This window comes from Schistocerca piceifrons, chromosome 7, assembly GCF_021461385.2.
Source record: "Schistocerca piceifrons isolate TAMUIC-IGC-003096 chromosome 7, iqSchPice1.1, whole genome shotgun sequence".
Taxonomy (NCBI): domain Eukaryota; kingdom Metazoa; phylum Arthropoda; class Insecta; order Orthoptera; family Acrididae; genus Schistocerca; species Schistocerca piceifrons.
The window spans coordinates 163,326,424-163,398,512 of NC_060144.1; positions in this window are offsets into that span (position 1 = coordinate 163,326,424).

Here is a 72,089-nt window from a genome sequence, read left to right on the forward strand (position 1 = left end):
TGGCTCTTCTGCCAACACATCATTAGTGTTCCTGGTTTCGTACAAACATTATCGTCATTTACGCTCAAGTTGAGAACTGATAACTGATACTGGTGCAAACGTTAATATTTTAAGTCTCTTTCTGCCTAGTGATCGAGTCTCGATAAGGCACAATGCTTTACTTGGCTAACAATGGTTTTACGTTCTGGGTTTGCATCCGGATCCACAACAAAGACGTTGGTCATGTCATTCAAAGTACAGCTTTGTGTACAAGTAACTGGTGATGAGAAATGTGAACAACGATATTACTTTTGATTCGCTGTTAATGTTGGGAATTCCGTAGAGTGCTGTCCGCCGTTAATCACGTTTTCTTTTAACTGCTTAGTATTACATAAAGTTGATGCGAAATCACTCCCCATTGATCGTTGAACGACGTTCAGCATGTGTTCGGTAAACCTTTTAGACAGTAAAGAACTTGTTTCCAGTTGCCATACAACTTTATAAATCCATATACTGTCTCAAATATTTAATTGTGCCTAAGGATTATTGAACGATTTATGTGTCCCACAACGTTTGAAATGTCACATATTGTAATTAAGTTTAGTTTACAAACGTTAAGGACTGCCTGATCTCTTCTGTACTACCGTGGTGTTACTTTACATCCGGACGGACTGTCATAAAGACCGGTGTTCTCTAGTAGTCTCTAGCGGTACCCATTGTGTATCTAACAACGACTGTGGAACCATGCTGTGTAGCGCCCGAAAACCTCAAACCACACACACAAACTGTACTGTGGAGGTTTGCGACGATGTGCAACACAAATATGCTATTTTGGTTGCATACATTCAGGTGCAGCCTACACGTTGGAATTCAGGTGCGACCCACTTTTTTTGCTGTCGAGTGTACATCTTATATACCGATTTCCGTCCCATTCGGATAACTCATTCGTGGTGTGTAGCCTTATTATATTTGACTTTATATGTCAAAATCCTGCTGCGAGATATGTCATTGATACGGGTCTATAGTTCCACTTAGTACTTCTTTTTACTTTGATTTGAGCTGATGTGACTTCTACATCTACATTTATACTCCGCAAGCCACCCAACGGTGTCTGGCGGAGGGTACTTTACGTGCCACTGTCATTAACTCCCTTTCCTGTTCCAGTCGTGTATGGTTCGTGGGAAGAACGACTGTCTGAAAGCCTCCGTGCGCGCTCTAATCTCTCTAATTTTACATTCGTCATCTCCTCAGGAGGTATAACTAGGGGGAAGCTATATATTCGATATCTCATCCAGAAACGCACCCTCTCGAAAACTGGCGAGCAAGCTACACCGTGATGCAGAGCGTCTCTCTTGAGAGTCTGCTACTTCAGTTTGTTAAACATCTCCGTAACGCTGTCACGGTTACCTAATAACCCTGTGACGAAACGCGCCGCTTTTCTTTGGATCTTCTCTATTTCCTCCGTCAACCCGATCTGGTACGGATCCCACACTGATGAGCAATACTCAAGTATAGGTCGAACGAGTGTTTTGTAAGTCACCTCCTTTGTTGATGGACTACATTTCCTAAGGACTCTCCCAATGAATCTCAACCTGGTACCTGCCTTACCAACAATTAATTTTATATTATCATTCCACTTCAAATCGTTCTGCACGCATACTCCCAGATATTTTACAGAAGTAACTGCTACCAGTGTTTGTTCCGCTAGCATATAATCACACAATAAAAGATCCTTCTTTCTATGTATTCGCAATACATTCCTTTTGTCTACGTTAAGGGTCAGTTGCCACTCCCTGCACCAAGTGCCTATCCGCTGCAGATCTTCCTGAACCTCCCTACAAGTTTCTAATGCCGCAACTTCTCTGTATACTACAGCATCCTCCGCGAAAAGCCGCATGGAACTTCCGACACTATCTACTAGGTCATTTATTAATATTGTGAAAAGCAATGGTCCCATAACACTCCGCTGTGGCACGCCAGAGGCTACTTTAACGTCTGTAGATGTCTCTCCATTGATAACAACATGCTGTGTTCTGTTTGCTAAAAACTCTTCAATCCAGCCACACAGCTGGTCTGATATTCCGTAGGCTCTTACTTTGTTTATCAGGCGACAGTGCGGAACTGTATCGAATGCCTTTCGGAAGTCAAGAAAAATAGCATCTACCTGGGAGCCTGTATCTAATATTTTCTGGGTCTCATGAACAAATAAAGCGAGTTGGGTCTCACACGATCCCTGTTTCCGGAATCCATGTTGATTCCTACATAGTAGATTCAGGGTTTCCAAAAACGACATGATACTCGAGCAAAATACATGTTCTAAAATTCTACAACAGATCGACGTCAGAGATATAGGTATATAGTTTTGCGCATCTGCTCGACGACCCTTCTTGAAGACTGGGACTACCTGTGCTCTTTTCCAATCATTTGGAACCTTCCGTTCCTGTAGAGACTTGCAGTACACAACTGTTAGAAGGGGGGCAAGTCCTTTCGCGCACTCTGTGTAGAATCGAATTGGTAGCCCGTCAGGTCCAGTGGACTTTCCTCTGTTGAGTGATTCCAGTTGCTTTTCTATTCCTTGGACACTTATTTCGATGTCAGCCATTTTTTCGTTTGTGCGAGGATTTAGAGAAGGAACTGCAGTGCGGTCTTCCTCTGTGAAACAGCTTTGGAAAAAGGTGTTTAGTATTTCAGCTTTACGCGTGTCATCCTCTGTTTCAATGCCATCATCATCCCGGAGTGTCTGGATATGCTGTTTCGAGCCACTTACTGATTTAACATAAGACCAGAACTTCCTAGGATATTCTGTCAAGTCGGTACATAGAATTTTACTTTCGAATTCACTGAACGCTTCACGCATAGCCCTTCTTACGCTAACTTTGACATCGTTTAGCTTCTGTTTGTCTGAGAGGTTTTGGCTGCGTTTAAACTTGGAGTGATGCTCTCTTTGCTCTCGCAGTAGTTTCCTAACTTTGTTGTTGTACCACGGTGGGTTTTTCCCGTCCATCACAGTTTTACTCGGCACGTACCTGTCTTAAACGCATGTTACGATTGCCTTGAACTTTTTCCATAAACGCTCAACATTGTCAGTGTCGGAACAGAAATTTTCGTTTTGATCTGTTTGGTAGTCTGAAATCTGCCTTCTATTACTCATGCTAAACAGATAAACCTTCCTCCCTTGTTTTATATTCCTATTAACTTCCATATTCAGGGATGCTGCAACGGCCTTATGATCACTGATTCCCTGTTCTGCACATACAGAGTCGAAATGTTCGCGTCTGTTTGTTATCAGTAGGTCCAAGATGTTATCTCCACGAGTCGGTTCACTGTTTAATTCCTCGAGGTAATTTTCGGATAGTGCACTCAGTATAATGTCACTCGATGCTCTGTCCCTACCACCCGTCCTAAACATCTGAGTGTCCCAGTCTATATCTGGTAAATTGAAATCTCCACCTAAGACTATAACATGCTGAGAAAATTTATGTGAAATGTATTCCAAATTTTCTCTCAGTTGTTCTGCCACTAATGCTGCTGAGTCGGGAGGTCGGTAAAAGGAGCCAATTATTAACCTAGCTCGGTTGTTGAGTGTAACCTCCACCCATAATAATTCACAGGAACTATCCACTTCTACTTCACTACAGGATAAACTACTACTAACAGCGACGAACAGTCCACCACCGATTGCATGCAATCTATCCTTTCTAAACACCGTCTGTACCTTTGTGAAAATTTCGGCAGAACTTATCTCTGGCTTCAGTCAACTTTCTGTACCTATAACGATTTCAGCTTCGGTGCCTTCTATCAGCGCTTGAAGTTCCGGTACTTTACCAACGCAGCTTAGACAGTTTACAATTACAATACCGATTGCTTCTTGGTCCCCGCATGCTCTGACTTTGCCCCGCACCCGTTGAGGCTGTTGCCCTTTCTGTACTTTCCCAAGGCCATCTAACCTAAAAAACCACCCAGCCCACGCCACATAACCCCAGCTACCCGTGTAGACGCTTGTTGCGTGTAGTGGACTCCTGACCTATCCAGCGGAACCCGAAACCCCACCACCCTATGGCGCAAGGAGAGGAATCTGCAGCCCACACGGTCGCAGAACCGTCTCAGCCTCTGATTCAGACCCTCCACTCGACTCTGTACCAAAGGTCCACAGTCAGTCCTGTCGACGATGCTGCAGATGGTGAGGTCTGCTTTCATCCCGCTACCGAGACAGGATTAATGAATCGACTTTGGGTTGTAAGAGGTGCTGACGATTAAAAGTTGCAGCTTTAGGTTCGATGCCCGACAAGGATAAATGCTTCCTAATCTAAACCCATCCACCAGAGTTGGTGCCAGAGTGCAGCATGCCAGCTGGTCCATTCCAGCAGCAGTCAGACGCCTGTCAGGAGGCAGCAGGTCACACCCCCTTCACAGCTGCTGTCTTCTGATACCGCATTAGGTGCGCCTCGTGCTTCTCGTCTTTGCTATTTGCATTCATTCATCAAACAGTGACTACAAGATTCCAGTACACACCGCTGACGTCAATGGTGAGGCTCACGCAGCATTGCTGCAGTCCCAGAGGAGAGGGTAGACGTCCAAAAAGCAGGATGCTAGCATGTGGTGCAGGCAGCTGGAAGGATGCTAGCTGTCAGCTGACTGACTACTGGCCTACTCCTGTGGGCTGGAACATGACTACCTTCCCATTATACTGCAGAACCAGTGTATAACTTGGAAATAAAGTTTCATTTTGACTCCCACTTACTCCTGTGCCATTATACTGCCTCACCCTTTGGCCACCTGCCCTCCTGACGATGTTTCCGCCTCACGCTACCCTTGGGGTTCGCTATTGCGCTATTGCATAGAGATTTTAAACGCAGTCGTTAAAATGAAGAATGTTCCAAATGACGCACACCTTTAATCATTTCCTTACCACTGTCTCTGTATCTATTACACAACGACTATAGCTTTTAAACCGCCAGTGACGTTGTAACGTGACTGCTAAATAAAAGAGTGTTTCAGTTATGGTGAAGATCTTTTAAAAGGGACAATTATACTGTTCCAAAAACCACACATTATTTTAACTGAATGGTACAAGATTAGCACGAAGTATGGACGTGAAACGTAACAGATGAGTACCCAGATGACAGGGAGCAAAAGCAGTTCACCTAAAGCAAAATAACAATATGTTATGCAGATATGCGCAGAGAGATCCTAAGTTGTAACACGTTACTGGACATTCAAGGCTAAGGTAATTGTCACCCTGGTGTGGTTATTTTGGTACATGTAACGCAATAACGGTATTCAAGTGTCGACTGATTGATTAGTTTAGTTCTACGTTTTGTCTGGCTTTCATCCAGACGAGAAGCTTATAAATTTGCCATAAAAGATTAATTTTTTAACGGGAATCGTCAATGAATTTACAAGAACTCCTCCCCTTAATCTTGAACATTTATAAGAATATAGTTCGCTGAGTTCAGTGTGACGCTAATTTGTTCGCTGAGTTCAGTGTGACGCGAATTTGCATCACTTCAGAAAAGACTCCGCAGAGTCACTTAGTAAACAGAATCCTTGCCTGTGGAATATCCAAAAGGAAATGCGATTATATTCAAGGCTTCGTAGCAAGTAAGTCGCAGTGTGTCGTTTCTGTAGAGGAAACATGACCCGAAGCTCTCTCTGTGTCCGAGGTGACTCAAGCTAATGCGGTATAGCCGCAGCTTTTCACGGCACACGATAACGACGAGGCGAATATTGCCTGCTGATGCACAACGTTCTTCCGGATCGTCGCATTTGTGTATACGCAGGTAACATTGCTATAAGGTGTTAAAAAATCTAGGGTGAGAAGCAGGCAAACAGTGCATGATGCAAAATGTTACCAGCAGACTAAACATAAACAAATGTAGCGAAAAGCCCAAAAGACACTACGGAGATTGACAAAGAGATTGGTACTCAGTCAGTGGAATCAACAGAAGCCTTCACTAACTACCTTGAGGTACGAAACGCACGTTCTATCCTTGTGTTTTAAATTTGACTATGATGCAGCAATTATTTTATAAATCTGAATGATGTCACGGCATCTCAATTGGCATAGCGATTCATCTATTCGTGTAACACTTACTGGCCAGCTGAGAATTCGGCGATATACTTCGAATGTGTATAAAGTACTTCTGGATTCTGATAAATTTATGTAATGTGATTTTTACACTTCACGGAGACAATGTCACTACCGGTATTGCTTATATCATCAGAACGCTAGTAAGAGTTCGGTACTTGCATCTCATCCACATAAGAAGTGTGATATATGAAAACATTAGAAATTCATCACATATCATAATAGAAAATTGTAGTGAATAATATAATGTATACAACTGAAAATTATTTTAGGAACTGATACCCCGAAATCTAGCTACATAACTGTAGTCATAACAGCATGTGTGACATGTGGATGCGAGATGGATATCCCTAGCACTTAGAGTTCTCTACTTAATGATGGCTATAATGCAAGAAATTAATGTTACAAACGTAATAGCTGAAAAACTCTGCGTTGCCCAGGTATTTGTTTATAACCCACACCATGTAGCGTCTGGCTTTATTAAGTCATTTCTTCTCATTTGTTTATCGTACAGTAATATAACTTTCTAGGTAGGACATATGTTGATAGTGACTGCAAAATGTGTTGCGAATGGAGTTCATAAACCGGAAGTAAAAATTTTAAAGATCATGCTTGTGCCACAGTTTTCCACGTTGCTCATTCTTTACGACGACATATCTCCTGAACTATGTGTCGCATAATGATATCATTTTGCACTTACATTCACTGGTAGGCCTATATGTGTACACCGTACCTAAAATGCGTCGTGAATACAGTCAGTAGTAAAGAACAAATAATTTGTAACGTCATGCGTCATGCTGTACTTACACTGTATGAACAAAGGAAAAGTAAGAAGCGACTGTCATTTGTTCTTTCATCATTTTATAGGAACTGTTATCGAGAAAAGAATTCTGATACTAAAATCCTTTGATAGTGGAAAACAATAAATCGCTCTGAAGCTAATTTCATAAATAATGACACAATATACTGTAATTTAGCTTACAACGAACAGTTAACCTCAGATAAACTTGCACCTAAATGGAAATAGAAATATGATTTTAAGTGGCATGTATACAAAGACCGCGAAATTTAACAGCTGTCAGATTCAAAGTTTCCTCTAATACGCTAATTGGAAGCAATGGCGAATAAACTACTTCTTAGCAATGGTCAGTGTAAATAACTTCAATGGCGAATGCCTCAGCTTACATGTCTGGGCACGTTTTACTATACAACACACAAATTCTCCTGTCTAAATTATTGTATATACACATCGAGGCACACCTTTCCAAAATAAATGATGTCAATAACTCCTGTTAGCGGGGGGGGGGGGCAACCATCACTGAAGGTGAACTGTCTTTGCAATACATTACTATTATTTACACAGAGAAACATTAAGAGACAGTCTGTTGCAAAGCAGAAAGAAATTAAATTTGTTACAATTGTGGGTTTCTGGAAAAGAGGAACGGTTTTGAGCCTTGTCTGTTCTGAGTTGGCATGATGTAACGATGGTGGTAGAAGCAGATTGAAGTAGCTGACATGAATCTTGTACGTTCATTTAGTCGTGTCTCTGGCATTACTATATCCTCCTTTGATTAGATGCTGTTTCGGTTGGCGGTGGTAACAAGTTGCGTAGCATCCGTTTGTCGTAGGCTGGAACCAAGTCATTGTTTATGCAGGACCCGAAGCTCGTATCAGTAAACTAAATTTTCACACACGATAGTTTGGCACAGACCACATGAAGTGCTTAAATTAACATTTCATGTGCTATAATTTGCTAATTCCGAGGTTAGACAGTCCATCTACTGCTGACATTCATGGTTCACGATACACTGTTTCCGCAAAAACAGACACTTGCGTAGCAACGCAGTTTTCACATTGGCTGTCAGTGTTTTAGCATACGTCATACATCGTAGTCAGGAAAATAAGCAATATTAAATTCACAGTTTATGTAATACAGCTCAATTCTAAACTGCGACTACACTGTCTGTTTACGAGTGCATTGTCACTGTCAACAGGGATCTTTCTCCAAAAACCAACAGCGCTCGCATAATACAACGTCCGTTTAGAATGTCCATCATAAAGACAAATTTCAAATCGTGTCTGACACAGAAAAGTCGGGTATCAATATCACGTTAAACGCACATCATTACTACACACAATACTTCCTTTCGTACCGCCACGCTCACTCGCCATCCGCGATTGTCAGCCACATTGTTCGACCTGACGACTATCGATACCTCTCTCGCCCTACAGTCCTTACAACACTTCTGCCTATTGCATTCCATTTCACATAATACATTTAATAAAACTATTTGAGAGATGTTGTTGTTGTGGTCTTCAGTCCAGAGACTGGTTTTATGCAGCTCTCCATTCTACTCTATCCTCTGCGAGGTTCTTCATCTCCCAGTGCCTACGTTTCACTTCTATACATGGCTAACTCCATAGAAATACTTTTAGAAAACACTTCCTGCCACTTAAATATATACTCGATGATAACAAATTTCTCTTCTACAGAAACGCTTTCGATGTCATTGCTACTCTCCATTTTGTATCCTCTCTACTTCGACCATCATTAGTTAGTTAGCTCCCCAAATAGCAAAACTCATGTTTTTCCTACTTTAAGCGTCTCATTTCCTAATCTAATTCCGTCAGCATCACCCGATTTAATTGGACTACATTCCATTATTCTCGTTTTGCTTTTGTTGATGTTCATTTTATATCCTGCTTTTAAGACGCGGTGCATTTCGTTCTGCTGCTCTTCCAGGTCTTTTGCCGTCTCTGAGAGAATTACAATGCCGTCGGCGATCCTCAAAGTTTTTATTTCTTCTCCATGAATTTTAATTCCAACTCCGAATTTTTCTTCTGTTTCCTTTACTGCTTGCTCAATATACAGATAGAAAAACATCGGGGATAGGCTACAACCCAGTCTTCCTCCCTTCCAAACCACTGCTTCTCTTTCGTGCCTCTCGACTCTGATAACTGCCACCTGGTTTCTGCACAAACTGTAAATAGCCTTTCTCTCACTGTTTTTTACCACTGCCACCTTCAGAATTTGAAAGATAACCAGAAAAAGTCCACACATAAGTAATTCCTATAGAAAATAGCAAAGTAAACATAGTCAGAGTTCATGTTCTACACCATAAAAATGAAGAATATTCTACGACATCAGAAATACATCTATGAAGTCCAAGGTAGTAAAAGAAAGGAAAATAAGTTATATCTCTTTATTAGTCATGGCATCACAATAGACAGGTCTGTTAACTACAAATTCAAGCACTTCATAACGTTTACATATTTACAGTTTTTATAATAATATGGTTATAATCCAAAGCTACTGAAAGCGGTGATTTAACCAGTAGATGATTTTACATCATATGATATGAAAGTATGCTAGTTATTTAAATACCACATGATATGTGATGTATGGCAATATACGTTTTACAGTTTCATTAGTTCCTTCTCTCAATAATTTTCAATTTTACAATATCTAAATCTTCCATCACTGGCAATCACTTATTAACCTTTGAGTCAAATTTTAAACTTACTTGTCGCAATGGGAGAAAATTATGGGGTTTGGAAAAAAGTGGCACGACAGCTGTTTTCCGCAGTGGACTTCTGAATAATATGTGGCGTACTGATATCTGTCCGCCGTAAACACGACACATTTGAGGGATTTTCCTCTGAATCCACCGTCACTGAAAATCAGCTTATAGTAATTTCTTTTTATTCTGGCCGAGTTTGTGGCAACGTTGGTCCGTTATTGTGAAATTTCTTTATTTCTCTATCCCAGTAACAATCGTGTTAGCTGGTTCCTCACAATCAGTCATTTGTGACGGTAGTATAAGTGGCTATTCGTTGAGAAAGTTTCACGTCGTGTACACAACTACGAAAAGCACCTAGGAAACATTGACCCATTCAACGCACGTGCGACCTTCACGAATGTGTGCCGCACATGTCGTCTGACACATTTCCCGCCGTTATAAAATGAAATGAACATGCAGACTCGCGCACGTGGGGACCGCTCCTATTCAGTTAAAATTCGTAAATGTTCTCACCTCAATACAGCTTTTAACTAAATGAGAGCTGCCGAAATACCACGCCACAATACTAGATTTTCTCACGGTGTAAAGTATAACAGCAGCTGCATACGAGGTGCCACCGTCATGAACCAATGAGAGTTAATTTGTTGATGAGCCAACATGGAAGTGGTTTCTTTTTTCATTTTTACTCATCAGTCTTCTTACTCGTTTGATGGAATTCCTCTCCTGTGCTAATCTCTTCATCTCAGAGTAGCACTGGAAACCTATATCATCAATGATTCCCTGGATGTATTTCAGTCTCTTTCTTCCTCCACAGTTTATGCCCTTTACAGATTCCTCTAATACAATTGAAGTCATTCCCTCATGTCTTAACAGATGTCCTATCATCCTGTCCCTTCTCTTTATCAGTGTTTTCCACATATTCCTTCCCTCTCCGACTCTGCGCAGAACCTCCTCATTCCTTATCTTATCATTCCACCTAATTTTCGACATTCGTCTGTAGCACCACATTTCAAATTCTTCGATTCTCCTCTGTTCCGATTTTCCCACAGTCCAAGTTTCACTAAAATACAACGCTGTACTCCAGACGTAAATTCTCAGAAATTTACTCCTCAAATTAATGCCGGTATTTGATATTAGTAGACACTCTTGGCCAGGAATGCCTTTTTGCCTTTCCTAGTCTGCTTTTGATGTCCTCCCTGCTCCATGCGTCATTGGTTACTTTACTGCCGACGTTGCAGAATTCCTTAACTTCATCTACTTCGTGACCATCATCCCTGATGTTAAGTTTCTCGCTGTTTTCATTTCTACTACTTCTTATTACCTTCGTCTTTCGTCGATTTACTCTCAATCCATAGTCGGTACTCATTAGACTGTTCATTCCGTACAGAACATCATGAAATTCTTCTTCACTTTCACTCAAGACACCAATGTCATCAGCGAATCGCATCACTGACTTCAATTCATCTTGAATTTTAATTCCGCTCCTGACCTTTTCTTTTATTTCCATCAGTGCTTCTTCGATGTACAGATTCAACAGTAGAGGGCGAAAGGCTACGTCCTTGTGTTACACCCTTTTTTATATGAGCAGTTCGTTCTTGGCCGTCCACTCTTATTATTCCCTTTTGGCTGTTGTGCATACTGTATATGACCCGTCTCTCTCTACAGCTTACCCCTACTTTTCTCAGAATTTCGCACATCTTGCGCCATTTCACATTGTCGAACGCTTCTTGCATGTCGACAAATCCTATGAACGTGTCTCGATTTTTCTTTAGTCTAGTTTCCATTATTAACCGCAACGTCAGAACTGCCTCCCTCGTGCCTTTATTTTTTCTAAAGCCCAACCGATCGTCTTCTAGCGCTTCCCAAAATTTCTTTTCCATTCATCTGTATATTATTCTTGTAAGCAACTTGGACACATCAGCTGTTAAGCTGATTGTGTGGTAACTCTCGCACTTGTCAGGTCTTGTGTGAATGATGCTTTTCCGAAAGTCAGATGATATGTCGCCAGACTCATAAATTCTACACACCGACGACAATAGTCGTTTTGTTGCCACTTCCCCCAGTGATTTTATAAATTCTGATGGAATGTTATCCACCCCTTCTGCCTTATCTGACCTTAAGTCTTCGAAAGCTATTTTACATTTTCACTCTAATACTGGATCCCTTATCTCTTCTAAATCGACTCTTATTTCTTCTTCCGTCACATCGGACAAATCTTTCCCTCGTAGAGGCTTTCAGTGTATTCTTTCCACCTATCCGCTCTCTCTTCTGCATTTAACAGTGAAATTCGCCTTGCACTCTTAATGTTATTACCCTTGCTATAATTTCACCGAAGGCTGTTTTGATTTTCCTGTTTGCATGGTCTTTCCTTCGACAATCATTTCTTTCTCTATGTCTTCACATTTTTCTGTAGCTTCCCTGCACTTACTATTTATCTCATTCCTCAGTGACTTGTATTTCTCTGTTCATGAGTTTCTCCGAACATTTTGTACTTTCTCCTTTCATCGATCAATTGAAGTGTTTCTTCTGTTATCCATGGTTTCTTCGCAGTTACCTTCTTTTTACCTGTTTTCCTTCCCAACTTCTCTGATTGCCCTTTTCAGAGATGTCCATTGTTCTTCAACTGTAGTGCCTACTGAGCTATTCCTTATTACTGTATCTTTAGCCTTAGAGAATCGTCTCTCGTCATTCCTAAATACTTCCCGTTCCCACTTCTTACTTCCTGAAATTTATTTCAAAACTCAATTAGTCTCTCTTCTCTCTCATTCATTGTCCCAAGCCCATATTCTCCTGTAACCTTCTCTTCCACTTCTTTCCCTATAACTACATTGCAGTCTCGCATCACTATAAGATTATCATATCCCCTTACATACTGTGTTGCCATTTCAATATCCCTATACACTTTCTCCATCTCTTCATCTTGAGCTTGCGACGTTGGCATCTATACCTGAACCATCGTTGTCGGTGTTGATTTGCTGTCGATTCTGATAAGAATAACCCTGAAATCTTCAAAGTAACACATTCTGTCCCCTTCCTTCCTATTCATAACTAATTCTACTGCCATTAGTGCTTGTGTCGATATTATCCTATAGCCATCTGACAAGAAATGCTAATCCTCTTTATATTTCACTTCTCTGACCCCTACCACATCTAGATTGAGCCTTTGCATTTCCCCTTCAAGATGTTCTAGCTTCCCACCACATTGAACCTTCTGACATTCCACTCCCCGACTCGTAGAACGTTATCTTTTCGTTGATTATTCAATCGTTTCCTCGTGGTCACCTACCCCTTGGCAGTCCCCTCCAGTTCCGTAGGTATGTCACGTAAAAGATCAAGTACCTTACTGCTGATTAGAGCCAGCAGAATTACCAGAAGTACATATAATGAAGCTGGCCCTAGATATTCAATAATATTCCAGAATAATATTGTGAGATATTACTGAAGTTTTCCCCAGACTACTCCGTAATATTCTCAACACTATTGTGCAACAAAATGGTATCCTGAAAGAAAAAGAATCGCAACTTCAAGAAAGAGTTCTGCAACATATACGAAAGTTGGTAAGCGTGTTTCTACATTTGAGAGTTAATGTATATTAAAATTACGTCTCGTAAGAGTGGCGCTACCAGCGCCACTATGATGAGGCAAATCAGGGTTGCCTTACATACACGCTGTAACAGTCGTGGGCGCTATTTACCTTTCAGATTCGCCGTGGTGAGTTCATGTTAATCTAAAATGAATTTAAGGTGACAAGAGGCCATAATCAACAGCTCACTGACCTTGAACGAGGTCGTGTAGTATGCCTACGAGAAGTTGCATTTCATTTTACTATACTGCTTAAAGACTTGACATAACTATTGGTAGCAGTGGTTACGAAAACTTACGGTCGGAAGAAGACCGGTCCCTTACGACCTCGTAGCACTAGCAAGAGGGAAGACCACCGTGTTCGGCATACGGCTGTGGCGCATCGTATTGCTTCTGCAGCAGTAATTTGGGCAGCAGTTGGTGCTATAGTGACACAGTCAAATGCTGCAAATTGGTTACTTTAAGGACAGCTCAGAGCCGGACGCCTTGCAGCCTGTATTACAATGACACCAAACCTCTCCATTTGCGACTTCAGCGGTGTCAAGCGAGAGCTCATTGGAAGGCAGGATTGAGACCTGTTGTGTTTTCTGATGAAAGCTGGTTCTGCCTCGGTGCCAGTGATTGTGTTGATTAGAAGGAGGGGAGTTGAGAGCCTGTAACCTACATGTCTGCGTGGTAGGTACACTGGACCTACACTTGGACTTAAGGTAAGGGGTACTATTTTGGGAGACAACAGGAGTGCTCTACTGGTTATCCCATGCATCCAGACGGAGAATTTGTACGTCACTCTCGTTAATCGACTCGTATAGTCATTCATGAACAACATTCCCGTTGGTGGTTTCCAATAGGATAATGCCTTCCAACATATCTCTGTTGTAAGCCAACATGCTCTACACACTGTCAAGATATTGTTTTGGCCTGCTCGGTCACCAGATCTATCTCCAGTCGAGCGCATGCGAGACGTCATCGAACGACAGCTCCAGCGTCAACCACAAACAGAATTAACCGTCCCTGTACTGACCGACCGCTTGCTACAGTCATGGAACTCCATCCCAAAAACTGACATACGGCACCACAACGTTATTCATGTACGTTTGCATACTTGTATTCAATATTCTGGCGGATTCTCCGGTTTTTAACGTACCAGTATTTCTCATGTATAATGGCTTGTCTCGCGCTTGCGTTATCTCGACTGCTTAAATATATTACCTAAACAAATGTCTTCCCGTAATTTCATTTATCTACATAAATTAGTTTTTTCGTGTTGCGATGTTTTTCCATCATTGTATGTCGGAATGGTGACGATAAAGATGCTGCTGCTGTGGTAATTACTCTACTCTGATGCGAGCAGAAAGAAAGGTGAATGAAAAATTGGGGCAAGGAGCGGCCCTGATCACTCACGGAAACTTATTGAGAGAAATGCAATTGATGGTCCAACATCTGACACGTTAATGGAAAGAGTTGACAACCTAAATGCGCATGTGAACCCACTCCCCCCCTACCCCTCTCCACAACCCCCCGCCCCCGTCCGCCACCCTCCCTACCCCTTGTAATCTGGGTCATGGTGTTTTTATTCATTTCAAATATCTTATACACTTCTACAAAGGATTTCCCATGATTCCGTGACTCGTCGCAGTGAGACAATAGTATGGCCATAACAACTTCTGTTTAACTGTTTACTTGCTATTTTAAGTATGGAAATGATATAAGTGAAACAGATATTAAGTGGATAACCACAAATTCTTTGACTTGTAATGTTCTTTGTGTTTCCCATAAATTTAGTTCTTGACGCATGTTATGTCTCAGAACTGACCACCTCGCTTATGTCGACAATTTCAGAGTGTTGTTCACTCCCTCAATAAATTTCTGCAAACGCCCGTAACCCCAAGATCAGAAGGCAAAGTAGTAGTTTGGGAAAAATAATTTCACCGAGTCAACAGTATCTGTAATGCTACAACTCCTTGTTAGTGCCAGTTCTTTAAAAGATTTTGAATTTACAAGTGTAGTGAGACAGTTATGGAAATTGTTATACAACAATATAGGCACTAAACGATTTTGTTTGGGTAGGTAAGGTATAAACACACACTTAAATATCTATATATATTGTCATTCATGATTTTTCATCAATTAGTTTCTCCTAAAACATCGTCTTTAGTTACCTTTCCCGGTAATTTCTGAGCAACAAGCTATGCGATTGATTCTTAACACTTTTGTTATTCAAGAGAAACGAAGACATCGGCCGCAATTGTGCACTAAAATAAATTGAATGGCAAAATTTTTTCTCAGATCGGGACTCGAACCCGGATTTCCGACTTCCTGCGAACGGTCACCTTGTTTGTCTGACGCTTTTCCTTCTGTATTCGTAAGTTCTTGAATTAAACAAACACCTCCTTTGAATTCCGCAGCTCGTGGTCTAGTGCTTAGCGTTGCTACCTCTGGTCACGGGGTCCCAGGTTCGATTCCCGGCCGGGTTGTGGATTTTCTCTGCCCGGGGTCTGGGTGTTTGTGTTCTCCTCATCATTCCACTCTCATTCATGAAAGTGGCTACGTTGGACTGTGTACAGTTTGGGAATGTGTACGGGCGCTGATGACCGCACACTTGAGTGCCCCACATAACAAACATCATCATCGTCGTCACCTCCTATGGAAATGATCAAAACTGTACATTTCTTATCAAATTTAACTTAACGGTGGACAGTGCTCTAAACTTTTATTTACTTATTTGGTTCAAATGGCTCTGAGGACTATGGGACTTAACATCTGAGGTCATCAGTCCTCTAGAACTTAGAACTACTTAAACCTAACTAACCTAAGGACATCACACACATCCATGCCCGAGGTAGGATTCGAACCTGCGACCGTAGCGGTCGCGCGATTCCAGACTGAAGCGCCTAGAACCGCTCGGCCACTGCGGCCGGCTATTAACTTTTTTTCTTAAATAACAATAGGAGCCCTTAACGTAGTGGCTTTCAGGCGTGGAACTGGGCGGATGTGATTAAAATAATGATCGCCAACGAAACGTGGTTCTTCTTAAGAAAACTAGTGAAATAAGATATTTTGATTTTTCGTAGTAAGTCTCTTCCAATATTCCTGGAGAGACCAGGCATTACTGAAGTACAACTTTTAAGTATAAGCTTTCCCAAGTCATGGTAAGCCATTCACGTTCTTACGTCACAGTACAAAGAAGCAAGTTTTGAAAACACTGTTCGTGTTTCTGCAATTTCTTTAACTTGAAGTGTTATGCCGTAATAAAAACTTCTAACTTCGGAACATCGTTTCTAATGACACAGTTTGCCAAAAATTCCAAGCAGGCAGCCATAACTGTTGTGTTTCGTGTTAGAGTATAAACTGAATTCTGGATAGAGCTCCTCCTCAATGCATGTTGCCATTTCCGACGTCCTATTGGTAATTGCTAGCTTTTTCGTGTCCAGGTCCAGATCTCAGTTCAGTCTCTGCAAGCTAACGCATGTGCTACCGTGCCCACCAGATGGCAGTGGTCACAATAAGGGTCAGGCTTCAATTAAATTTTCTACAGCCTTTATGCCGTTACAGTTTTACCTTTGACATTATCGTATCAAACACATTTCACGTCTGACGTGAGGGTATTTTTGTTTACGTTCTTCCAGATATTTTTCCAGTTGTAGGTGGGATATTTCATCTCTGCACGGCTTTTTATTTGTTCCCTTGTCAGTGAGATGTAAAATTTGGAAGTGACATAACTGTGTGGCCCTTCTTGTAGATAATTCAGTTCCGTATAATATTTACGAGCATGCGCCTGCTGGCTATTAATTTGTCCCACGTTTACTGGCGCCCTCTGGTCTTTCATTAATAAGGTAGCGAATACATATTTGGCTATGCCATTGCAGTCTCTTTGCCACATCTTACACGTTTGGTTTCTCGTACATTGCAGTACACTGTGAACAGACATCTCTAACATCTGAATCACCGCTAGTGGGAGTCAGTGTCATTGTAACAAGTGAAAATTCGAATACGATGCCTCTCCATACATACCAGTATACAGGCTTCAAAATTTGTTGTACGATGTCTGGAGGAATTGGTACCTAAGCTGCCGTGCGGTAGGTGTTATTGAGACTGTAAGTAATAATGAACAGTGCTCTTTTCAAACTTTCCCTCTCATCGTGGCTCGTAGCACATTCAATAGTTTTTGCTCTAAGTTTAACGTAAGTATGTCTAGCGAATCCGCTGTTAAGCTCATTTCTAAGAGGTTCACCTAGTCAGTTCTTTGTAACCATAATGTTTAGATATGATCGCTTATCGGCCCTGTGGACAAAAGTTTGGATCTGTGTTTATTCAGCTCTTTATCGCAGGCCTTGGTGTAAATCGAAATAATTCCTCTTATTGTTTCGATCTCTTGGTTGGTACTGACAACAACGTTTACATTATGCGTGGGAAACGTTGAAAACTGCTGTGCAGAGTCATGGATAACGAGTAGCCTTGCCGAATTGATTGACTGATCAGGACGAAGTTCGTTCATTGACCAATGGTCTTCATTCCGGAATGTGTTCGACGATGCATTTTTGTATCGAATGTGAAACGTGATAAAACCAATTCTACACATTAACAAAAATTTTCCATTGATCCTGTCAAAACATTTTGAAACTCTAAAAATATCTGTGTAATCTGAAATTTGCATAATTTGACATTTGTATAACTCTATGAAATATAACATATCTCTATATTCACATAAAACGTCAGTCATCGGCCGTCTTCCGCCAGCTCCGTTCGGTACGCTCCTAGTGTCTTCCCGAGGAGTGGTTTCATTCTGATATTTATCACACGGGTTACAATTTTGAAGTCCGAGTTAAGCAGAGTAAACGGTCGAAAGTCGTCCATTGTGGTGCTTTGTACCCTTTTTGGAATGAGAAGGACAACGCCTTCAGTGAATTTTACCGGAAAGCTATCAAAAATGGTTCTAATGGCCCTGAGCGCTATGGGATTTAACATCTCAGGTCATCAGTCCCCTAGAACTTAGAACTACTTAAACCTAACTAACCTAAGGACATCACACACATCCATGCCCAAGGCGGGATTCGATCCTGCGACAGTAGCGGTCGCGCAGTTCCAGACTGAAGCGCCTAGAACCGCTCGGCCACACCGGAAAAGCTGTCGCCTGTCAGCATTTCATTACACATTATTATCAATTAGAGGTCACTAACGTTCCAATATTTTGCGTAAAACTCGACTGCTAAGCCATCTGTTCCAATTGCATTCCATGTAGATTCCGAGGCTTTTTCTAAAAGATCTTTTTCCTCGGGATTTACTGTTGGTGGTATATTGGTGACGAAAACTTCCTCCATAGGTGGGTCTGTCGTTGATTTAATATAGAGATCTATGTAGTATCGAACAATATACTGCATAACTGCACTTCCTTGAACGTAGCTATTTCTTTGCACATCGCGGAGATGTTGAAGGATCTTTTGTTTGCCATTTTTGGCTTTCCTTATCGTGTGATCTTGTGGTATATTGAAACACTTTCCTGACTGATATTAGTCTGAGATGCGCAGGCACATTTTTGCTTTCCAAAGACTGCCGTACCAAGGCAGTAATTTCCGCTACGGTACGTTTTACTTGTGGTCTCTTTGTCGCAAAATGCATTGGTTCATTGTGAACGTCTACTAGTGAAAAGAAATAGAATTCCAGCAGCTGTTTCCACCAGTAGGCCTCTGTTTGGTTCAATACCGCATTTGCTTCTTTGCGGTTTTGTAGTATGAAACTCCCGGATAATAGCCTTGGGTATTTAGGTTGGTTCCGGAGGCATCGTGTCCATGTTTCAGTGATTGTCTGCTGCAATTCATCGTCGTCGAGGAGCGACAGGGCCGACGCAAAAACTTACAATTTCCTCCAAAAGTTACATTTACTCCAATATCCATTAGTAGATTCATTCTTTTGCCACGACACCAAGCGGTTCTCTCCCGTTCGCCTGTACAGCCACTTGGGGGTAAATATTTACTAACATCAAGTCGTGATTTTGGTCACAACCCCTGTGGCAGTTTTTACTTAGCAGCATACGTCCACCTTAAGCATTATTACTGTTGTGTCTAGACAAGACAGCCTAGACACAATGAGAGGAAGCCGAAAGGCACGCGCTAAGCCAAAGCAGGGTGCGTGAGGTCTGAAACAGGATACGTAATGAATGCTATAAAGAAAAGTACGTAGCTTCTGGAATACTTAACTTTATTCCATCGTTTTTGGTACATCTGGAGATTGTGGCGATACAAGTGAGACCCTTTAGATACATGCAATGTTACTAATGGCGCCTTGCTAGGTCGTAGCCATTGACTTAGCTGAAGGCTATTCTAACTATCTGCTCGGCAAAGGAGCGAGGCTTCGTCAGTGTGCATCGCTAGCTACGTCGTCCGTACAACTGGGGCGAGTGCTAGTCCGTATCTCGAGACCTGCCTTTTGGTGGCGCTCGGTCTGCGATCACACAGTGGCGACACGCGGGTCCGACATGTACTAATGGACCGCGGCCGATTTAAAGCTACCACCTAGCAAGTGTGGTGTCTGGCGGTGACACCACAATTACTGTCCTGCATTCTTTTCCCTCCACATCAATTTCATACAAATATTCCCGTAGACATTTCATCTTGAATTTCGATTCGATTCTGTTGATAATAATAGTAACTAGCTTATATGCTTGCATGAATTGCTGGCGTCTATTCTTTGCCGGTATCATGGGACCATGCAGACATGCTGTCAGGAACGTTTGTGTCTCCTGCGTTTGTTCATTCCTGTCTCTCATCTTCCTTGCTTATGTTATCATCGTCGGCACACGTGTGTTGTTGTTTTTTTCTGACATTTTCCATGTGGATAACTTCTGTGCTCTCTTTTTTAAGTATTCTCTTTGTGCGCTGCAGTTTATTCACTATTCCTACGTCTCATGGAGCCTCTGCTTTCGGGCCCGTTTGGATTTCGGGTCTGCTGGCTATGATGATTATTCTTCTTTATAATCTCTTTGCCAGTATGTTCGGAGGCAGAGCCTATACTAAATGGGATTTCTGCCACCGATACCGTATGAACATTCAATGACTGAAGGGTACAATTGCTCAGTGTGTGATCAAGGTCCGTCTCATCGGACGTCTTCGCAAAGTCTATTGAAAGAACGTCTCCTGGGTCTTGATTGTAAAGTTGCTGTTTGCGGGACTCACCGATTTATCTACTTGTATTTTCACTTGAAGCAGCCATTTCATGCATTCCTGCTGATTTGTTTACCTTCGCAATGAATGCGGCTGGCCAAGTTGTACGCGGCCCTGGCAGTACTGTGCCCGGAAGAACTGGAAGTTTGTGGTAATGTCCTTTGGGAGCCCTAAGCCTACATACTACATAATATAACATAAAGTAACTTACGCCATGGACAACACACACACACACACACACACACACACACACACACACACACACACACACCCATGCCGGAGGGAGGACTCGAACCTCCGACGAGGGTAGCTGCACAGACCGTGACAAGACGCCCCAGACTGCGCGGCTAACCCGCGTGGCGTACTGCGCCTGGGAACGTCAAATCTAGTAGCATTAGTGTGTACGTTGCTTCTCCTGCTTTCTGAGTCGGTTATGACGTTGCTGCTGTTACTTGTATAGGGTTGTGTACAGTGACAGTGCCCGTTGAATACATCCGAATTCCTTTTCAAATGTACGATTACATACTGGAACCGGTCGAAAACCTGTTCCAGAGTGGCTGATTGCAACATTCAACACTTCACCTTTATCAGGTTTTCATACACAGAATTACCGAGGAAATGGTAAGCGTAATCGACGACTTCATCATCTGTCAGACCGATGTTCTCGTACAACCAGTCGACAGTTTCGAAGACTTCAGGATGATCGTATTTATACCGAAAAGAAAATTTTAAGAAAAACTTCTTGTATTTCGTATCCAAATTACGACTGTAACATCAGTAATCACAAATACCATCTGTCAGCGAGCACCAGCTACAACATGAGGAGCGACCACGGTGATCGACCGCACACCGCCACCGTCGACAGCGTTCTGGGACCGGGACTCCAAACTGGAATTCTCGCTTTAGGCAAGCGGCCGGCTCCAGCGCCTCGGCCATCCGGACGCGCTTCCCATCGGAGCCAAAATCTCAAACTGACGCACGCTAGTAGCAGCCACTGTCCGTTAACCCCTTTACTCGCAGTGTTCGAACATTGTGTGCATCCGCAATGAAATTACCGAGAGCCATCTATGGTCATCACTGTATAGACGAAAGTACCCGAAGGTGGCCCCCCATTTTATTTTTGTTTTTTTCTAGATGTATAATATCTGAAATTTACGCTTTATGAGCATTCTATATATACTTCATTTAGTTGTCAACTTGTTTAAGTGAATTTTTCAACAGTTTGAAATAATTCTCTTACTCTAAAACAATTACAAAGAAAGCTTACTTCTCTCCTTTTTGGAAAATTGGTGGCTAATTCGGGCCCCCTTTTAAAATATTCCAAATAGCAATGAAAATGCGTCCCAGAGATGTCTCAGTGAGGTTTAGAAGTACTGCTTTAATGGAACGAAGTAAGTATTTTAAAGTAGGAAAAATTAAAAAATGAAACAAAAGTCGAACAGTTTATGAATACATTGCCTTTAGCGGCAGAGGTCACAAGTGTAATTGTCTTTTTTAGCCACTGAACACTCTGCATGTGCCTACGAGCTACACATCAGGCAAATGAACCACAACTCTCTTTTCGTGTCCTCTGAAAACTTCCCAGAACATAAGATGCACTCAGCGTCTTCATTATCATGGGGAGGCGTAACTCCTTGAATGACTTCTAATTCAGACGTTCCACTAGGGATGCTGGCATGTTCATCTTCATTGCTGTATCTATGGTCTCCTTTCTCTTCTTTATGGAAATGAAGTCGCTTTTTTAATAGTGCTTCTTCTTTTCCTGAAGATCTGACTGATACGGAACCGTGAAGGCGACCACGCCTACCCTTTAGTTCTTGACCACGTCTCTGTTGCTTTGTAGCTTCTTTTTTTCTTAAGCTTTCAGAGTTTCAAGCAGTTGTGTTTTGTAGGGCTGGGAAGTGATCGCAGTATAACTACAATCTTTTCGTCCCCTAGTAGAGGTCCGCTTTTAGATATGCGGAAACTAAAATATGTCGAATGGACTGTTTTTGGTAGACGAGCTAAATTCTGGTGATGTTCCACATGGTGGTGGAGTCAACCCATGATCTGCCAAAGATGTTGATGGATTGTTTGGATTGAACTGCTCTTGCTGAACTGCAGAAAATGTCGATGCCTTGTTTAGGGGGAACGGCTCTGCCTGGTTTGCAGAACAGGTTAATGGATTTTCTGATATCAACGGTTGTCTCTTAAACGTTTCATAAAAAGAGGCTGTTAGCTTTTTCCTGGCTTCTTCAGTGTTTTCTGCATCTGAGAAAAGCGACTTCTACAAGGGTTGTATCCCTGTAACTTTAAAACCATTGATAGCAATTTCAGCTGTTAGACATTTGACATAAGGTCTGCCAAATAGCTCCATTATGCCATAAGCACAGAGAGCCCGTTGATTTTTTGTCTCAGCAACTGCCTGACCTTTTCGCTGTAGTAGACTTTCAAAGGATTCATACACATCCTATCCTACGGCTGCAATTTATGCAAGCTATGAGCAGGCAATGACACTATGGTAACATGGTTTCCTCTCGCCAGATCAACTAAGTCAATGTTCTGTGTATGGCTAAAGTTTCCATCCAAGATCAGTAGCAGATTAGCCCTTTTAGGTTTGATGTTTTCAGTTAAGTATTGGAACAAAAATGGTTCAAATGGCTCTGAGCACTATGGGACTTAACACCAGTGGTCATCAGTCCCATAGAACTTAACTACTTAAACCTAACTAACCTAAGGACATCACACACATCCATGCCTGAGGCAGAACTCGAAACTGCGACCGTAGCGGTCACGCGGATCCAGACTGAAGCACCTAGAACCGCACGGCCACACCGGCCGGCGAAGTATTGGAACCATTTAGCGAATAGATTGGTTTGGATCGAACCAGAAGTACGCACTGCAGATATTGTGCCTGGCGGGGCCCTTTCTGCAATTAGTCACTCAAATTTTTGGGCGGGAAAATTACCAGAGGAGGTACAAATGCACCAGCAGCATTCATACAGCAGACTAAAGTTGTAGGAGCTCCTCTTTCTGCTGATGTTAAAGTAGCTACTGGTTTTTTTCCCCGATTACTTTCGCTACTTTGGATTGTACGACAGTGATTCCGCTTTCCTCTACATTATAGATTTTGTCTGGGGTGAACTTTCCTTTATTGTAAACTTCCTCTAGAAGATTATAGAACTTTTGTTTGGTGAAACAAAAAAACCCTACTGTAAGATGTACCAGTAGGTTTTTTTTCTGATAATATAGCATGACGACGCTTTAAATAAAGTGTAACCCACTTTCTTACAGCGATGTCATTATTGAAAGGAAGTTCAAGGCCATCGATTTCTGCCATCTGAACAGCCATTCTCCTCGGGTCACTACGAGTAAGCCCGAAAAACGAAGCTACCATTGCAAGACAATAACTGACAAGCTCATCTTCAAGGGCACTGCCTAAAACTGTACGTCTGCCCCTTTTAAAATTCGCCACTTCCTTTGCAGTGCCGTATTTCATTTTAGATAATCACATTAACGTAGTATTCGGCACATTATACTGCTTAATTGCTTCTTTGCAGCCCATCATTTTACCTCTAATTAAGCATCTATGGCCTCTTTCATTTTGGTTTGACTCCACCCCTTCTGCTTCGTTTCCACCATATTCTTCCCTTGGGTTCTGGAACAGAAATCCAAAAGGATACATTAAAAATAAGGAGTCAGATTTGGGAACCAAAAGGAGGCCCTCATACTATCATATTTATAGTTGAAGTAACTTTTTAAATAAACTTAAAAATAACATAACTTTGATATAAACATGATCCCCAATCCATCTCATTAAAGAATGTGTATAGATATTATTACTCACCTTCCAGTATCCTAACGAAAAGTGGCAATAAGTTACACTGTCTCAAAACTTTGATTTCACGAAAAACACCTGTTGTTATCTGAGCAAGCGGCAGCTTGAGAGGATGATTCGAGCGCTCCACTACCTAGTGGCACAAGACTACACTATTGTTTAGGAGGATTGCCACCAGAGTTCAGCACAATACAGGCTCTGGAGCCCTAGGAGTCCTCTTTGAAGCCGGGAGGGGGGGGAGGCGGATTTAGATACGTTCCTCTAGTAATTTCTGTTTCAACTCTCACGTTTGTAAGTATATAGATGTTTCGATGCACTCCAGTAATAACGCTCTTTCGTCTTATTCTCAACTCATTTTCAACACAACAACAACGAGCAGTGAACAAAATGCTATCCTCTGTCTGCAGCAAGCGAGAGACATTGATATTGTGAGTACTGTCCACAGACGGCACAGTATTTACATGCGGCGCAGTATGTTTCAAAAGATACTGATTTTCTCATTACTATTGCTGAGTCCGCTAAACGTTCACTACTCTTACGAATCGGGAAATTATTGTGCCTACCACATGCCGTGTAGGTCGCGTTTTAGGAATAGTGTAACACAGTTTCAGCGGAGTCAAGTTCATGTGATTTAGAGTGACAGTCAAGCAGCGACAGAGCGCATGAACATCTGTCAGATCAGCCTTCTCAACGCTGCTGTTGACGTCTTGAAAAACGGGGATGCCCACAAGATACACGTCATGTAGGTGTAGAAGAAAAGCCAACAGTTTTTCACCGAGAATGCTGAAATAACCATAGTGGTTCACTTCCTCGGTAAAACGAATATCTGTGCTCAGGCCATGGAACGGAAAATAGCCCAATGAATCGGTTCCAGCCGGTACCACACCCCTCACAGAAATCAGTTTTAGTGCTTCATTTGACCATCGGTTCACTCGATTTTTATCAGTTAAAAACAGGCAAAATGACGATTCAACGGATCACAGTACGGTCGTCAGCTACTGTTCATATTCTGCGTTCTTTGTCACCCTGAAGCCGTGTAGCCTTACTGTCGCTGTGAGAAATGGGCTTTTGCGAGCTATTTGACTCTAAATGCCCTCTGCATGAAGATGTATAGAGTTCGCTCATGAGATTGTTAAAATGGGTGTGCATTCATGGAGAAAGGGGATTCCCGCCCTGTTGGTAACATTATTATTGACAGTTTGCGACACAGTCTCCGGTCATTGCCATTCTGGCAATTTGTTACATGACTGTGACTGACAAATATTTCCTTGCAGACATGCTGGGCAAGTCGCTTTGATTATGCGAAAGAACTTGCTCCCCTTCTAGCAGTAATTTATCGTAGATCACTTGAGCAACGAAAGTCACCTAACGACTGAAAAAAAGCGCAGGTCATTCCCGTTTTAAAGAAAGGCCCTAAGACAGAGCCACACAATTATGGATCTATATCGTTGACGTCAGTCGGTTATAGAATTATGGAACATGTTTTATGCTCAAGAATTATGACGTTTTTGGAAAATGAACATCTCCTCTATAAAAATCAACATGGATTCCGCAAACAGAGATCCTAAGAAACTCAGCTCGCTCAGTTCTTCCATGAGATCCACGGCGCTCAGGTCGATGCCGTGTTCCTTTATTTCAGTAAGGCATCTGACACCGTCCCGCATTGCCGTTTAATGAGAAAAATACGAGATTACGAAGTGTCGGAGCAGGTCAGCGCTTCGATTCAGAACTTTCTTGCAGACAGAACTCAACATCTCGCTCTTATATATGATCTAGCAGACCGCGTCGGATGCTCTTTAACGCTATTTGCAAGAGAAGATGGAATAGTTTATAACAAAGTAGAAAAGCCAGAAGATATTAATAATTTGCAAAACGACAGGCAAGAAACAAATGATTGATGCAGACCCTGGCAGTTGACGATGAACGTAAATAAATGTAAAATATTGCGGATACATAGGAAAAGAAATCCACTACTGTACAGCTACACTATTGATGACAAACAGCTGGAGACAGCCGTAAAATATCTAGGTGTAACTCTCCAGAGCGACCTTAAGTGGAATGACCACATAAAACAGATAGTGGGAAAAGCAGATACCAGACTCAAATTCATCAGAATGATCTTAATGAAATGTAACTCATGCACGGAGGAAGTGGCTTATAAGACGCTTGTTCGCCAGATTCTTGAGTATTGTTCATCTGTCTGGATCCCTGTACAGTAGTACTGATAGAGGAGATACAGAAGATTAATGAAGAGCGGTGCGTTTCGTCACGGGATGTTTAGCTACCGAGAGAGCGTTATGTAGCTGCTAAACAAACTCCACTGGCAGGCGTTACAAGAGACACCTCAAATCGATTACGGCTTCCCGACCAGTGTTCAGTTTATACTGCGGAGCCATACGCTGTTCTCCAGGCTGTACAATACATCCGTCGCCATCAGCGGAGACAGTATGTTACCTGCTCAGCTCTCTCCTCAGTCTCCAAGCTCTCTACCCTGTCCACCCTCTGATCCACCGGATTCAGGACTGCCTCCACTTGCTCCACTTCGGGGGGCGTCTCTGTGGCGTTCCTCTGGATTCCAGTGCATGTTGGTATCTGTGGAAATGAGGCGGCCGATATAGCGGCCAAGGCTGCAGTCTCTCTTCCTCGGCTATCTATTCGCATGCTTCTCTTTGCCGATCTACGGTATGTTTTATGTCGTCGTGTTGCTCTTTTATGGGACGCACATTGCTCGACACTTCCCAATAATAGACTGCGGGACGTGAAAGCTCTTCCTTGTGCTTGGACCTCTTCCTCCCGAACTCGTCGTCGGGAGGAGGTAATTTTAACTAGACTCCGGATAGGGCACCTTCTTTTTAACCATCGACATCTTTTAATTGGCGATCCTCCCCCACTCTGTCCCCACTGCTCTCAACTGTGGCCGGTGAGACACCTTTTATTTGAGTGCCCCTCCGTTACGCGCCCGTCTACAGTTGTCGCCTGATATATCTTCCATTTTAGCTAATGACACACGATCAGCCGATCGCGTTCTCGAGTTCATTAGTGCCAGTGAGATGACGTCAGTAATTTGAAGCTCTTTTTGGGGAAAAACAACATCTCTTCTATAGTGGTTTTTTAAGCTTTCCTTCTGTTTTTGGCTCCCCCACTTTTTTGAGTTTTGCTCCCATTGCTGCTGGTATCGAGTTTCGTTTTTTTAGCTTTTCCTAAGTCACAGACCGGGCGCTAATGACCACAGCAGTTTTGCGCCCTAAAGCCATAACACAAAAAAAACATGGGGTGATTAACTATTGAACTTCTGGGACAGAACTTTTCAGCAGGAGTCGGGCAACACATTGCTTCCCCCCCCCCCCCCCCCCCCCTCCCCCTCCCCTCACATACATCTCGCGTACTGACCACGAGGAGAAAATTCGAGAAATTAGAGCCATACAGAGGCTTACCGACAGTCATTGTTCCCACACACTATTCGCAAGTGGAACAGTGTTGGAGGGATCAGATTGTGGTACCAAAAGTACCCTCCGACACTCACCTTTAGGTGGCTTTCGGAGTATGATGTGGATGTAGAAACGCAAAGGCTCTCCAAATGCGATAGCTCCTCTCTCTTATTCTGTCATGTTTCCAAGCGGACCCATCCGACAGGCACACACAGGAGCCAGGCAAAATAATGTAAACATTTGTTTTTACTTGGGAACGGTTTATTAATGAGTGGTACCCTCATTTGCCGTAATACAGCTGCGAAACTTCTTGGAGTACTGGCATATAATATTGTATAGTCTCCAGTGAAATGTTATGCCACTCTTCGATCAAAACCTCTTCTAACTCATGTTGTAACGAGAGAGGCGGAAATCTGCACCAATCTGATTGAGAATCCTGATCAGCACAAAATATTCATTATTTCATTTCAAGCCCTAGCGTGTGCACTCTGAACTACTAGTGAAAAGTAGTTGCATTTTCAACGTCTCTCAGTGCGCTGTCAGCTGTAACGTGTTCGTTTCAACTCACAGCCACATGATGAGCTTTTTATCACAACATTACAAGATAAAACGTTTCCTTACATCTTTTCAAGTTCAAACATTCCTCTCCATCCTACTGGCGAAAACGGATTTGGGTATGACGTTGTGATCACTAACGCCGATATGTTATGGATTCAACTTCTAGCCCGCAGAGTGTTTTCCATCACATCATTGAGAGTACAAACATGCCACTCCCAGCTATTATTGGAAAAGAATTTGATAGTTAGTGTCTTCATGACCACGTGTGCGGTGTTTGAATGCCGTTCAGCACAGAACTTTTCGTCGCCTGATGTCTACTTAAACATGCGCACATTTCGCTACTGGTGAACCAGCAATAGCTATTTATCGTCTGTTCCTGGCTATAAAATTACGGCGCTAGATGGTGGGTTCGAATCCCAGTCAGGCAAAAAATATTCTATCATCATTTAAGGTTCCAACATCTATCTATTGGTGAAAACATTTGATATTTAACTTCTGATTTTACGTACTTCGTTAACAAACCGATTAGATGCTGGGTTCGGATCCCTGTCACAAGCTTTACATGATGGCATTTCAAATTTAGACATAAGCATACCTTGTTCCTTGTGAATGACGCCATATTAAACGTCGTTGGGGGAAGTTCCTAGGAACGTAACTGTTATGACAGGATTCCCAGTTCGGTAGAAACATTTTCGTCATTTATTTTTCAGGATCGGCATTGATAACCGATACTGGTACAAACGTCTATACTTCACGTCTCTTTATGCCTAGTGATCGGGTCCCAATAAGGCATAAACAAAGCTTAGCTTTGTTAGCAATAGCTATAGGTGCTGGGTTTGAATCCAGGTCCAGAACGAGGAAGTTGGTCATGTCATTTAGATTTCAAATTTGTGTACACGTAGCTGTTGATGTGTTACGAGACCAATGATATTACTGGAGATTCGCTGTTAATGTTGAGATTTCCGTAGAGTGCTTGTTTCTGTTAATGCGTTGTTTTAATGGTTCGTCCAATATCCAGTTTCCAGAGACACTCGGCGTTGAGTGACGTTCAGCACTTGGATGGAAAACGTATTCGAGAGCGAAAAACTTTTTTCCAATTGCCGTACAGATTTGTAACTCCATATGTTGTCTCAAGTATTTCATTTTGACTAAGGATTACTCTACGATATATGTAAAATAATCAATTTTCTCAGAACTTTTGGAATGTCACTTGTTGTAATTAAGGTTAGTTTATGAGTGTTATGGGGTGACTCATCGCTAAGAACGTGTTTTCTAATATGTTTTGTATGACGATATTAGTTGACGCTTAGACTGATTGCCATAAAGACCTTTCGTCTCTAGTAGTCTCTGTGTGTGTAGCAAAACGACTGTACCCACGGGGTTTTGGTGTTTAGAGGAACTGCAACACAGCTACGTTATGTTGGTTGTGTTCGGCAGTGACCCAAGTTTTTTCTGTCGAGTGTACAATGTATGTGGAAAAATGGTTATCAGCAAATTGTACGGAACGTAGAATTTAGTTCAAAAATGGTTCAAATGGCTCTGAGCTCTATGGGACTTAATATCTTAGGTCATCAGTCCCCTAGAACTTAGAACTACTTAAACCTAACTAACCTAAGGACATCACACACATCCATGTCCCGTGGTTCCGGACTGCAGCGCCTACAACCGCGTGGCCACCGCGGCCGGCTTAGAATTTAGTAATAAGAATCAAAGACAAGAAAGGGAAGCAGGCAGGATGACGGATTTGTAGCCTACTTATCTGCGATGTTAATGGGTATATATATTCACCAGCATTGAAGAAATCGGAGGAAAAATTTGATAAGAAAATGAGGGTTCAGCACTAAGAAAGAAAATGTTTGAGGTTTGCCAACGAGACTGTATTTCTGCCAGTGACGGCAAAGAACATGGAAGATAGTGTGAATGGAGTGGATAGTATGTGGGTAAGAGGGTATGAGATGAATGTCAACAAATGTAAAACAAGTCCTGTGATGCGGCTGGAGTGAGATTAGGAAATGAGACATCAAGCAATGTAATGAGTTATGCTATTTGAGAACGAAAATAATGGACGATTGGCAAAGGACAGAGAATATTGAGTAAAATGAGACTGGCAACAGAATGCAAATCGTTTCTGAAAAAGAGTACTTGATAATATCCAATATAAAATCGTGGGTTAGGAAGCATCTCCTTTGGGTATTTGTACAAACGTAAATCTCCGACAATAAGTAGCTACTTTTTGAGATATAGCCGCCATTTGACTGTGAAACAGGATTTACTCCATCGCAACAGATTAAAGCACAATAAAAGTAGAAGCATCAGGAAAATAGCAGTGTAAACAATTAAATTAAGTTATTAGCTGCATGTTTCGTTCTCTTAGTTGCATATAAAAAATCATTAGACTTCAGTAGAACACGAGTGATGAAAAAAATAGGTATCTTCTTTTATATAAACCAATTTTGTCAAAAGTAAATACGAGAAAATTTGTTTAATAGGCTAACTACTGTCAATTAACAAGACTTATTTATTGGATGTGGTTGTGGAATAAAATATATGACAAAATCACGGGTTTTAACTGGGATACACTGCGTCTAAGCAGCCACTGACATAAACATAAGTGAAATAATCGTCGAAGGCCATCGTAAAAGAATCCCAGTTGGCACCATGCGATCTGTGCTATGTCATGGGAATAGGTAGTGGGACTTTTCATTACACAAGCTGGTTGCATTATCTTTGAAGTGAGCATCTACTTAATTTACCGTATCTTTCCTCCCCTCCCACGTCAATACCCCTCCACCCCTATTCTATTTAATACCTCTGATCCATTCCTGTTAATCCTATATGCACCATTCCCCCACTTACTAAGAACCTCTTCCGCTTCCCCCTCCTGCACTTTTTTCCGAATTTTTGTATCATTGCACGCTTGGTCTTTTATAACGATGACGATTTTATGTAACGGGTTTTAAATTCCAGTGATGTTTGTGATTATTTATTTCATATAACTAACCAGCTCGTGTAGAGTCGCACCACCTATTGCCATGACACGCACTGAGGAATAAAACGTGCTGAACAGCCTAATGGCGGTTATATCTTTCAAAAAATGTTGTATGACTGTGTCTCAATATCAGTGTAAAATCATTATAAATTGTTCAGCCAAGAAGCGAATATAAGTTACTGAAATAAGGCGGTACAAAAGAATTCTGATGATTACGTGTGTAGGCCGATTAATTAATGAAGAACTGGAAAGCAGAATTATTTACTGTGTGGTCTGTTGATGCCTCAAGTGGTCGCCAGTTCGGTAATGCATGGAACGGTGAGGCGTAAGAACAGTAATTCTTTTGTTGTTTTTCAATTCCACGCGTCCAAAGAAGGGTGGGTGGAAGGGGTGAAGAGAGGCGGAAAGCTGACAGCTGTCCAATATCCCTCTCTTCAGCGTAGAGCATTCACTAAAATGGATAAAGAAATGACAACACATATTTATCGATGAAAACATTAAAAGAAATTCTAAAATACAATATAGAGGTGGTTACAAATATACAGAGTGGTACTTTTCGTTTAAAGTTGAACTACCTAATAAAAAGACTGACACATAAAGATAGAAAAAAATTAAAATGGACATTTAAAACAGCAAATGGAAATGAAACGACAGAGTCCGTTAAAATGAAACACTGCACTTTCACTATATAGCTGAAACAACTTGACTGATTGAAAAAGTTGGGTGTGACTAAACTTTTTAATGGCGGTGTGTATTAATTTCTAAGCCGCTGGGGAACCGTAAATGGAGTCTGAGCCGCTATGTTTAGGTTACAGTAATTATACACAAATGGTAGGGCTTTCTTAGGATAGAATGACGAAGGCAATTCCGTCAAATAATTCGTCGGACTAAAACCGAAAAAAAAATAACAAGATGAAAACGTGTTACGCAGTATTAGATGTACGAAATTTCTCCCGGTTAGTAAAATATTTACGAAAGCGTCCTTTCAATCCGGTTTTACGCGTGTCTATAGGAGCGCTACAGGCGGAGACGTGGACAACTAGCTGAAACTCAGCTCTGCGGTGTCGATAAGGCAGTTCCTTGTACTGTGGTTTGCCTCCGGTAAGGTCTGACATCTCGTGGCAGAAGCTGCCACTGCGTAGCGTCTGTCTGTGAGTTGTCTGTTACCCAGCAGATGGCACGAGTGAGGCATTCTTACGGCTACTGTTTCTACCAGACGACGTGCGGAAACATTAATTTTTGGCCTACTAACGTCTCACGAACCACTTATTGAAGTAATGTCACCTTCTGGCAAGATATTTACAATTTACTGAGGAATAAACACTTTTTCAGGATTACTTTTGTTTTCCGACAGCTATGTTTCTGTCGGTGCCAAGTCAATTAGTAGACCACAAGCGACTATTGACGAGAATGATGTATGTGCGACGTTTTGACAGATTTAAAGACAGTCCTTCCTCTCCACTAATCGTAACTAGTAAATTTCCTTTATAATTCACTGTTACCGCAACTATAATTGGTACTATCTCTTCTATCACACAGGCCTACGATGGAAAAACGTTTTTTGCCGAAAAACCTTATTCTTATGTTTTTAAGGTGGGATATCCAAATATGTTACTTAAAAGAACTGTATCACCTACCATTTCCTCACGTTCTACAGTTAAATTTATTGAATTAACCCATTTTTAAAGAATTTAACAGCTTTTACACAGTTAAAATATTTTGAAAAGGAGATGCAATGAATGTAGAAGACGTTGGTAGCACTGCTGTAAAAATATTTGCTGGCAAAAAGAGGTCGATTCTATTTTTGCATTAACAGATGATGTTTTGTTTACTGTCAACCTAACCTCACTTTCCCATTTCCTGTACATGTCTTCAGTACATTGTCTAATCAGGGCTGTAAAAGCTCTGCTGACTGTTGCTGTTATATTTGTGGTGAATCTGTGATTAACAAACACCATAGAAACGTTACAGACTTTGTAAAAAAGGTTTATCTATGATACTTTAGATCTAGGCTTGGTGATCAAGACAAATCTTGGGCGCCACATAAAGTTTGTTATGTATGTGTCGAAGATCTGAGAAAATTGTCCAAAAAAGAGAAAAAATCCTTTACATTTGCTATTCCTATGACACGGAGGGAGACAAGAAATAATTCTGATGACTTCTGCTTTTGCAGTGTTGATATTACCTAATAATTCGAAAAACAAGAAGGTAATAAGCTCCCCTAACATTCAGTCCGCCATCCGACCAGTAGGGCGTGGTGTAGATTTGCCAGTCCCTGAACCACCAGATGATTTAAATTCTATTCAAACAGAAGCATTTTCTGATGTACAACCTGATTTAGATGAACCAGATGATGATGAATTCCATTGTAATACAGAAAGTCTAGAGCCCAAATTGTTTACTCAGACCGAGCTTAACGATTTGGTTGGAGATATGGTCTTAACATAAGAAAAAGCTGAATTGCTTGGCTCTAGATTAAAAGAAAAGATCTTATTGGCAGTTGGAATAAGCATATACATGCATAGTAAGAGAGAGCAGCAAGTTCCCAAGTTTTTTTAACGAGAAGGTGATTTAGTGTACTGTTCAGACATTCCCAGTCTGATGAATGAGTTTCGTATTGAATACAAAATACAAGACTGGAGGCTGTTTATGGATTCATCCAAAACTAGTGACGGAAAAACGCTACCAAGGCCGCTGGAATACCAATATAATGGGGGTTTACAGTTCGTCACCTCACCGAGAAGTTCAACAAGTGACTCATCATAGAAAAAACTACACAAGAAGCTTCAAAGAAAAAAGAGAAAGAAAATACAAACCAATTCCAGCTGGCAAGTGAAACCTCAGTTAACACATAACATTGTTTTAAGTAGCTTACTGTAAATACAAACCATACTTATGTTGTAACAAAGCTTTTCATTAATTTCCCCATTTACCGTATAGCTTAGGATATTTATACTATGTAGTAAAAAGCATATTGCACTAAAGCTATAGGTGATACAAAAACTGTTAGGCTAGCTTTGAATTCAGATCACAAAAATCTATAAAGATCAGCTACCAAAGTAGAAAAAAAATTGAAAAATAATTTTTCGCTGGCCTGTGTTATTTGTGTACAGTTTTGTGAATTTATTCGCTGTAAGAAATTAGAAAAGACAGTAGGGCATCCTAGTACCATCCGTAACTATTTCTGTTTCATTAAGTAATGAATATTTAGCAGTGGTGTTATCCACTGTCTTACAGTATCAGTTCCCAATCTAGTGCATGGTCGGTATGTACCTTAAAATAATTCTCTCTGATACATACTGTAGTTCACGACCAAAGTACCTCAAACTCACCCAATTAGAAGTCGCTATACGAAAAAAAAAGTTGCGTTTCATTCAGGACACTAAGTCAGATGTGAAAACTTGCCGCATCTAGCCGATACATATGGCTTCGCATTAGGAGTTAGTGGAAATTTCCTTCTGCTTCGCAATAATAACAACACGTCACAACTCAGATTCTCAGATTTTACCTCTGCATTAACTAATTTCACATTACATATTCCTATTCTTCTTGTATATAAGCATAATTTTATTACATATAATATCCACATATATTTTCGGATTACTATACCACACTTAAGATCTCTAATTCTGTTACTTAATCAATAAAACAGCTGTTTGGTCGGTGCATATCAGGGAGGTATGTTGCTATGTATTCGCAACGTTGCCATCCAGATGTTATAAGCATTTAAACTTTGAAATATTGCCTCTTGACGAAATTGTAAATCTGTGGCTCTCTTTCATACCAAAGTCATTAGGAGAAGGGGAATGGTCTCACTTAAAATTTCGTGTCTGGTGTAAATATACACTTAATCCTAGTGTAGAGTAACAGGGGAAAGTGGCAGCCCTATATGGCTAAATTGTGACATATTACCGGCAATTGATTTTTACGCTGATGTGCTAACTATTGAAATTTTATTAAATATGTTTAGTACCTCGAAAACAAAGAATAAAATGAAAACGATGAGGAATACACTAACTGATGAAAAGTATGTTGAGACGTATTAGTGGACATCAAATGGTGTTTCAATGTGTTCACCTCGGAAGTCTGGACAGGGCAGTCATCTTCAGGAATGTTACTGTCAGCAAATATTGCTTCACAGATGACCATCTTTCTAGTAATTCACTGTTAGCATTATACACTGAAGAGCCAAAGAAACTGGTACACCTGCCTAATATCCTGTAGGGCTCCCGCGAGCACACAGAAATTCCGTAACACGACGTGGCATGGAGTCGACTAATGTCGGAAGTAGTGCTGGTGAAACTGACACCATGAATCCTACAGGGCTGTCTATAAATCTGTAAGAGTATGAGGGGTGGAGATCTCTTTTGAGCAACATAATGCAAGGCATCCGAGACGTGCTCAATAATGTTTATGTCTGGGTAGTTTGGTGGCCAGTAGAAGTGTTTACACTCAGAAATGTGGAGTCACTCTGTAACAGTTCTGGACGTGTGGCGTGTCGCTTGTAACGTACGTATCACCCGTCAGAGTCGTATTTAGACGTGTCAGGAGTCCTGTATCACTCCAACTACAGCGCCCCACACAATTACAGAGCCTCCAACAGCTTGAACATTCCACTGCTGACATGCAGGGTCCACGGATTCACCATACCTGTACGCGTCCATCGGCTGGATACAATGAAACGAGACTCGTCCGACCAGGCAACATATTTCCACTCATCAACAATCCATTGTCGGTAAAGAAAGGTGAAGGCGAGACGTAAAGGTTTGTGTCGTGGAGCCGTCAATTTTACGAGTGGGCCTTCGGCGCCGGAAGCCCATATAGATGATGTTTCGTTGAATGGTTTGCACTCTGACACTTGTTGATGACCCAGCATTGAATCTGCAGCAATTTTCGGAAGGGTTGCACTTCTGTCACGTTAAACGATTGTGTTCAGTCATCGTTGGTCGCTTTCTTGGAGACTTTTTTTCCGACCTCAGCGATGTCGGAGATTTGATATTTTATCGGATTCCCGATATTTACGGTACACTCATGAAATGGTCGTACGGGATGCTGTGTTCCATCGGCCGTGCGCCGACTGTAACACCACGTTCAAACTCACCTAAAACTTGACAGCTTGCCATTGTAGCAGAAGTAACCGTTCTAACAACTGCGCCAGACATTTGTATTCTGCGTGTTAACATACCTATGTATTTCAATACGCATGTCTATTACATTTTATTTGGTCCTTCAGTGTATATGATGATAGGTAAGGTTCTCCGGGCACTCATCAAACGCAAATGATACTATCGTGTTGCGGCTGGGTATAGCACGGTTCATCACACCAAACCAGACGTTTGCTGTGATCCAGTTTCCAGTGGCATCGCTGTCTACACTACCTCATTCCTCGCTTAGCATTCACTGCAGAAATGTGTGTCTTATGAGGAGCTAACCTATCATTGTACTCCAATCTCTTTGAGTCATCAGGTATAGTCATTGTACTAGCTGGACTGCTGGTAGCTCTCTGAACTCACGAGTAATCCCCTTAGCATATTTCATGCGATTATTAAATCGTCCTCCGCTATACTCGATGCCATCTGTCCATCACAAATAAACATCTCCCTGATTTTGGTTTACCTTTGGTTTTTCCTTCGGGTTTTCACTTGACGATCACATCATCGACAGTCGACTTTCTCAGTAGCAAACGGTCTGAAATGTCTCTGATGGATCTGTTACTCAAGTGCATTCATAGCTAATCCACCAAGTTCAAAGTTCCTGGGCATTCATACTACACCACTAACAACACACTATTCCCCGCCTCCTCTGATAAGGCAGTCTAGCAGTCTAGTTACGTCTAGCAGTCAAATTTCGCATTATATAGGCGTGACCGGATATTTTTGAGTAGTCAGTATACAATAGTCTTCATTCCCGGTGTATTTGTAACCTAGAAATGATCTAACAGCATGTATTATTTCGTTACTGTCTGTATTCGTGCTCTGCAGTCTTCTTAGTCTTATGTAGAGAAAAGTGTTTAGTGTAATTCTATCGTACAGACTACATTCTGAGCCTTTACTCTTGTCCTCTGACGTTTATCATTGTGCAGACCAATAGCAAACGTATTGCTTCACGAAAATATGCAAACACTTCAAAACTCTAGCGTTAACCGGAACTTTACGAAACGTTCCGGTTTTCGTACGGATGATACTGGATGTGTACAGAAATACGGAATTACAAAAAAAAGAAGAAAAAAACAGCAATACCATGCTTAATACAGCGTAGTAAACCTGTTGGTACTCAAATTAACTTTGAAGCGTCTCAGAATGGATAAAAAGAGGTCCTCTTTGGTTTGCAATGGAATCTTATACCATTCTTCCTTAAAAATAGTGGCAACTGTAGGTAACGATGCCGAAGATGGACTGCGACCGATCACCTCTCCATTCAGAGTACACCACAAAGGCTCAATAATATTGAGAACCCGTGACCAGGGGCAAAGGAGATCCGACACTGCATCCTAGTGCTCAGTCCAGGACAATGCAAACTGCGTGAACATGGTCCCTGTTCTCATGGATGACTGCAGCACCATTGGTGAAGAAACGTTGTACCATGGGGTGGGCCTGATCACATAATCGTTGGCAGTAATATAACCTTGCAGAGTAACGGACGGGTCCATCGAATACCACGATATGGCTGCCAAAATTGCAAGGTGGCACTCTACGTATATGAGCCGTGCACTCGGATTCAAGGCCTACATCAATTGTTACATTGCAGTTTTAAATTCGTAAGTAATGAGGGCAGAAACGAGAAGTAGCAGCATTGATGTGAACAAATTTACTGTTTCTCGCACTATGCTAACAGAGATGCCTAACGGATGAGCAATCAGAATGTACTGCATTGTATTAAGACAAATAATTTCGCGAACAGAGTTTCGTGCGGGATTTTACGCAGGGAGCCAGCGGTTTGAGGCCAGCCGCACGTTAGTCTGAAGGTCGATTTCTACAACCTGCAGCAGCCCAGGAGATTCTGGCCCCGCCTGGCCGGTCTCCAGCGGCAGAGCCTTGATGCGGCACGACGGGTAGGCGGCGTTCCCAACTGAACACTGCGAGGAAAGCTGAACTTCTTCCCGAATAGTGCTGGGAGGTGCTGTTTCCCTCTTGGTCATGTCACAGGTGCCATTGTCACCAAGGAATGTACCTCTGCGAATCGTACTTTTTCTTGAGCGCCGGACAGAGGAAAGGAATGTGTCTATTTAGACGGTGGCTCCAAGAAAGCGTTTGGAAATTTTTCGGAAGAGCGGAATTTTTCAGAGGCGACTGCGATTGTCCAAATCGATGTGACCTAAGCAGTGCTCCCCGCGCACCTGCAGCCGGGCGGGAGAGTCGCTCACTGGTTAAAAATTTGTTAAAATGTTACGACTGGGTAGCCGCAGCTGGGGAGTGGCAAGCTGCACTAGATTTTGGTAGAAATTAGGACACTCAAGGTTTCGGCGTCCAGCCAATAAGAACGCAGTTCTCTGTACCACGCGATACAGAATAAATGTGGAGTAGCGTCTCTTATCCAGAACTCCGGATAACATCACGGAATTGTGGCGTGTACGCTCGGCGAAGTGGGCACAGCGACATCAAACCTGATGTGCATAACAGCATGAGGAGGACAGCTGTCTGCGGTCCCCGTCATTGAGCACAAGAGCAGAATAGCTAACACACGCTGCGCTGGCCTTAGCACTGTCTGTCTTGCAGTTTACAGAAGTTAAATGGGTGGCCATTGACCCATTGAGCACCGCAGCCCATTCTCATTAATGCTGTGACTAGATTCTGATGGGAAGAACGTGACCCAAAATCCTGTGCTTTCAGCCTGTGAAAGGAAAGTGCCAATCCGCTTTGCTAGGTTTCATAGTTGCTGATTTGAGTTCTTTCTCTTTATTCAGATATTAATTAGGCCACAGTCAAGGGGCATCCTCGTTAATCCGTTTTGTTAATATATACATAAATTGTCAAATATAAGAAATCGGATTATCTTTCCTTGTATTTCAGACTACATATATTGAAACTGCAGTCCTTTCATACGACCAAGACATCTATTTTGGAGGGTATACCTTTACTTTTACATCTACAACTATTTCCTATAAGGGTAGCGGCCTCAACCGACCCGATTCTTCAACAGAGGCCTGAATGCATACTCAGACGCCGGTGAGCACTTAGCAATCGCATTGAGGGAATTTATAATTTCGAGTTTATTAAATCAATTGCGTATCGCCTTACGGTAGCAAGGGGAAACTCGGAGGTTGTTTCCCAAAAGCACCACTGAAGCCTCGCCTATTTTTGAATCTTGGGACGTTAACACAACTACAAGTTAGAAAAAGTATAAAATAAGATTCGTCTGACAAAATAACATTTTTCCATTGCTACAGGTCTTATGACCTTGCAACCAAGTTTATCTGTTATGGACATAAGCATCATAGATGAGAGTTTTTTTTTAATTTCCATAAGGACCCCAGCAAGATGGAACGATCATTGTCATTTAGCTCCAGCGTAATGTATTGAAAACTACACAGAAAATTGTTCTGACAAATGCCAACTTGTTGTGAACATTTCACAGCTACAGCTCGTGATCAAATAAAACACTGCAACCTGCAGGATTAATGTGCAAGCATGCTTTTCTTGTAGTGTTTCCACATTTTGGTCTAATCCCTGTACCTTGTTCTTCGTTCACAACGAGATGTGTTTTTCAATAATGACAGTTAAATACGAGGAGTAATCACGAATAAGTCTCATCTAGAAAAAATAACTTCAACTGGCGACTGTGAAACTGGGCAATGGTAGTTGCCCTTTAGTACACATTCATCTTTCTATTGAAGCTTTTCCCTAACGATGGATAATTTGTTGGAGATCCTGGTTGTACAAGTCTGCATTTCAGATTCTCGAGGAACATACCACCTCGAAACTTCCGTCTTCGTCATTCTGAAATGTCTGCTGCACAATGGTTCATTTATCTGAGGATGCACGAGAAGTAACTGGAACCCATGTTGTCATAAGGATACTTGCCACGAGGGAAATTTTTGGTGCCCAAAGAAGCAGAACTCAGGAGACAGACATTAGGTACGTCGGTGAAAAACTTAGACGATTTCTCACGATGTTTCGACTAGACAGCACCCATAACCTAATCAGGATATATCGACAGCATGCTCCTGCGCGATTTGTCTCGTATAAACAGAATCTGTTAGTACCGTGACAATACCAAAAACCGTTATGCATCAGACTGCCCAATGATTGTTTGGTCTTCGCCTTTTTCGTAGTGAATCCACATGTTTCCACTGCTTGTTTGTTCTTTTGTCTCGGGATCACAGCATTCCTGCGTTGTGATCAGGTGGCTAACGGAGTCATTTGGACTGATTTGACGCAGCTGAAACATTTCCTCTGCTGCCTCGGTTCGTCCTGCTTCAGAATGTTTGTGAGCAGTCATGGAGCCCAGTGGTTGGTGGACCATTTTAGAATGTCATGTAAGATGGTGGAAGTTCATTCATAACTGATTGTCATCTCTCGTACTATACCCTGGATTGTGATAATAAGTTTTTTTGGAACCTGGCTTTACACTTATCTTGCGATGTCTTGATCTATGCCGGAGTCATGTGTGTCATATGCCGCAACTACCACCAATGCAGCATCGACTGCTGCAGCGTTGCTCTTCTGCAAATGCAAATAGCGAATTACTGGAGGATACTCATCTTTGTTAATGGGTTGCGCCATTTCCTTTTGGCTTCTCTGCCGGTTTTCCACGGTACTGTTGGGCGGGAGTTTCAGTGTGTGTCACGACTGCAGACATGAATGAGCAAACAGACAAAATCGTAATGATGTAGATCATTATTTTTTTTCCTGAGGTCATAATTAAAACCTTATGATTAATGCTCGTATAGCATTTGTTGCTTCTTTCGTGCATTGTGCATGATATCCGAAGATTCCATGATTACGGAATGGAGACACAAACGCGTTCGTTTGTGTATATTAGGGTAATACTGTTTATAAAGATGTGCCTCCATAAAGGAAAGTAGACATCTCTCTACAGCTGATGTCCTTTTAGTCAATACATGGTATTTTATTGTGTGAGAAATACACTGTGATAATAGTCATGGAACAGCAATAAGCACATACACAGATGGTGCTAGTACCGCGTACACAACTAAATAAGGGCATTGCACTGGGGAAGCTGTCATTTGTACTCAGGTGATTATCATGTGAAAAGGAATCCGAGGTGATTTTGGGCGCACGACAGGAGTTAACCGACTCTGAACGCGGAATGATTATCAAAGTTAGACGCATGGGACATCCCACTTCAGCTATCGCTTGGGAATTCAGTATTCCGGTATCAACATTCTCAAGAGCATGTCAAGAATACCAAATTTAATGCATTACCTCTCAACACACGAAAGGCAGTGGACGGCTGCCTTCACGTAACGACAGAGAGAAGCAGTGTTGGCGTAGAGCTGTCAGTGCTAACGGACTTTATTTATGTGACAAGAAAATATTTTCCCTTGAAGACATGGCCAAGTACTGACACTCATATATCAGTGGCAGTGGTTAACGTCCAATATAAATGGCTAGCACCAGAGAAAGTAATATGCATTATATGTGAGACAGAAAGAGAAAACGGACTACTTGTCGAAAATATAATAACTTGAGTTACTGTAACTTTTACATTCTGCATTAAATTCTGAAAAATTTTTTAAAAAATTCTCGGAAACATTGGCTCTGATTTTCTTCTCATCGACTGTAACAAATACTTTTCCTCCAGACGTGCCACTCTTGTGATGACAAAACCTGCGAGGATCATCGTCTAATCAACAGTTTCAGTTGTGGACATTTATCTTGCTGTAATACATAAAAGCTGCGGCATCAGTCTACTGCATACCTGTCATGAAGTCCAGTTTTTATTTATAAATCATTTTCTCAGGACAATTCTTGTCAGGAAATAATGTTTGCTTAATGCTTCCTTAAGAAAATGTAAAAAACTACCATACAGATCCCCAGACGTATTTCTTCTCACATCAAAATCCCGTGCAATTATTAGTGCAGATATATCTTGATTGATACTCGTGGCAGCAAGAATATCTGCATTTGTATTATCTGCAACACGTATTTTTACTCTTATGTTACGATTGTGTGTCAGTTACACTTAGATTATACTGCCAATGCGTGCCTAATCGTCGCAAGGATTTGCCTGACATTGATGGTGTCGGTACATTACTCATAAGCCCTCACTTCTTGTAGGTAATCCTGGAAAAATTCTACGAATAGCATAGGCGTACCTGATACCTCTTGGGCGAACAATATAGATCAGAACGAACAACATAAATAGAGTGAAGAGAATTCAATGTACCACCAAAATACTTCTAATTAGACTTGAGTAAGTGGTATAAAAGTGAAGAAACACGTATTGCAGCATCTAGGCTAAACAGTTCTCACTTATGACTGATGAATGACGTGGTATGGCGTGCCGCGTTTCTATAAATAATTTTTACGATAGTAATATACCTGCGAATAGACAACAAAAGTCGTTAGACAAAAATTATTCAGTTTTGGGACCTCTTTCCAAGTGTACCACTTTCCCCACATGTTTCCAGTCTAATGTTAGTTCGTCTCACACCAACTTCCATGCAACGTAAGGTTCACCATTTTATTTGGCCTTATTGGTTAGCGCAAAGTGAAATTCACCAGAAAAATATTGTAGATTAGATTAGATTATATTATATTAGTACTTGTTCCATAGATCATGAATACGAAACTTCGTAATGATGTGAAACGTGTCAGGTTAATAAAAGGTGTCTATACAAGATATTACATTAGACCAAATATTGCAAGACACTCAATTTTTTTTTTGTGGAGGTTGGGAAATTACCCACGTACTATACCCAAAAAATCATCTAATGAGTAGAAGGAGTTGCCATTACTTAATTCTTTTAATTCCCTTATAAATGCTATATGGCTATCTGTCCGACTTTTGATGCTATTAGGTAAGTGACCAAAGACTTTTGTGGCAGCATAATTTACCCCATTCTGAGCCAAAGTTACATTAAACCTTGAGTAGTGAAGATCATCCTTTCTCCTAGTGTTGTAGCCATGTACACTGCTATTACTTTTGAATTTGTTCGGATTGTTAATAACAAATTTCATAAGTGAATATGGATATTGTGAGGCTGCAGTGAAGATTTCTAGCTCTTTAAACAAGTGTCTGCAGGATGATCTTGGATGAGCTCCAGCAATTGTTCTGATTACACGCTTTTGAGCAATGAACACCCTTTTACTCAATGATGAGTTACCCCAGAATATGATGCCATACGAAAGCAGAGAATGAAAATAGGGTGGTAAGCTAATTTACTCAGATGTATATCGCCAAAATTTGCGATGACCCTAATAGCATAAGTAGTTGAACTCAAACGTTTCAGCTGATCCTCAGTGTGTTTTTTCCAGTTCAACCCCTCATCAATGCATACACCTAGAAATTTTGAATATTCTACCTTAGCTACCGATTTCTGATCGAAGTCTATATTTATTAATGGCGTCATTCCATTTACTGTGTGGAACTGTATATACTATGTTTAGTCAAAGTTTAATCAGACAAAAACGTTACAGTACAAGAGATCGGAATAACCAAATACAATCAGTATAATACAAAAATGAAACATTCTCACCTGTGAGCATTTTAGACGCTTGCAGTATCTTTCCTTCGGGGTATGAGGCGTGGAATGCGTGTCGGGAGTCGCTAAGGTGGTGTCACGTCCGAGCGCACAGTTTCGTCACGTCTACTAGACGGTGAATCTGTTCAAATGTAACGCACTGAGATTCAGTCCGTCGGGAATTGCTGAACAAACACTGAGCAACCGCGTGGAAAACGGATCCATAAGTGAGACAAGACTTCGTGGAAGCTGGCTTTCGAAATTCTCCCTCACCAGCGCAACTAGTGGCAGGGCTCCCATTCAACTTAAACAGACCCTCCGCCAAGATCATAGCTCGGCGTTGTTTGCCCTGCGTACATGAATAGCGCAGTACGCCCATGGCAGAGCGCTAGGTTGGACTTGATGCTTATCCAGGCCACATTATAATTCTCTGTCAGTACACCCTCTTGCCAGACAATGCAGGTGAATACTCCGATAAATTCCTTGCTGAGCTGCTGGAAAAGGCTCCGTCATCACTCCGAAAACTGCTATCAGATGAACCCCTTATAGTTTTGACCAGTAAACGATTTTGTAGTTCGAGATTAGATGTGTTAAATGTCAGATTGTAAAACTGGCAGCAGCGAAGTGTTGATATATCTCGAAAGGATGATATTTTGTGCACTATAAAAAAATCACACAAATAAAACTGATGTTGTTCGTTAGATTTGGTGGCAAAGATTTTCTAAACAACATAATCCTATTGCTTCCATATAGCTGGAATATAAACAGGCAAATTCTTTATTATGAAGATAAAACTATTATTTTCCTTACGTTATTATACCCCGAGCAGCAAGAACATGATGACCACTCACATACTATCTATATAAACTCGTCCATGCAATAGCGGCGTCACCTAGCAAGGAATGACTGCTTGTCAGACGCACGCACTGTGCAAGTAGTAACAGTGAGCGTGCTATCTGTGTATGGTATGGGGAAGGTGAGTTTGACCGAAGGCAGATTGTGACGGCCTGGAGGCTCGGCACGAACATTTCGGAAGCTGTACGGCATGTCGGGTGTTCGAGGAACGCTGTGGTGAGTGTCTTGAACACGTGACGAAACCAAGTTGAAAACTCGTCGAGACGCCGTGCATTTGGCCGGCCACATCCCATTCCACATGTCTAGTGTCGTAGGCTTGGTAGACTAGCGTCGAACTGTGGCGGAACTAATATCAGACTTTAATGTTACGCCGAGTAAAAGTGTTTCTGGACACACAGTGCACTGAACACTTCAAAAGAAGGGCCTCCGCAGCCGACGACTCACGCGTGTGACAATATTAACAGAACGAAATCGGCAACTGCGACTGAATGGGCACTTGACCACAGGCAATAGTGGCAGAGCATTGAATCCGGACACTTTCTACGTCATGCTGATGGCAGAGAATGAAATCGTCGTCTTCCAGGGGAGCAGCTCCTTGAAACCTGTACTGCTGGACGGAGGCAAGCTGGCGGCGGCTCCCTTGGGTTATGGGAAACATTCACGTGAACATCCATGGGTCAGGTGGAGCTCGTGCAAGGCACCACGACGGACAAGGAGTGTCATACACTGGTTGCAGACCACTTACACCCTTTCATGACGACGATTTGTCCCCATAACAGTGGCATTTTTCAGCAAGATAATGCTCCATGTCACAATGCCAGGACCGTGATGGAGTGCCTTGTAGAACACAGTGGAGAACTACAGCCAATTCGCTCCCTCCTCCCCCCAACTCACCAGATCTGAACCCGGGGTGTGACTGAATGTGGCATCAGAGTTCATAGCCCCTCCCCGGAAAATACGGCTATTAGGTGACTTATGTGCGCATATGTGGTGCCAACTCCCTCTAGAGACCTACCGAGGCCTCATTGCTTCCGTGCCATGACGTGTCGCTGCGGTTATCGGTGCCAGAGATGGACATACCGGCTTGTAGGTAGGTGGTCATAATGTTCTGGCTGATCAGTGTATATTTTTCGTCAACTCAGATGCTTTTTTCTCTAACTGCAATGGACAGAGGCCTTCATGATTTGTAATGAAACCAAGTTACAATATAAAACTCGGACGAAAACTTTTCCTCCATGGAACAGTTGCTGTCAACAATTAACGCATGTCACGCTGGGAAGTGAAATTTCAAGACCTCAACAGGCAAGTCAGAAACAAGATTAATTCAGAATAGCTGCAAATATAAGCCCAACGGAGAGGCACAAAAAGCTGTACTTTAAATTAGGTAGAGACAGTACTCGTATTATCTGTTTATGTAAAGTTTTAAGTAATGAAATAATTCTGCAGCAGAAACCCAAGATAATCAGCTTGTTGCTCTTTCACTCAGTATATAGAGTGATCGATTACAATTACCGTTGTCAGGTTTCACAGTCATCTCCACGTCTCAACGGAATAGAGCTTGCTGTCAGTTTCAGATATCGTTTTACCTTACTAGTGTGCAGAACAGTTGGTTTTCTTGGTGTATTCTTTGCAGGTATTTTACTTTCAATTAATTCTAAAATGAATGGGCAATTTCTGTGTAGGCTCCAAGCTATTGGCCCATCTTTTTGTGACAGTCCTCTACCATATTCTTTTCTCTGCTCAAGAATACTTCATTGGTTACTGTCTCTGTTCACGATCTCTTCTCTAAAACTATACCTCCAACCCTGGTACACTTTTTTACAAAGGCATTTTATTATGCTTTTCCCTGAACCATGTACTGCTACGCACCAAACAAGATGTGCTCCCAGTTTAAACAAAGTTCTTTCAATAATAGTAACTTGTTGGTTGTGAAATTTTGTTTTAGCTTGTACTGTTCCACATTTATTCTCCTGAAATCATCTGCCATCGCCTGTTGTACAAGTACTCAGACATTTATACTGGTGGCATGACTCAGGATTCCTCCATCTTCGCATATGTTTGCTGCTATATAACATGCTATTCTAAGAAATTAATGTTTAACCCTCATACAGTTACTCCTTCAAAATATGTATCTATATATTTGTTTAAGGCTTCCACGCTGTGCATGTTGAAGACTAGTGGGGAAAGGTACATCTCTGCTGAACACCTTTATTTACTCTAGAAAATTTTGCATCAACATCTAGATTATTTTCATGTCTCGGCTATCCAGCTCAACGCGAAATTAAATTCACGCCGTTCTAGACCAGTCTACACTGTCAAACACCTTTACTAATTAATGAAGTCCACAAATAGTGGTTAAGTAATTCTAATTTTTTTCACGCTGTTCCAGATTCTCAAACTTTCTGAAGCCTAAATTGATTAATTTTGTTATTATTCTGTTGCTTATGTCGTTTTTCAGTATTTTTGAAATTTTTATGTAAATTGTCGATGTAAAATGGAAGAAAGTTTCCTCTATTACATTACGGTCCTACTATAAAAATGGATTCGGACCAATTGTTGTTGGAAAGAACCGAAACCGCCAAAATAGGTTCACTTTAAAGATAGTGCTAAAATATCTTGGGGGAAGAGAGTGGTTGTGTAATTCTATCTGCTATAATCATAGTTCTTAAAGTTTCAGTACATCCAGCGTTTCACTAGAGTTTTCTTCTTCTGACCACTTTGAATTATACGTAGCACACATTTCTCATTACCCCTTGTACCTTCTGGATGTAGTTATTCAGTATGTTACAAAACATGATGGTTTAGTTTTGTTTACACGAAGGCAGAGATAGGAGAAACATGTACCTACTACCGCAGGTGCAAAAGCTGTCTTTGACATAAAATCGGCTTAAACACATTTTGTTTTCTGGCAGGCACACGGATGTTAGTAGCGATTGTTCAATGATTTCAGGATAACGAAAACTCATTACTGTGTCAGTGAAGACATTCACATGCTTCTTCATACAGGTTAAATTCAAAAGGAGAATTTGTAACTAGAAGCTGAAAGACATTAAGTCCTGACGGATTTCCTTCCTTTCATTTTTATTGCTATTATGAAATTAAATGAAATGATTTCACACTGATTCCTTACTGCACGCCTCAGTATTTGGTTACACCGGGTTACTAGAGATGATGGGTCTTCCCTTTTGTTGACTGGGATTTTATGATTTATTTGTGCGGCCAACGTATGAGCAAAGACGTGCTTTTCGGAGTGTTACTGCAGAATCCATTTAATGGGCCGGAATTCTGGAAAAGCTGAAGTGGATGGGTACATGTAGAATGTCAGAAGGCGTATGGGGGCTGGTGGTCTCTTTTACTCACAGGGTGTGACTTGTGCAAGTATCCGGCTGTTAACGCAAGTTGGTGAATTGTTCTCAAGGAAGCCGTAGTGCTTTTAAGGTCGTTTTGCATAACGTTCCGACTCCCTTGAAATTATTTCCTTTCAGGAAGGAACACTTTTTCAGAATCTGCTGATATTCGCAGGCCACAAGGCTGAGGACCTTCCTCTGAGAACCATCTGTTATGGCATTGTGTGAAGGACTCATCTCAGAGCAAGAGGTAGCCGTGCTCTGATAGATGACCAATGTCTGTCGCCAACACAGCTAGTGTACTTTATTGAGACATTTTGGTTCCCACACCAAGCGATTTCCCGTGCACAGAAATAAATGTCAAGATTGGATAAGCCGCGCAGGGTAGCCACACGGTCTGAGGCGTCTTGTCACGTTCTGCGCGGATCCCCCCATTGGAGGTTCTAGTCGTCCTTCGGGCACGGGTGTGTGTTTCGTCCTTAGCGCAAGGTTATTTAAGTTAGATTAAGTAGTGTGTAGGCTTAGGGACCGACGACCTCAGTAGTTTGTTCCCGTAAGACCATACCACGAATTTCCATGATTGGATATCCAATGATATCAAAATATAAACTGAGGGCATCTGTAACTTGTGGCTGCAAGCCACGCCATTGGCGAGAGGACTTTCGCCTGTCTCCTGGCGGGAGGCACTGCACAGATTTTCGATTATGAGAATGACATGGAGAAAATCCTACTGTGTGCAACTGCCAGTATGATTTTTTCTTTGTGCTCCATGTTTAATGAGTAATGAGACAAAGTGTGCATCACGCTACTCTGCACTGTCGGAAAATTTACTCAGGATGGTGGATCCAAGATGGCGACCGTAGATGCGGCAACGTCGCTGTGAGTCATGCTGGGAGGTTAAAATTTTTGAGGGACAATGGGTCAACTGCGCTACATCCACTAACGTATCTACACTGTCCTCCCCTTCTTCCGCCCCTCCCCTCTACTCACCCATCTGGAAGCTGGTGGGAAAAGGAATCAGTCTTTATACAATTTTTCACTGAACATGAATAGCTTCAGAGTTATTAAATCTGGTGTTTAAAGATTGTGCAGAATACTGTCACATACTTGTAGATAAATTGAAGATGTCACAGGAACTAAATGCACTACTGCAGAAAGATAGCGAGAGAACCTTGCAGTTGACACAAGAATATTTAAACAAACTGCGATGTAATTACACGTTTTATGGCGGGAAATACCACCACCACTCTTGAACACACACTCCACAAAAAAATCACTGCACATTTGTGAAATCACACCACAGAGACACTTCCTGCTCTTTTGTGTGAAATACCATTGCCTTTGAGCACGAGCTGCTTCTGGAGTTGCTAAATCCAACTGAATATGTCTCTACACACACTTTCAAAATAAGTGACTACGTGGTACTTCGTTTTAATTATGTAGTGTATACCGCCTCACTGGAAACCAGACTCTAAAAAGACTGTAGTACACTTCTGAAACCTCTCAGTGTGCCTGCACTACTTTGGAATGTTTGCATACATAACGAAATCTGGTAAAGTGTTTAACGCCTCAGTGCATTTGCAAATGTTGGTTTAAGCTATTTATTTCATATACACTCACACATAAAACCCTGCACTGTCTTCTCAGGTACATGTGGAACGTAAATACATTACAGCAAAACACACCCGAAAAAAAATCGCGCAGGAATATTGTTTATAAAATCAAACTAGAATCAATGAGGAGAGATGGACCGTGTCGAAATTCTAAAGACAATCCTATATCACGTAGAAAAATATTGATAATTATACCGCTACTTAGGCACAGTGGTAACTGGTGGCCCGAAAAGCGGCGACGCGGCTGTCAGCGGATGCAGCTCGCCACATAGTAAACTGCCGACGGGATGCTGGGTTTTCCAACTGGATCCATGACTACGCGAAAACCGTGGCTGGGCAGACCAGCACCAACTTGTGCTGCATGCTACCGGCATTCATTGGTAGGCGGCATAGAATGCTCCACTCCTATTGGCTCCTAAAAATACTGTTCAGGGCATTCCATTTACTGCCTTTCCTGATTGGTTCCCAACAAATCAGTGTGTTTATGAAAACCCTGTCGCCTCCACTCGCTGTCTCGTTCTACCAGCGTCAGTTCTTCGGTGTAGTCATTCCTTTAGTTGTGTGTACATCCGTTTCCTGTTACATATGAAGCGTTCAGCTACACCAAACACCATCAACGTCAGATGCAAATGACATACATTTGTAGCTGAAGAACAGTATGAACTGTTGCGTAAGTAAATAACTTGTTTCTGTCAGTATCTGGTGATGATGTTAGACTCAGGGAATACATTTTAGTGTGTTAAAAGATTTTCCTTGCATACAGTGCAGCTACAAGATTTTATACTGGATTGCAAGCGTAGACGGGAGGAAGAAGAATAGTCTGACCCACACAAAACACTCCCTGTCGATGTCTAGCCTCCTTTGAAAAACCTGCAACTAGATCAGCCACGTGAGTATTAATAATCATGATAGTAGTACTGTAATTTGTTTTTCTATCGTTCTTTTATTTCTTATTTCATACTTGTACTTGTTATAGCTCACATGTTGATAATGCAGCTCGAGCAAGAGGCAATGCTGGAGGCTGAAACTATGCAGCCACACGCTATGGGTCTACAGCAGGAAATACACAGCGCCAACAGCCGCATAAGTATAGAGAAAGAAAAGAAATATCTATTTGATAGAACGTATGAAATTAAAAAAAAAATTGTTTTGTCTTGCAACAGCAACAATTGTAGAGAGGCAAAAGCCCCAAGACAGGCAGCTGGAGGCTATTCGACAACTGCAGCAGCAGTCTCCGGTACCCAGTGAGACAGCAGAGCAGTTCTGTAAATGAAAAAAAAAATTAAAATTTTTCTTGTTTGTTTCTTTGTGCCTGTAGTATAGAAAGGTTTTCCTTCCTTTTCTTGTTCTCTAACAAATCTGCACATATATCTTTCTGTTGTCGTTGACGAGATAGATCGGAGGCGCTATATCGATTCTGACGAAGATGAGATATCTAAATGGGTCAGGGAAATGGCCATAGATGAAGAGCTGCCAAGGAAGAGTGACATGGCCATATAGAGGATGAGTTTTCTGAAGGGTTGATAGACTAGGCAATGTCGACGATATATATATAGATATATATATATCAACCTCGTTTGTCCTCTTCCTCTCCTTCCTCCACGTTCGCTGAAGCAGGCTTTCCTTGCAGGGTCTCATTGAATCGTATTACATGTCCAGCTATCTCAACCTACACAACATTATGAACCTGACCACATCATCCTCCTTCCAGTTGTCATAAAGCTCGTCATTCCTCCGCCCTCTCCAATTCCCATTTTGATACACACGTCCAAAAATTCTCCTCAATATACTTCTTTCGTTTGATCTCAGTCTACTTTCACCATGCTTCGTAATCGACCGTGTTTCTGATCCATATGTAAGTACTGAGGGTATTAGCGTTCTAGAGAATAGGGACTTAGTCTCTCATGATAGAAGCTTGGATTTAAAATGTCTTTGCATTCGAAAATAACATCAGTTAGAAGCACTTATGGCGACAATAATTTCTTTCGAAGTGCTACCATTTGCTTCTATCTTTGTGCCCAGAGAAGTGAAACATTCCACTCGCTCATAAATCATTCCGTGAGCGGTTACTGTTGGCTGCAAAAGTTAATTTTTACCATTATACTTGGTCTTCTCTTCATTAATTTAGAGACCCATCATCTTTGCCCTCAATTTTAGAGCTGAGAACGCACTTTCTAGATCTCTTATTGATCAACGCATTAGGTTCAAATCATCTGCATATCCAAACAGTTGTACAGACTAATAATAGGTAGCACCTCTTGTCAGGATACCCGATTCATGCGCCAATTTTTCGAGTGCCAAAATGAAGAGTAGGCAGAAAATCTCATCCCACTGCCTTAGCCCAGTTCGTGTGGAGATTTGGAGTGATAACCTAGACTGTACTCATACAATACACTGGTAGGACAACCCCTCTCTTCTCAGGCATCCGAAATTCCGGCATTGCCTCATTAAGCTTAGCCCGATTTATTGTGTCATATGCATATATGAAATCAATGAAAAGATGTTCTTTTCTACTACCTGCCAGAGAGTAAATACCCGGTTCACAGTTGACTTTCACGGTCTGAATCCTACTGATAGCTTTCAAATATGTTTTCTGCTATGGGTGAGAGTCTACTAATCAATGCATTTGACAGTACTTTATATGCATTACTTAGGAATGTTATGCCTTTGTAGTTGTCACGTTTAAATACATCTCCTCTCTTGTGTATCAGACACGTTAACACCACATTCCATTCTTCTGGAAACTCTTCCTTTTCCCAGATGCGGCACAAAATTGTGGTATACCACGCTATTTAACTCAAATTCTCCGGCTCTCAATAATTCTGATGTTCTGTTATCAGTGCCAGCCGCTCTAGCCCTGCGGTTCGAGGCGCTTCAGTTTAGAACTGCGTGACTGTTACGGTCGCAGGTTCGAATCCTGCCTCGGGCATGGATGTTTATGATGTCTTTAGGCAAGTTACATTTAAGTAGTCGTAAGTTCCAGGGGACTGAAGACCTCAGATGTTGAGTCCCATAGCGCTCAGAGCCATTTGAACCATTTTATGTTATCAGTCCCAGGCGCTCTATTGTTCTTCAGTCGCGCCATTGCTTTGTGTCCTTCCCCTTAAGAGAAGGAGGGGGGAGTACGGTCTCATCATCTTGTTCTGAGTGGATTAGGGTCTCCTCAGTAGAGGGCTCTGGAGCATCCAACACCTCGCTAAATAATATACTCAAAGTTCCAATATCTCTTGGTCGTCAGTTAGTAATTCCCCATTTTTACTTTTAATACCTGGTTAAATGTTCTTCTTTCGCTGTTAGTTTCCAGACAGAATTTCCTGAGATCATTTGTTTTTCCCATTCTTTCCAATTCTTCATTTGGTTTTTTTTTCCTATTCCCTTTTCTTGTTCTGATGCAGTTTCTTTTCTTCTTTCCCTTTATCGTGATAATTTATTATCGCTAAACGTGTAAACGATTTTCTCTTCTGTATTATTCTCTTACAATATCCATCCAACCAGGAATTCCGTGGCTGTTTTCCTTCTTTCCCTAGCACATCTTCTGATGCCTCAATGATTGCGTCCTTGTAGGCACGCCATTCCTGATCCTGAGTTTCACGTACACTAGGAGCGTATAGTACAAGATTCTCAGTAACGTTCTCTTAGTATGTTTTAGCTGTCTCTTCACTTTTTTCATTAAGATGATCCTTTCACTTTCCTTGGATTAGGTATTTGAGCTATCAATTTCGCAGTTACAAGTTAGTTGTCGGAATGACAGGTTAGCTGAGAGCGCTTATACACTACTTCCTGAACTCGGGTATGGGCGCCAGCCCTGGATCGAATCCCCCCAGTGAATTAACGACGAGGGCCGGTGTGCCGGCGAGCCTGGCTGTGGGTTTTAGGAGGTTTTCCACATCCCACTAGGTGAATACAGGGCTGGTCCCCACGTCCCACCTCAGTTATATCACTTTCAGACATCTGAACACTCAACGCAGACAGCTGGGGTGCACTAATTCCATCCCAGGGAGTATGGGGTGGTGGCAGGAAGGGCATCTGGCCACCCCTAATCATTAACTTGACCAAATCCGACCCTAACCATGCCGACCCTGCGAACCTGTGGGATAAAGGCCCAAGCGAAAGAAGAAGAAGAAGAAGAAAGAAGGTAGTTGTCGAATTCACAATGACTCCTCTGTAAGTGCATACATCTAGTAAGTTTGAGAAACGCCTGTCGTCAATAATGACGTGGTCATTTTGGTTGAAGGCATGCTGATCAAGGCTACATCATGTTGGTTTATGGATCCTTTTGGATGGGAACATAGTGCTACCTACAGCCATGTTATGTGATAGTGCTAATTAACAACTTTGCGTCCCTTATCATTTGTGTGTTCTTGGAGGCTATGCTTTCCTACCTATTGCTGGACAGTTATGATTTTCTTTTCCAGTCTGTGCATTGAAGCCTCCAATAATTACTTTAACATCATACCCATGGCATCCGTCATAGACGTTCTCGAGGTTCTCATAGAAAGAGTCTTTATCCTGGTAATCTGTTGGTGGAAGTACATTGATCAACGAAAATAGTTTGTGAATCGGGTATTCAATAATTTTTGTGAGATTCTAGACGATATTCTAATAAATCTGCCCACTAAATGCTTCAGTTTTTGTCTTACAACGAAACCTGTACTAAATTCATGGTGGCTCCCTGGTTTTATCGAGCTGTTCCAGTGACCTCCAGGCTCCCGCCCTGTAAAATGATCTTACATCTCAAGTGCCAATAAATACTTCATTTTTCCTTTTTCATTTGCTTTTTTCTTTCCCTTTAACAGTACTGTTTCGTTGCCCATGTATCAGTCCAGCTTATTTACTTACAGGTTTCTGAACATTGCTTCTTTTTATAGCAAGGGGTTGTTCGCCGCTTGCCCAACTCCCAACCTGGGGGACCAGGATTTGTACCGAATTTCCTCCTTTAGGAAAGTTGGCTTCACTATGCCGCCGGGGCCCTCCCTGACCTATCTTGTGGGACACGCTTTGTCTGGCTGCTGCGTCAAGACGACTCTGGCTTGGGTGACCCTGCCTGTAGTTACGCTACCGCCAGTACAGCTCTTGACTTCGATGGGACGAACAAGCCCTGCCATCCGGCACTGAAGGTGTCTCCAACAAGGTGGCATCCTCTTAGAGAATATAACAAAGTATAAAAGAGATGTATTAAAGAGTTTAGGAAGACCATAAGCAAAAAAATATATTTATAACAAACAAAAAGGTATGCTGAAAATATATTTCTATATTCATTTATTCATACGCAGTGTATGTATACCTTGTAATATGTATTTATCCACTTACCCTGTGCGTATTGTAAATAGAATACTTTTTAAGTTTTTACCTGCCGCTCACCCTCCAAGTTAGATTAGTTTTTAAGAGTATATATCTATAGAGCTCAATGTCCAACAGATTTATTATTGTGAAAACCTTTGCTATTGGGGCTGTATAAATTAGTTTCTGAGTGTACACAGTCCACTGGAATTATTGTAAAAGCTATGCTAGGGGGACAGTGGAATTAAGTTAAAGTAGTAAAAACAGTATCTCTGTATTAGCTTCTAGCGTAGATTTATACATCTGAAAAATTAGTAAAAATTCTCATGTAGTGCTACAAGGAAAAGAAATTGTAAAAGAAAAAAAAAGAAAATTCTCAACCATGTTACTGTTGTAGTAGGTTAGTTAAAAGTATTTCTGCATGGGAATGTCATAGTCAAGTTATACCTCAAGAACTATATTGTACCTCAGCAAGAAAGGGGTGACAATTATTGAACCATACGAAATAAAATCGCCATAACTTCTGAACTATTAGCGTTAGGACGCTCAAACAGCACGCTCAGCTGCGGGGCATGATGAGAATCAGTATGTTCATGTGTGCTTTGATATAGCAACGAAGCCCACTTTCATTTGCATGGGCTCTTTAACTAGAAAAATCGGCTCATGTAGGGGGACTGAGAATCAGCATTTAACGATCGAGAAGTCTCTTCACCTTAAACGGGTGACTGTGTGGTGTGCAATGTCCAGTCACGGAATAATCGGCGCGGTATTCCTTGATGGCACGGTGACTACCGAACTTTAAGGGAAGGTTTTGGAATATGATTTCGTCCCCATTACCCAAAGTGACCCTGATTTCGACAAGATGCAGTTAATGCAAGACGGATTTCGACCCAAGCAAAGCAAGCGAGTGTTTGATGTCGTGGAGGAGAGCTCTGGAGCCAGCAATCTGCCTCTGAGGTACCCAGAGGCCACTGGCATGGGCCTGTGTTGGCGGCCGTATTCTCCGTGTCTGAACACATGCGACTCCTTATTGAGGGACTACAGCAATAACCCCAAAACCATTGCTGAGCTGAAAACAGCCATTCTAGAGGGCATCGACGGCATCGACGTTCCGACACTTCAGCGGGTCATGCAGATATTAGCTATTCGTCTGCGCCACATCGTTGCCAATGATGGCAGGCATACCGAACATGTCATAACCTAAATCCGAAGATATGTAGTGACGTTTAAATGTTGGAAAAAGCTTGTGCACGTCGTAGTTCGTGACTAATTTACGTATTTTCGTATAGTTCAATAACTGTCACCTCGTATATTGAGCCTCAATAACTGAATTGTAGCCTCAAGAACTGAATTGTAACCTCAAGAACTATAATGCATTTGTGTGACCTGCATGAACGCAAAAAGTTCGTTATCGAACTTCTATATTGTTGTTGTTATTTCCAAAAAGACCTATCCCCTATTTCGTTATGTAGGCATCTATAAAGGCTGTGTGGGATACCAGTGACATTAGTCTTTCAGAAGATGAGTGCTATTAAGGAGGTGAAACCTAAGACCGTAAATAACGAAATATATAGAATAGTTGCATGAAATTACTCCTACCGTGTAGCATGTATTGAGTTATGGCAGTAGGAAGTGCGTGGCCGCATCCACTTGCAAAGGCGTACTGCAACATGTCTAAAACTACACTTCCTGAGCATGAAGAAAATCACAGACGTAGTATTTCTATGAGACTGTATACTCCCTGAGAATAACCATACACATATTATGAGGTAAAAATTCATTTATTTCTCATCCCATTTAAAAGTGCTTTTACATTTTCATAAGCGACACAGCAATACTATTTTCACAAATACTCTCCTTCATGAGCAAATGGAGAGCAGGACACCCATAGAATATGAATCTTTTTTATTTAACTGTGTCTGTCTGTACGTAAATTGCTCATTGACTGAGAAGATGAATCATCTACGTTATTTGCTTCTGAAACAGCTGAGTAAAACTAAACGTACTGAGGCTATTTTCTCTTTACTTTTTCTTATCATGTCAACACTGATCCACTATATTCTAGTGCAACGCAATCTGACTGCTCAAAAAGTTACAAACTGACTTTAAATAATTAATTCAAAAGAATGGTCCTGACTAAAAAGAAATCTTAACAATAACCTGTACATTTCATTAAGCACTTACCTCACAAAAATCTTCATTACGCGAACTACTGCAACGCAGGGAGCGTCAATACCACCAGCTAAATAAACGATTCTAGCTACTAACTACTAATAGCTATGTGGTTAGCAAAGGAATGATTTTGCTGCAAACCTAATAACGTATTTTTCACCTTAATAATGTGACACCCAGTTCAAACACGAATATAAATCGTCATTGACATCCAGTACAAAGATATATAATGATGAATAATTTTCAATTTCCAAGTCGGATACTTCCAGATTGTTAGCCTACGATAACACTTCAGACCTCTACCCTCCATCAACACTTATTTCTCACATTTAGCATCCATCCCTTCTGTCTGTTCATCTGTGAAACAGTACTCCTATCACTGCTGGCGACTAACTGCCAACTACTCCACACTACTGACAGTTAACTTTCAACAAGGAGTCCAACCAGCCGCAGAGTCTCTTACAAATAATGCGCAGTCAGATATCCAGTGCAAATCGCTACACAGTGCTGCCAACACAGAAGCAGCCCACTTACTAATTCCACGTCTTCAATGACAGCAAACTTGAAGATTCAACACATCATTGAGATTCTCTCCTCCCCCTTCACGTTGATGATGGTATCTGTGTGGTTGAATAATCGAAGTGACGTCACCATAGCTTCATAGAGTATCCCAGGATCAGCCTAGTGAATTCCGTGGTAGAAATGTGTTAACCACTTTGCACTCCTCCGTGATTTTGCGCACTTCACATCCTTGAACGACATTGGTGATACAATGTTTGCACTGAGAAAGCCTCTATTATTCTGTCATCTTCTGTGTACGATACGAATTAGACATGTTTAAATATGAACTGTCTACACTCATCATGATAGAAACCTTGATGGTCTGCAATGATTTTCACACCTTGAGATACCACTGTGGAATGCTTTGGCCATGACGCAGCACCTGTTCGTTTATACAACTCGTTAATCACAGGGTCATGTAGAACCTGAGTATACATTGCAGTGTGTTGTGGTAAATTTGCTGAAGATTCAAATTCAATTTGTACATCTATACGTCCAGAATTAATTATCTCGTTCAGTTTTGAGCAGTCTATCATAATTATAGGTGACAGCTCCTTGAATTTCCATGGACTGAGTAGACACGGGCTTCCTTCTTCTTTAACACTTTCATAATAAGATGCACAAAACCTCGCCTACATATCATATGCTAGACTGTACACATTTTCATCCCACTGCAGGTGTAAATTCTCATATGGGTAGAACTCTGAATTCAGGTAGGCTGACATCATTTAACTAAGAGAGTGCTCAATTACCGGTTGACTACAGCCAGACGATTTATAGAGAGTACTTTCGGAATACTGTCTAATAAATGGCGGATTTTCCATTGACCTATGACTTTTTGAAACTTTTTGTCACACTTCTCAACTTCGTTAGCGATCGTGATGGTTATTAGCTGAAAGATATACTGCCTTTGGAGTGTTTCAATGATTCCAACAGTGAAATGATCTCGAACTGCAGATCAAGCATAGCAACAGATATAAAAAACAACTTTATTGAATATCTCAGTGGCGACCCTCGGAAAAGTACGTGGCAATACTCACGCGTGTAAATCTTAAGGAGTACCTCATGTACTACTGTATTATCATCTGGCACAGCAGACAAGAAATTAGTATTTGCCTTTCGTCACTTAATTTACAGAAATAAAAACTACATATTTGAAGGAATACACGTATTCTTTATATAACTAAAAATTTAAAGTGTGCTTACACATAGCTCTATTTCAGCTACACTAAAATGTAAGGGGGATCGCTGCTGGCGGCTGCAGCGGGATAATAAGCGAAGTCAGCGGTAACGAGCGGAAATGTAGCGGACCGGGATTCGATGACGGCATCTCCTGCTATCTGTGTATGAGACCTTCACTAGGTAGGTACGCTGCGCCATCTGGGACACAGCGTTACCTCAACTGCATGGACTATCTCTGTACGCAGTCTATCCTCAGTCCCTGTCAATTATACTCCCCTTTGGTACACAGAGATTCCCACAACAGTCCGGACGTCTTCCGTGCATTCGCACTGCAGAAAATGGATCCATTACCCAGCCAGACCTATCAGTTATATGCATGCATCGTGTCTGTTCATCAGAAAGAACAGACACCACGCAAATCCCGCAACTGTGAAACACGACATGTCAGTGGAACGGGGGTCAGTGCTGACAGCTGCCGAGAGACATTAATGTATTTCAGCTATTGTGAAATAAAACTCATATTAAATTGTTCTACCAAGAACCGTCGGAAGAAAACAGCAAAGCAATTTAAATAACACCGTGTTTCATGGCTTCTTAGCGGAATTTTTGTGCTTTGTAAAAAAAAAAAACACACACACACACAAAGTTTAAATAAAAACGGCCAAAATGTTTGTGTGACTTTATTTAAAAAACCCTAATTAAACATCACAGAAGGAAAGAAATTGTCCCTTATGAGAAATATTACAAAATGGTTCAGTCGGAAAAAGCTTTGTGAGCCAGTCAAAAGAAATTCATACCTATCATTTTCTGCTCTTCCTGGGGCAGCACTCACAGTTGGCGTTATAAACCTTGCACACATCCCTCAGTGCCTCAGCTTTCCTGTTTTTATTAGACTAATCTGCTGTGGAGGAATCCCAAATTGCCTCTCTTGCCTGAATTTCATGAATTAATAGTTCAACATCAAACGCAGAAACCAATTTCGCTATTGTTTTCGGCACGACAGTAATCTGCCAGCCGAACAACACAGACTAACAATGGACACTGAGAGTCGTCTGTTCGGCTCACGCACTCACGTCTGCATGCACACTTTAGAGCCTTTGTAATGTGAGTAGCAGACGCTTCGCTTAGCAGCCGCTGCGTCAGGTGGAGAGAGCCGAAGCAGCCGCTCACGTGTGCTCTTCCGAACGCTCTCATTTCAAACCGTGTTATGTAAACTGATTCAGCTCACTGCAGCCGGCTCACAGTATCGCTTCCAAAATGGCCAGTACGCTTCTTCTGCGAGGTAGAGGCAGATGGGGACCTTGGCTCGTGTTGATGCTTCATGGTTTTCCCGCTGACAGATTATGACTCAGACTGCATCCGTCTTATTTCGCATGATATCATGGTGACATAAGCAGATGTAGCATTCCTGCATTCCTATTGCGCCCCCCGCCCCACCCTTAATTTTCTGGTGAGGTGAGGGAGGAAGCTGTTTCCTACGGGTTCCCTAGGTAAATGGTGAGGGCAGGGGTAGCGAATCCACTTCAAGCACCCTCTGGATGGCTGTATTGTGACTGTATTGTGAACTATTACCCAGTATGCAATTGGCTGGCTCTGCGATCACGTGTGCTGCGTGGATTACAGGCAGTGCATGGAAGCAGCACGGTGGCTGTCCGCTGCTAGTGGTGGCGATGCAGTGCAGTAAAAGTGTTTCTGCTTGGAGCTGCCCGTTCTGAGTGCTCTTCCCGGTGCCCAGCTGCAACCAGATTAGGGACACGTGTGCTGATGACTCAGAACAGTGGTTAACATATTGCACTTCATTCCATTCCTTGGTGCTTACCGTTAGCCATGGGAAGTGTGTGTGTGTAAGTGGGGGGGGGGGGGGGGGAGGGGGGTAGACGTGAGCTCTGCCCAATTGGAGGAAGCCTGTCTCCAGCAGATTGATTAAACAGAGAATATGCTAATTGAACTGAACAGTGTATTCCTGACATTGATTTGAATTTCCTGTCGTGAGGTCCTTCCTCTCCAGAACAAAGTCTTTTTCCCATCAATTTACTGATGGGAATCAGAATTGGGAACTGGGGGAAGAGAGGTGAGGACTGAGGCTTTTCTCAGGAGGGGAAGGGGTAATAAATTGATCAATTTGATTAATTAGATAATTAATATGATGTCACAAGTCTTTTCATATGAGTGAGGGAGAGGAGGGAGGGTTGAGGATATCACAGACAAGTGGGAGAGGAGGAGGAGCGGTGGGGGTTTCTCAGAAGGATGGGTTATCTGCATGGGGGTCATAAGTCAATTAGCATAACAATAGGTTAAGGGGATGGTCATAATTTTCTCCTCAGTGCATACCAGCCCCTGAATGTATGCAACCTGCAAAAAGAAATGTTCCAGCACCCACTTTACACCAATACTTACATGAGGGAGCTATAGAGAGTAAAATTTGTTATGGAAGACAGAGGTGGGAACACGGTCAGTAAATAATTGAGGATATAGGGTCCAAGTGCTACTCTGAGTTGAAGAGGTTAGATTGGGAGAGGAATTCGTGGTGGATTACATTTAAGAAAAATGCCTCAGAATGTCGAGACATAGTGTTGAAGTAGGTGGATTGCATCCATCCCGAAGTTTTCAAGCCATCTAGGAAGATCCCCTCCACTGTGGATATTGTGTAGGTTTTGATGCTGATCTATTACAGAGAAATCTGCAGTTTTACTTTTGGCATGGGCCAAATGTCACCGTATTATTGATGGGTGTAAGAAGAGTTCCACACAAAACTTGCAAAACAATTTACGTTGTACCTCAACCACAAGACTGGAGACCGCCAGAAGGATTTCTGGTACTACATTTAGTCACCAGAAAACAAACTACAGCATGCCCCATTAACTTAGATGCAAATCAGAGCAACTTTTTATAGAAATTTGTAATGAAATATGGCAGACGGACTAAAGCCGACATATTATTTAAGATCAGAGGCGAACCTGTCCCCCTGTTCGAACCACAGAAATACCGAACATGCCCCAGTAGTTATTTAAGCGTCATATTAGTTAGGAAATAGCTTGGAGACTGAGTTAAGCAGTCATCCGGCCTAGATATTACATAGCATGGAGAACGTTAGCCGCTCTCAGTAACAGTTCAGGAGCTATTAACCCACATCTCGAAACCTAATCTTTACCAGGTCGCTATACAGCAGGCACTTATAAGCTATTTTATGGTATAGGAACGGTGTAAAGTGCTACTTAGAAGCACGATATTCTCATACTACTCCATCAGCAGGGCTATCATGAAAATCATCCTCTACTCATACAGTCTTCTGCACTCCACTTCTTTTCAGATATTGAGGTTTCAAAGCAATATACGATACATTTACAACAGGATGATGACTCCATCAGGCAGTTCTTTTTTTCCACAGGAAGGAAAATTTTTCTTTGTGTAGTAAAGCTCTTAGGTGATTTTTAATGATTTTAGATGCAAGATATATATATATGTATATATATATATATATATATATATATATATATATATGACTGAAATAACTAATTATAAAAAATTCGCTATTGTAATAAACAGTAACATGATGTTTCAATAACTATCATGCACATTAACAACAACAATAGTCAATTATACAGTAGAATATAGTAGAGTAGCCAAATCTAGCGGTAACGAGTGGCTGTTCACTGCTGCACTGACTGGATGATATCTTCGTAGTGAGGCCCCACAGTTGGCAACTCATTGGCATGAAGAATTGTCTGAACATTCTCGAATGTGTACGACAGCTTCCCATTGGGAAACAATACTTCTGTTGCGGCAGAGACACAATAAAATTCAATGTACACAATTGTGGCCAGATGATCTGAAAGGGTTAAGTGAAACACTATTTGCCATTGCCATAAATGGTTTAGCGTCTACCATAAGAAGTCCTGTTCAACGATCGGCGTTCATCGTTGACTTTTCTGTTTCAGATTCCTCTTCCAGCTGTTCAACAGCACCTGGCAAATTGCACCTTACTTTAGGAGATTGGTGGACTGGGCTGCGCACACTGGTTTTAAATCTGCTACTCATAAGCCTATGAGTGTTGATTTTAACCTTTGCTGATCGATTTTTACCTCGTGTAGCCTGCAAGAAGTGAGGGATGCGGCTTTATATTAGAAAGACTTGATGATGCTACAGGGCCTCAAATAAAATTTCAAATTGTCGTGGCTGCTACACTTACAGGAACAATAGCAAGATTACCCAAGGAACTCATAGGCTATGGAGGAAGAAAAATTTGAATCAGTTTCTTCAACGTGCTGTCCGCCTACATATTATATTCTTGCAGTTGAGGTGTAGGGCCACGCGTCGCTCGTAAGAAGAGTAACGGGAATGCCCGAACAACAGGTTGTGCGTGGTAAACCCAATTATTCTTCCAAGTCGTACCTCCTTCTAGCAACTGAAACGCGATGAAGATCTTCTCATTCTCCCCTATACAAGACACATTCTAATTCTTGTCCCTTTCGCTTCAGAGGAAAATCTCTCCACTGTGTCGTGTTTACGGCGGACAGATATCAGTACGCCACATATTATTCAGAAGTCCACTGCGGAAAACAGCTGTCGCGACAATTTTTTCCAAACGCCATAATTTTCTCCCATTGCGACAAGTAAGTTTTAAATTTGACTCAAAGGTGCCTACAACCTTCATCTCTAGTGGTGTATAATCGTGGCGCCCTGCGACGTCGCCCTCAGCTTCGGCGGCACTTGAGACGCCAAGGTGTCGACACATGCGACAAGAGGTTAAGGTGTTTTAATGATGTCACATTAACATCACATTTCGCCACAACTCTGCCGAAAGCCACAGTGGACATGTCACGCTGCGGGAAGTAGTCAACACCGCCTCTCCCCTAAGCCACATCTCGTCCCCTTGTCTAGAGACCATGCGATGGACATCAGAACTGTAACTTCCTGCGCTGATATCACGCGGTTCCCTTATCAGTCGATACGGAAAACATTTGAGATATACCCCCATTCAGAATCGATAAGAAAATATCTCAGGTGATGGCATACCCGACGTCAGTGGAACCATACTGTCCTTTGGTACGTTCATTTACACACATCTGGTGGTCGAAAATTTGACACTTCGGACACTCCCCCCATCCCCACTACCCCCCCCCCCCCCCCCCAGACGATTTAACTCATCTCTAAGGACGATGTGGGGCTGACTCCTTCGGAGAATAATGTGAGCGCAATTTTGATTCTGGTACATAATATGGAAGCACTAGAACCCGTACAAAACCATCCGCTGTAATTGGACGCGATCCAAAGCAGCAAAGGCTTTTTGGGCCTTATCAGCTCTCCTGTTTCACACCCTCTTGAGGCATGATCCTGACGTTGACATGTGCATAAATAAAATGACAAACAACCTCCCCTTAACCACACAGTTTGGTATCACTGTTCAGCTGAGTTTCACAATGCTGCTGCTCTAACGCCTCTTCGTTGTGGGCATGCACAATCTGAGTACTGCCGAAGTGTTTGCCTGCATGTAGGTGGAGAGAAATATGTCAAAAGTTGTATTGTCTCTGTATAGATAGATTTTTGAAGTGCCCAACAAATGTGCATTCATGCCACCAAGGGTGTAACACAATTGAATTGTCTTAGAGGGAGTCTTTGCGTTTGTCTAAGCGTGTGTCAATATTGCATCATCTCATGATCACTCGACAGGAGGGCCAAAACAGGGGAGTTTAAAAAACTGAAGACTCCTTTGCCGCTTTGGATTACGTTCACATTTTGTTGAATGTTGCTGAACGGTCGCTAGTGATTCCACTCGGTACTCCAGGGTACAATTTGATGTCCCACTGAACCCCCAGAGTGTGATATTGCGTTGAATGGCGTTATAGACAACGGTGTCCTTAGAGAAGTGATGAAGCTTCCGCTGGGGGTCAGCAGTGGCATAGGTTGTACAGAACGTCGCTCTTGTACACAGTGCAAATTGTCGTTTTCAGCAGTGAATTGTGTTTAAACCAACGCTACAAGGGAAGAAGTGGTTTCACTGACTCCTTTCATGAGAAGTAATGACAGCGTTTCGTATCCATACTGACAGGTGGTGTATGTGTTTCCCTCGGTCAACGGCAAGAAAGCAGAATGATTTCAAGGCTGGGCGTCGCAGATCTCACTTCCATTACACAGGCATCAAGGGTCATTATAAAATGTGAATAGAAGGCAGACGTCAATTAAAAGGTAAACATCTCGAGGAAGGAAAACCTCTATGTCGCGCTAATAGGCTCAAAGACAGAGGAATCCACTCTTTACACGACTACTATAGCAAGACCATAACGGACAACAGTGAGAATATGAAGAATATGTACAAAGCTGCGTGTTAAACTTATTTTCTTAAAGTATATACTGATGATAATCCTGTATATAATCTGTTCCATATATCATGACGCAAATTCAAGGAAGCTGATCATTATACCAGCAATTATTCATATAAACACAGTTGGCCTTAGTCTGTATAACATATAATACAACGCGTCTGTACTACCTATTGTATCATTATATTATAACAGTTGAGTCTCACCCCATCCCAGGCACTGGAGGCGTAATGAAGTCGCTTTTAATTTGTTGACTTTGTCATCGCTAGATGGCTGTCGTCTTTCTCGATCACACTGACTGTTAGTTTCACGTAGTGCCAATTCGTTTTGGCGGTGCAGCTGATCATTAGTCTAATGAATGTATTTATATTTAATTGGTCATGGCTTGTTAAATTGGGATTTAACCTGGTACGGTTGTTATTATACCACTTGTATCTCCCATTACCGAGGTATCCAGGACTGTATCTACTACTGCGTCTTCTTTTATTTAGGTTCGTTGGAGTCTCTTTTCTTTGCATATCGCTAGTCATTATAGGTCCCACCATTAGTGGTACACAGCTGTTTTGGCAGTTGTATGTTCTACTTTAATGACTAAAGTGGTTAGCTGGCAGAGTGGACTGACCAGTGACATTGACATTCAATTTCGAATCTTCATGTACCATGTCACTTGAATTCGTTTCATTAACTTCTACTAATTACTTAGTTGTAGTTTAACTTTAAGCATTTTCAGTACCTCTTAGTGGTTTCATCCCAGCACAGTGTTTTGTTCAATAATTTTTCTAATTATTTACATAAACTGCCTTGTCGCTAAGGACAGGCTCTGTATTAAAATCTTCTTATCTGTGCTTTACCTCTATTCAAGAAGACCAATGTTTGGTCAAGAATGCTTTTCAAATTCTTCATGTGTTTCATACCATTAGGCAGTTTCTGTTGCCCAAAGTGCTGCTTGCCCATTGATAAATACTGTAGTAAAGCGAATTTTTTGTAAATCAGTCCATGTCTTAGGTAAAATTCCATTAAATGATTTTAGTAAAACGACTGGGTTTGTCGGCTTTTTATTACGTGGAAAGATTGTAATTGTCTATGCTTTAGGAAAAAGAACAGATGACGTAGAAGGAGCTGCTCCCACATCACTGTAAACAGTTCGGTGATGGCCTCCTATGTTCTACTTCGTCTACATGTATCTGAACAAACTGAGTCGGTATATAATCAGCCTCACCTGACCTAGCACCAGTATGGCGTCTCATGCAGTATTTTTTTAACAGCAGACAACTCCCTCCTCATATCATTCATTTCCGCAGCTACACTGTCGCGCAACACAGAAACGCCAATACACAGTGTAGTTTAAATTTGACGCAAGGAGACTGAATGAGTTCCCCTCAAGCATCTCATTCTAGTGTTGCTCCAGTACTTACCTGTTGTATAACAACACATGTAAATGTATTATACTTTGAAAGAAAAGCTTATAAATTCCCAAGTTTTAAAGCCATTCTAACTAAATATAGCACAATCGTAAAGGAATGTTATAGGCAAACACAAATAACTCTTCATGCTGATGCAAAACAGTTTTAATTATCAACAAATCTACATTCTTTGGACAAGGTGAATATAAAAGTCAAGTTTTTGAAACATCTATCAGATTGAAATTAATGTAATTTTGTACAATACAGAAACAGAATTTTGATATTGGGCCATGTCGGTTTTGGAGCTGTCGATATTCGTTCAGAGATGCTAATATTTAGGCTCTCGTGAGACGGTTGCGATGTGGCACGATGGTGAGCGATTCGACGGGCGAGCGCGAGAGGCTCTTTGGAGGTTCAAATGGCTCTGAGCACTATGGGATTTAACATCTGAGGTCATCAGTGCCATAGAACTTAGAACTACTTAAACCTAACTAACCTAAGGACATCACACACATCCATGCCCGGGACAGGATTCGAACCAGCGATCGTAGCGGTCGCGCGGTCCCAGACTGAAGCGCCTAGAACCGCTCAGCCACAATGGAGGAAGTGAGGAGACAGTGAGATTGCACAACGAGAGGAGGTAACTCGGTCATTGAAGTGGTGTTTTGAAAAGGATTTTGTGCAGGCAGCAGTGTTAGCAGCTGCGTCTTGAGATGGTCTATGCAGCCAAGTTTTTGGTGGCCGTCAACCGATTACATTTTATTGGGAGACTGTACTGGTGACGATGCTGTCGGACGATTATTTCGCCGACCTGATAAGGTGGCATCAGTATATTTACGTCTTTCACTTGCCATGCACTCTCTGCCTTTCATATTGCAAGTGTGTCTAAACTTAGACAAACTATTAGCTTGCGCTCTGTTATGAAAATGTGTTAGTAATCCATGTTGTGGTCGGACGCTACGCAATTTATTGCACCATTCTGATCTAACTGTTGTTGCGTAATGTCTAGTAGCGTCGGCATTCTCCCTTACCATCCAAGCCAAGGGGCTAATTGTGTATAAAGTTTTAAAAGTCAGTATTTAGTTTGTTCTGGTCAACACTGTGCATTTTGAACAGTATGATATACCATGGTACGTTAACTCCATGAGACACTTAGCTGGAGGTTTGAATGGCGGCATTCGAGAAGTGAAGTCAGATGCACCTACTGTTTTTCACGCCTTCTGTTCGGCCAATAAATCGGTCCCGAGCGGCACCACCAGGTGTGGCCCGTGTAGACTGCTCCGCAGTACGTTCAAGCATGCATATGGCTGATGTCATGAGCTGGGCACTATTTGTAAGAGATGTGTCTGATGTATGTTATTGTCCGCGTAGTTGATAGTCCGTGAGTGAGGTCACTGTTCCTTTTGAACGAATTTATTTGATCAATTGAACTTACGATAGACCATTATCTGTGCAGCGCTTCCTATTTTCTGTAGAGAAGGTTTTAACTTTCTCGTCTGAAAGGCTGTTACACATTCATTGGTATTTAAAACCAACCTGTAGGTCTCATGTTTAAATATCATCTCACTGGGAGTTTATTATTAAAAATGTCATTTCTTCACTATTTTGTCAATAAAAATATAATTATTCACTTAAAAATGTACGAATTTATTTGGTCAAAGTATTAAAACTATTCATAAGTAAACATACGGCAGCCCTTTAGGCGTCCAGTGTATCCTATTTTTTTAAAAAAAGGTATCATCTTTCTCATTTGAAAAGTTGTTTGAAATCCTTTGTTATTTAAAGCCAACTAATGGGCTTTATGTACAAAAGTTGTTTCACTTGAAATTTATCATAATTGTTGATTCTGTTGATTGACCTTAAGGTAGCGGCACCACAATTTAATATAGGAAAAAATATAGATTCGTTGCAACATTTATGAGCTCCCAAGTTACAGCTAGGCATGGGCCTGTTGCCAGTAAGTAATGCTTACCAGCAGTTGCAAATTAGAATGGAGGCCACAGGGCCCTAGAACAGCTGAAAAGAGGAAATGCAGTGGTTTGCATGGCGCAAGTTACAGGCAGAAGAGGCCCAATGGCCTACCTCGTAGTTACGAGTACATGACGTGGAGTGTGCATTAGCAAAACAGAGGCGCACAGCCGTTTATAAATAAGTGCTGGTTTTGTAACGACAGGGATTCAAGTGTGGCAGCTCTCCTTTATGGTGGGGCATGTCACAACACCGGCTACATGCAGCAGCAGATGGGCGCCAGCGTACCAGTGCATGTCAGGTCACTGCTTCGACCCTCTGAGGCCAGTGTGGGGGATCGTAGTGTGGCAGCTCTCCTGGACGGTGGGGTGTGTCACACCACCAGCTACACGCAGCAGTAGATGGGGTGCCAGCATTCCAGCCCACGGTGGGTCGCTGCTTCGACCATCTGAGGCCTATGCACGGTCCATAGCCAGCCAGCAGATGGAAACTCGACGGCTGCTACCGAGGGTAGTCTTATTGGATGCCAACACACACCGAACGCATCCCGAGCGTAAGGTCGCTGATTGAGCGCCGGCACATGCTGACGTCGTGAAAACACAGTGGTTGTACATGGCCGGCACGCCACAGTACGTTGCACGGTAGCCTAATTACAATACAGAGCATCCTGACAGATTCCATCCACGTCCAACATTCCTCCACCACACCAACATCTACATTTGGCACTGACAGCTATATTAAGAGATACTCTTAACAATAAAAGGTAAATGGTCTCCTACCCTAAGGTTCAGTACTTACACTTTGTCATTTGGCGATTTATGATACGCAGAGGTAATATCGGTAACGAATATCTTCTTTTGCTGTATTTCTACCACTCTCCAAATAACTCTGATAAAAGTGCCAAATTTTAGGTTTTTCGTCGTACATATATCCATTAACGTTGTTGCAGAAATTGTGGTATAGTAGTTATGATACTAGAATGTCACTTGGAGGGTCATGAGTTCAAAACTCACCTAAACTGTAATATTTTCTGTATTCGGTTCAAGTACACTCTACAAGTATCACAAATGCCAAGAGTCATTGTACTGGTATGTTCTGTACCTGTATATATACCGTATGGATACTGGGTTCATGCAGTTTGCTCTGCGCTCTTGTTTGTGCTAGTGCTGAATGAAACTTTGTTAAGTGAACTTCTTGTTCGTCATTCGTATAATCACACCTTTCTGTACATAACAATGGTCTATTAAATGAAACTTGCTAACATTGAATGTTTCAATACAGTAATGACTGATTGCTTGCCAGATTTAAGTAGTCTCACTACTCCAGTGGATTGTGCCAAAGAGGTACACAAAGTTTCCAAAGTACTTTGTGTGAAATATGAATCGAAGTATTAGGCTTTATTTGGATGAACTACCGTAAATCACAGGCATGCTCCTCTTCCTCCAAGTTGTATTTTATTTGATTGCGTGCCATGGTTAACCTGATTTTCGAACTGAATAGCAATCATGTCAGCTGCATTGGTTTTCCTGTTATCCACTTTCTTCGATATCGAAAGTTAAAAACTTAATAAGTATGATATGTTGCAATCTGAACAGCAGCTGTGGAAACAATGATTGTCTTATGGCAAAGTTTCCATATCAGAGAGTTACAACTTTCATTTGGATTTTGAGTTTTCAACACACAGACTTTTGTAAAAGTACTGGATCTGCTAAAGTGATAGTATGTTTTAGTGTGTTTAATACAGATTCGGATAAACCGGAGTTATGCGAATAATTGCCGTCATATTGCACAACTTCTTTAAACTACCAGCATGATATGTCAGACAGATTACAACTTTGATTCCATAGAGAATCTGCCTGTACATCAGTAAACTCATAGTGTGACATGTGCTGATACCAATTTGTTGGTTTCTAACTCATTCATATGAACTGAAGATAACTATATATGAATGAGATCTGGATATGCAAGAATATTACAAAAGCAATGGAGTGTGACTGCTTTGTGTGTTAAAAAATAGTGACATGTGAATTATAAATTATTGAAATACTGCATCTGTGTTCATTATTAATATCAAATATAAAAATAGTGTAATTGATTATGTGTAAGGCTCGCAAACAGCGATACTTTTAACAAATAGGCTTTGGTTTTAGTAGCTGTGTAATGCTGATGAAGAAGAACAGAGATATGTTTTTTGGGTTAGACTTTGTTTCCTAGCTCATTTCGTCTATCGTAAGGCGGCCATTATACACAGTCTGATAATTAATGTAAGTCTGACTTTAAGTTATCAGAATATATGTCCAATTGAAACTTCCTGGCAGATTAAAACTGTGTGCTGGACCGAGACTCGAACTCATTCTGAAAACATCCCTCCGGCTGTGACTAAGCCATGTCTCTGCAATATCTTTTCTTCCAGAAGTGCTAGTTCTGCAAGGTTCACAGGAGAGCTTCTGCGAAGTTTGGATAGTAGGAGACGAGGTACTGGCGGAAATAAAGCTCTCAGGACAGGGCGTGAGTCGTGCTTGGTAGCTCAGTTGGTAGAGCACTTGCCCACGAAAGACAAAGGTCCCGAGTTGGAGTCTCGGTCTGGCACACAGATTTAATCTGACAGGAAGTTTCATATCAGCGCACACTCCGCTGCAGGGTAAAAATCTCATTCTGTATGTGCTATTGTTAATAGAAAGGGTTGGTTATTGAAGTAGTGAGCACCTCCCATAATAGCCACCATTAATTATAATTAATAACTCTATTTCAGAACTTCGTGTTGCAGGGAGCTCTCTTCCCAAAGCAGCATTTTGTAGGCCATTACGCTGACGATACTTTTTGGTTCGAAATTCAGTCTGTAATATTAAATATAAATGGGGAGAATTCTCTATTTTGATTTTCTAACAGTTTCAAAGCTACTAAAGACAAATTCCGTTTATTAATGCTTTCGTACTGAATGAGTTCAATATGTTTAAGATTGGCCGCTTAATAACAGATGAGATTCTCCTCAGTTTTTGCCTTGCAGATAACGAATAGTAAATACAGATAATTATTCCGTTTAATAAACATAAAAAAATATCTCGGTTACTTTGTGAAAGTTGGTACGTAGATGACCAGAACCAAATTAATCATTACAGGTTGTGTAAAACTACCCATATTTTCTCTCCATAATAGCAGCGTTCACACGAACTTTATGTTAGAAGGCGGTGAGCTGCGCTCAGTGTATTAAATATTTCGTGCATACTACGGAATATCCGATGTCCGTAAATATGTTATTGTGGTATTGGGTTATTTTAGAGTCTCATTCTAGCCCACAATATTTAGCAGAGTAAATAATATTGCAGTACAGAGTAAATACGTAATATAGTAGTATTCAGTATTTAATTTTTTGATTAATCACTGTGTGTATAGAATTCAACAAAACTCCCAATTCCGAGTACCACGATAAGCTGCGGCCACTAACGTGGTGCTCGAATTTTAATGCACCAAAGTTATAGGCATAAATATTAAGTACATAAATAATAACTGAGATATAGTTCCGATTATGAGGAAAATTTTCAAAGATATTAGTAAAATATATTTTTGTGTATGTGATAATGTGTCTGGTGCAAGAACTAATCCTGTATATGTAATAATATTCC